The following is a 72089-nucleotide window of genomic DNA, read 5'->3' on the forward strand; positions in this document are numbered from 1 at the left end:
TTTTTTTAAATACCTACTAGCGCCGCCTAGTGGTTGATTAAAATGTCATTTTTTACACTTTCATGTATTGTGCTCAGTCTGTGAGTAAAACAAGTGAAAATTGGTCAGAATATCATTAAGACATGGAATATTAAGATTTTTAAATTTTTTGACTTTTCGATAATGGGCGTGGTCTGCACGCCACTTCAAAGTCAGATGACTCGCCAAAACGAAAAAAGTGTCTGTAATTGGCCCCAAAATGGCCTTATGAGTGGAAAATAGCCTCTCACTCCCGGCCCGTTTGACCTAGAGCTCCAAAAATTTGTAGCCTTATGTAGGACCTCGAGCCCTACAAAAAAGTCAGCGCGAGCCATGTGCTCAGATGTACAGAAAGAGAGTTATGAATTTTTGAATGTGCACTTTTGGCCCGTTTTTGCTCATTTGCAGGTCCCGAACTGCTCCTTTTTTCTCCCAAACGCTTGACCCGATCGACTTCAAATTTGCTGTGATGTTTTATCTGACTGTGAGGCACAATTGTTCAAATTTTTGTGATGATCCGCCATCAAATATGTTGGGGGCGGGGCTTTATATTATGCCTTTGATGATTACTTTGCCACATGTGAAACAAACCTTTATAACTCAGCTTTACAAGCTTAGAAAAATCTGAAACTTCACAGACACATGGAGACTCAAGTCCTTAACACAAGTGTTTAAAAAAATCTTCAATTGCTTATAAGGCCATCTAGTGGCAAACAAAAATGTCAGTCTGATGTCTGGCCAAAACGAACAAAGTTGCTGTATTTGGACCCAGATGGTCTATTCTTTTCTAAACTTCATATATTTGATGGGTTTTCAATGCAGTTTACACCTATCAACGTATTTTTTGTCATAGTACGAGCGCCACCTAGTGGCAGCCAAAAATATAGCATTTTTTAAACTTTTTTATGTGTTTAGCTGAGCCCTTTGAAGTAATATCGCTGAAATTAAGTCTGAAAAGCCTCTAGACAGCCCTGCTGACCTCCACCAAATTTTACGAAGTTTCGATAATGGGCGTGGCCTCTACGACCATTTTCATTCCAAAGCTTTATCTGTCCAGTAAAATTTGCTGTAATTTGACCCAGATGATCTGATCTTCTCACAATTTCACACATTGCATGAAAATATTCTCCTGAACATATCGACAAAAATATATTCCAGTTTAAAGCTAGCGCCACCTAGTGGCTGCAAAAAATGTCATTAGTCGAAAGATTACAAACAATCCTGTTTGGTTTGACCTACAGCTATGAAACTTTGTAGGCAAATGAAGGACTGTAAGACCTACAAAAAAGTCCATAGAAAAAATGTGCTAGGATGTACAGAAAAATTGTTATGAATTTTTTTAATGTGCAGTTTTGTCCCATTCTTAGACGTTAGCTGGTCTCAAACTAGTGTCTTTTTCTCTTAAAGGATTCACCCCATTACCTTCAACTTTGGCATGAATCATTATCCAACTGAGGGGCACACATAGTCCAAATATCGTGAAGATCTCTTGACATAAAAGATGCGGGCGGAGCTTCAAATTATGTTTAATACTTCCTTCGCCAAGAGTGACAAAAATCTTAATAACTCAGCTATGACAGCTTCAAACCATCTGAAACTATTCTGGGCCTTTAAAAGTAATGCAATAATACAGCTATGTGATAAACTTTCAAATCATTTACAGCGCCACCCAGTGGCAGACAAAAATCTCATTTTTTATACTTTAATGTACTGTGAAATGCCTGTTTGACTAAATGAACTAAATAATGGTCAGAAAAGCTATGACACATTGGAACATTAAGGTTCTCAACTTTTATGACTTTTCATTAAAGGGCGTGGCCTCTATGCAAACTCAAAGTCTGATGTCTCCCCAAAACGGTAAAAGTTGCTGTAATTGGACCTAGATGATCTGATGTTTGCAAAACTTCATATATGGGACGGGAGTCCAATGTGAAACACACCTAGGTGCCTATTTTTTATCATAGTACGAGCGCCACCTAATGGCAGCACAAAATATAGCAAATCCTTAACGTTTTTATGTACGCTGCTGAGCCCCTTGAAGTGATATCCCTTAAATGTTTTCTGAAAAGCCAGTGGCCATGCCTTATGCCCTCCACAAATCAGTACGATGTTTCGACAGTGGCTGTGGCGTATATGGCATTGAAAGTCACAAAATTGGAACAATAAAAGCTGCAGTAACTCCACCCACATTGTCCCACCTTGTCTAAATTTTACATATTTGGTAATAGTCCTGCACTGAAGGGATCTACAACTAATTTTTCATCATTCATAGTCCTTGTTCATACCCCGACCTGTTCATACCCCAACGTGCACAGGTCTGCGAGGGCCCTTTATAGCTGCTTGCAGCTCTAGTTAGGGCCCGAGCAGCTACCGCTGCGAGAGCCCTCTTGTTTTTCTCCAGATTATTATTATTATTAGGGCCCGAGCAGCTACCGCTGCGAGAGCCCTCTTGTTTTTCTCCAGATTATTAGGGCCCGAGCAGCTACCGCTGCGAGAGCCCTCTTGTTTTTCTCCGGATTATTATTATTATTATTATTATTATTATTATTATTATTTACTGTGCAGCGCTTTTCCATTTTTGAGGGCCTAAACATGCACGAAAAGTCACCAAAATTTGCACATTTGTCGGGCCCGGTGAAAAATTGGATATTTTTGTGTTTCCCAAAACAATGCAAAAAAAATGGCTCTGCAGCGCCACCTAAGGTTGAAAAAGTGCACCTGGTCCCGGCCCGTTTGACCTAGAGCTACGAAAATTTTTAGGCATATGTAGGACCTAGAGACCTACAAAAAAGTCAGCGTGAGCCATGTGCTCAGATGTACAGAAAAAGAGTTATGAATTTTTGAATGTGCATTTTTGGCCCATTTTTGCACGTTTGCAGGTCCCAAACTGCTCCTTGTTTCTCCTAAACGCTTTACTCAATCGCCTTCAAATTTCCTGTGGTCCATATTCACACATAGGGGCACAAGTGGGCAAAATTTGGTGCAGATCCGCTGAGATATATGATAGGGGCGTGGCTTCAAATTATGTGTTCAAATTTTCCTTCGCCAAGAGGGACAAAAACCTTAATAACTTTGATGTACTAGCTTAAAAAAATCTAAAACTTCATAGACACATGGAAACTTATGTCTTTAACACCTTTAAAAAAAGTTTTTTTAAATACCTACTAGCGCCGCCTAGTGGTTGATTAAAATGTCATTTTTTACAATTTCATGTATTGTGCTCAGTCTGTTTGAGTAAAACAAATGAAAATTGGTCAGAATATCATTAAGACATGGAATATTAAGGTTTTAAAATTTTACGACTTTTCGATAATGGGCGTAGTCTGCACGCCACCTCAAAGTCAGATGACTCGCCAAAACGAAAAAAGTGGCTGTAATTGGCCCCAAAATGGCCTTATGAGTGGAAAATAGCCTCTCACTCCCGGCCCGTTTGACCTAGAGATCCAAAAATTTGTAGCCTTATGTAGGACCTTGAGCCCTACAAAAAAGTCAGCGCGAGCCATGTGCTCAGATGTACAGAAAGAGAGTTATGAATTTTTGAATGTGCACTTTTGGCCCGTTTTTGCTCATTTGCAGGTCCCGAACTGCTCCTTTTTTCTCCCAAACGCTTGACCCGATCGACTTCAAATTTGCTGTGATGTTTTATCTGACTGTGAGGCACAATTGTTCAAATTTTTGTGATGATCCGCCATCAAATATGTTGGGGGCGGGGCTTTATATTATGCCTTTGATGATTACTTTGCCACATGTGAAACAAACCTTTATAACTCAGCTTTACAAGCTTGGAAAAATCTGAAACTTCACAGACACATGGAGACTCAAGCCCTTAACACAAGTGTTTCAAAAACATCTTCAATTGCTTATAAGGCCATCTAGTGGCAAACAAAAATGTCAGTCTGATGTCTCGCCAAAACGAACAAAGTTGCTGTGTTTGGTCCCAGATAGTCTTATCTTTTCTAAACTTCGTATATTTGATGGGTTTCCAATGCGGAATACACCTATCAACGTATTTTTTGTTATAGTGCGAGCGCCACCTAGTGGCAGCCAAAAATATAGCATTTTTTAAACGTTTTTATGTGCTTAGCTGAGCCCTTTGAAGTAATATCGCTGAAATTAAGTCTGAAAAGCCTCTAGACAGCCTTGCTGACCTCCACCAAATTTTACGAAGTTTCGATAATGGGCGTGGCCTCTACGACCATTTTCATTCCGAAACTTTATCTGTCCAGTAAAAGTTGCTGTAATTTGACCCAGATGATCTGATCTGCTCACAATTTCACACATTGGATGAAAATATTCTCCTGAACATATCGACAAAAATATATTCCAGTTTAAAGCTAGCGCCACCTAGTGGCTGCAAAAAATGTCATTAGTCGAAAGATTATAGTCAATCCTGTTTGGTTTGACCTACAGCTATGAAAATTTGTAGGCAAATGAAGGACTGCAAGGCCTACAAAAAAGTCAATAGAAGTGATGTGCTAGGATGTACAGAAAAATTGTTATGATTTTTTTTAATGTGCAGTTTTGTCCCATTCTTAGACATTAGCTGGTCTCAAACTAGTGCCTTTTTCTCTTAAACGATTCACCCCATTACCTTCAACTTTGGCATGAATAATTATCCAACTGAGGGGCACACATAGTCCCAATATCGTGAAGATCTCTTGACATAAAAGATGGGGGCGGAGGTTCAAATTATGTTTAATACTTCCTTTGCCAAGAGTGACAAAAATCTTAATAACTCAGCTATGACAGCTTCAAACCATCTGAAACTTTCCTGGCCCTTTAAAAGTAATGCAATAATTTAGCTATGTGATAAACTTTCAAATCATTTACAGCGCCACGCAGTGGCGGACAAAAATCTCATTTTTTATACTTTTATGTACTGTGAAATGCCTGTTTGACTAAATGAACTAAAAAATGGTCAGAAAAGCTATGACACATTGGAACATTAAGGTTCTCAACTTTTATGACTTTTCAATAAAGGCCGTTGCCTCTATGCCAACTCAAAATCCCATGTCTCGCGAAAACGGTAAAAGTTGCTGTAATTGGACCTAGACGATCTGGTATTTTTTAAACTTCGTATATGGGATGGGAGTCCAATGTGAAACACACCTACAAGTCTGATTTTTATCATAGTACGAGCGCCACCTAGTGGCAGCAAAAAATATAGCAAATCCTTAATGTTTTTATGTACTCTGCTGAGCCCCTTGAAGTGATATCCCTTAAATGTTTTCTGAAAAGCCAGTGGCCATGCCTTATGCCCTCCACAAATCAGTACGATGTTTCGACAGTGGGTGTGGCCTATATGGCATTGAAAGTCACAAAATTGGAACAATAAAAGCTGCAGTTACTCCACCCACATTGTCCCACCTTGTCTAAATTTTACATATTTGGTAAGAGTCCTGCACTGAAGGGATCTACAACTAATTTTTCATCATTCATAGTCCTTGTTCATACCCCGACCTGTTCATACCCCAACGTGCACAGGTCTGCGAGGGCCCTTTATAGCTGCTTGCAGCTCTAGTTATTCTTATTATTATTATTATTTACTGTGCAGCGCTTTTCCATTTTTGAGGGCCTAAACATGCACGAAAAGTCACCAAAATTTGCACATTTGTCGGGCCCGGTGAAAAATTGGATATTTTTCTGTTTCCCAAAACAATGCAAAAAAAATGGCTCTGCAGCGCCACCTAAGGTCGAAAAAGTGCACCTAGTCCCGGCCCGTTTGACCTAGAGCTACAAAAATTTTTAGCCATATGTAGGACCTAGAGACCTACAAAAAAGTCAGCGCGAGCCATGTGCTCAGATGTACAGAAAAAGAGTTATGAATTTTTTAATGTGCATTTTTGGCCCATTTTTGCACGTTTGCAGGTCCCAAACTGCTCCTTGTTTCTCCTAAACGCTTTACTCAATCGCCTTCAAATTTGCTGTGGTCCATATTCACACATAGGGGCACAACTGGGCAAAATTTGGTGCAGATCCGCTGACATATATGATAGGGGCGTGGCTTCAAATTATGTGTTCAATTTTTCCTTCGCCAAGAGGGACAAAAACCTTAATAACTTTGATGTACTAGCTTAAAAAAATCTAAAACTTCATAGACACATGGAAACTTATGTCTTTAACACCTTTAAAAAAAGTTTTTTTAAATACCTACTAGCGCCGCCTAGTGGTTGATTAAAATATCATTTTTTACACTTTCATGTATTGTGCTCAGTCTGTTTGACTAAAACAAATGAAAATTGGTCAGAATATCATTAAGACATGGAATATTAAGGTTTTAAAATTTTACGACATTTCGATAATGGGCGTAGTCTGCACGCCACCTCAAAGTCAGATGACTCGCCAAAACGAAAAAAGTGGCTGTAATTGGCCCCAAAATGGCCTTATGAGTGGAAAATAGCCTCTCACTCCCGGCCCGTTTGACCTAGAGCTCCAAAAATTTGTAGCCTTATGTAGGACTTCGAGCCCTACAAAAAAGTCAGCGCGAGCCATATGCTCAGATGTACAGAAAGAGAGTTATGAATTTTTGAATGTGCACTTTTGGCCCATTTTTGCTCATTTACAGGTCCCGAACTGCTCCTTTTTTCTCCCAAACGCTTGACCCGATCGCCTTCAAATTTGCTGTGATGTTTTATCTGACTCTGAGGCACAATTGTTCAAATTTTTGTGACGATCCGCCAACAAATATGTTGGGGGCGGGGCTTTATATTATGCCTTTGATGATTACTTTGCCACATGTGAAACAAACCTTTATAACTCAGCTTTACAAGCTTGGAAAAATCTGAAACTTCACAGACACATGGACACTTAAGCCCTTAACACAAGTGTTTAAAAAAATTTTCAATTGCTTATAAGGCCATCTAGTGGCAAACAAAAATGTCAGTCTGATGTCTCGCCAAAACGAACAAAGTTGCTGTGTTTGGTCCCAGATAGTCTTATCTTTTCTAAACTTCATATATTTGATGGGTTTCCAATGCGGAATACACCTATTAACATATTTTTTGTTATAGTGCAAGCGCCACCTAGTGGCAGCCAAAAATATAGCATTTTTTAAACGTTTTTATGTGTTTAGCTGAGCCCTTTGAAGTAATATAGCTGAAATTAAGTCTGAAAATTCTCTAGACAGCCCTGCTGATCTCCACCAAATTTTATGAAGTTTCGATAATGGGCGTTGCCTCTACGACCATTTTCATTCCGAAGCTTTATCTGTCCAGTAAAAGTTGCTGTAACTTGACCCAGATGATCTGATCTTCTCACAATTTCACACATTGGATGAAAATATTCTCCTGAACATATCGACAAAAACATATTCCAGTTTAAAGCTAGCGCCACCTAGTGGCTGCAAAAAATGTCATTAGTCGAAAGATTACAGTCAATCCTGTTTGGTTTGACCTACAGCTATGAAACTTTGTAGGCAAATGAAGGACTGCAAGACCTACAAAAAAGTTAATAGAAGTGATGTGCTGGGATGTACAGAAAAATTGTTATGAATTTTTTTAATGTGCAGTTTTGTCCCATTCTTAGACATTAGCTGGTCTCAAACTAGTGCCTTTTTCTCTTAAACGATTCACCCCATTACCTTCAACTTTGGCATGAATCATTATCCAACTGAGGGGCACACATAGGCCAAATATCATGAAGATCTCTTGACATAAAAGATGGGGGCGGAGCTTCAAATTATGCTTACTATTTCCTTCGCCAAGAGTGACAAAAATCTTAACTCAGCTGTGACAGCTTCAAACCATCTGAAACTTTCCTGGGACTTTAAAAGTCATGCAATAATACAGCTATGTGATAAACTTTCAAATCATTTACAGCGCCACCCAGTGGCGGACAAAAATCTCATGTTTTATACTTTTATTTACTGTGAAATGCCTGTTTGACTAAATGAACTCAAAAATTGTCAGAAAAGCTATGACCCATTGGAACATTAAGGTTCTGAACTTTTATGACTTTTCAATAAACGGTGTGGCCTCTATGCCAACTCAAAATCTGATGTCTCGCAAAAACAGTAAAAAGTTACTGTAATTGGATCTAGACGATCTGAAATTTTTAAAACTTCATATATAGGATGGGAGTCCAATGTGAAACACACCTACAAGCCTATTTTTTAATCATAGTACGAGTGCCACCTAGTGGCAGCAAAAAATATAGCAAATCCTTCATGTTTTTATGTACTCTGCTGAGCCCTTTGAAGTGATATCCCTTAAATGTTTTCTGAAAAGCCAGTGGCCATGCCTTATGCCCTCCACAAATCAGTACGATGTTTCCACAGTGGGTGTGGCCTATATGGCATTGAAAGTCACAAAATTGGAACAATAAAAGCTGCAGTAACTCCACCCACATTGTCCCACCTTGTCTAAATTTTACATATTTGGAAAGAGTCCTGCAATGAAGTGATATACAACTACTATTTCATCATTCATAGTCCTTGTTCATACCCCGACCTGTTCATACCTCAACGTGCACAGGTCTGCGAGGGCCCTTTATAGCTGCTTGCAGCTCTAGTTATTATTATTATTTACTGTGCAGCGCTTTTCCATTTTTGAGGGCCTAAACATGCACGAAAAGTCACCAAAATTTGCACATTTGTCGGGCCCGGTGAAAAATTGGATATTTTTGTGTTTCCCAAAACAATGCAAAAAAAATGGCTCTGCAGCGCCACCTAAGGTCGAAAAAGTGCACCTAGTCCCGGCCCGTTTGACCTAGAGCTATGAAAATTTTTAGGCATATGTAGGACCTAGAGACCTACAAAATAGTCAGCGTGAGCCATGTGCTCAGATGTACAGAAAAAGAGTTATGATTTTTTGAAGGTGCATTTTTGGCCCATTTTTGGACGTTTGCAGGTCCCAAACTGCTCCTTGTTTCTCCTAAACGCTTTACTCAATCGCCTTCAAATTTGCTGTGGTCAATATTCACACATAGGGGCACAACTGGGCAAAATTTGGTGCAGATCCGCTGACAATTATGATAGGGGCGTGGCTTCAAAATATGTGTTCAATTTTTCCTTCGCCAAGAGTGACATAAACCTTAATAACTTTGATGTACTAGCTTAAAAAAATCTAAAACTTCATAGACACATGGAAACTTATGACTTTAACACCTTTAAAAAAAGTTTTTTTAAATACCTACAAGCACCGCCTAGTGGTTGATTAAAATGTCATTTTTTACACTTTCATGTATTGTGCTCAGTCTGTTTGAGTAAAACAAGTGAAAACTGGTCAGAATATCATTAAGACATGGAATATTAAGGTTTTAAAATTTTACGACTTTTCGATAATGGGCGTAGTCTGCACGCCACCTCAAAGTCAGATGACTCGCCAAAACGAAAAAAGTGGCTGTAATTGGCCCCAAAATGGCCTTATGAGTGGAAAATGGCCTCTCACTCCCGGCCCGTTTGACCTAAAGCTACAAAAATTTGTAGCCTTATGTAGGACCTCGAGCCCTACAAAAAAGTCAGCGCGAGCCATATGCTCAGATGTACAGAAAGAGAGTTATGAATTTTTGAATGTGCACTTTTGGCCCGTTTTTGCTCATTTGCAAGCCCCGAACTGCTCCTTTTTTCTCCCAAACGCTTGACCCGATCGACTTCAAATTTGCTGTGATGTTTTATCTGACTGTGAGGCACAATTGTTCAAATTTTTGTGACGATCCGCCAACAAATATGTTGGGGGCGGGGCTATATATTATGCCTTTGACGATTACTTTGCCACATGTGAAACAAACCTTTATAACTCAGCTTTACAAGCTTAGAAAAATCTGAAACTTCACTGACACATGGAGACTCAAGCCCTTAACACAAGTGTTTAAACAAATCTTCAATTGCTTATGAGGCCATCTAGTGGCAAACAAAAATGTCAGTCTGATGTCTCGCCAAAACGAACAAAGTTGCTGTGTTTGGTCCCAGATGGTCTTATCTTTTCTAAACTTCATATTTTTGATGGGTTTCCAATGCGGAATACACCATATTTGGTAAGAGTCCTGCACTGAAGTCATCTACAACTACTTTTTCATCGTTCATAGTCCTTGTTCATACTCCGACCTGTTCATACCCCAACGTGCACAGGTCTGCGAGGGCCCTTTATAGCTGCTTGCAGCTCTAGTTATAAATATGTTTCGTTGTTTAATTTTTTTATTTAAGTATTTTGAATGTACTGGTATTGTAACTCATTTATTGTGGACTGTTTTATCATTTATTCACATTTGTTTTCAGTTCTGACATGCAATGGCCGGTAGAGGCCTCTGGCGTTTCCATGAGCTGCTTGCAAAAGCCGGATGAGGCGTCTCCAGAGTTGCTACCAGCTGCACGCAGAGCCGTAAAAGGCGTCTCCAGAGTTGCAATTCCGAATTATTCATGAACAATTAAAGGTGAAAAATATGGAATTATGGGTAAATAATATTTATGAATTATTGGAATGGTGGAAATGATATATGAGGTGAAATGAAATGAGTTAAATATTAGGAATGTGAAATTGGAAAGCTCAACTTGTGAAATGTTGAGTCTCCCGTTGGGAATGAATTGTGAAAATGAAATTGAAAATGAATTGTGAAATATTAAAGGGTGAAAAATATGAAATTATGGGAAAATATTGGAATGTATAAATTACTGGAATGATGGGAACCCTAACCCTAAAACGAGATGAATGAGCTAAATATTGAAAATATGAAATGTGAAAGCTGTTAACAAATGTAAAATCACCCAATGTTAAGTCAATGGGATTTTTGCCGTGGAAAACAGGGAATTGTGGGAAATCTGTAAATATTGGGAATGAGGAAAATGGAAGCAGTCGTCGCACAATTAATTAGGATCATATGAAAATGGAATGGTGTGAATCGGATGAACTGGGAATGAGTGGAAACGCGTCAAAAAACAGGCTGAATAAAACAGGGCTAACATACGTGTAAATGTTTTCGTCTTTACACAATTATGCGTGTTGATAAACGTCTTAGTTTTAATTTAGTTGATGTAGTTGATGTTTTGGTATGTCGGCCATTGCTTGCAGTCATTGGGTAGTTGGTCGACGGGGCGTATGCCGGCTTTGTCCAAAAAAAAAGGGAGAGACACCAAGGTTCTTCGTACTGATGATTACTGAGTGCACTTGTTTGCAACAGTTCACACCGTATAACTGACACATACAAAACAGATGTCAGCTACGGACAACATAATATGCATTTAAACATAAACCAAACTCATACATATCACTTTGGGCCGCTAAAGATAGACAAAGCTGGAAACACTTTACGTCTTCAATGAATATGCGCGTGCCGTCACGTCTGACTTGATGACAGCAGCGTTAATGATTTACCCGGAAGCCCCTTTCGCGACCCTAAATAAACTCTGCTAGTTGACGGATTGAAAACCATCCATAAATTAACACTATTGCTCCCGTGGACTTAGAAATAATATGTAGCCATTTCAACCGAAATACAAAATATAGAAATCGAACAGAACAAAATTAGGTTATGTTTCAATACAACATCGCTCTCTTCCGGCGAATGAACGGTATTTCTTTGCCAACCTTCACAGGGCGTCTCCAAATTACAAGAGGGAGTGCCCGTCGGGCTTTGCTTGCAGCACAATGAACGACAGCTCGTGGCTTCTCATGTGCCATCGCTCGAGGCAACTCTGGAGACGCCTTTTCCAGCTTTGCGTGCAGCTCATGGAAACGCCAGAAGCCTCTACAGTGGCCATTGAATTGATTTTATAATATTATTTGATCTTTAATTTTCTCAAATTACAAAGTTTATTTCGTCCGTTGAGTCAGTTCTAGAGGAACAAAAAAAATGGCACTGATCCTTTGACCCAATAGTCTGTGTCCACATCATCAGAAATTTCAGACTCGGAGTCCAACCCTTTTATTGCCTCTTCATCATCCAGCATCTGTAGGCCCTTTTCAATTGTGTATCTAGCAGCCATGACACCTTGGATGAGTAGTGTTTTCAATAGATCAATATGTAGTTATATAAATGAATACACTCTCCCTTACGCACGCACACACACACATGCACGCACACACAATACATATAGTAATGTTGGCTATCTTAGGGTTAGGGCATGCCTAACCCTCAAGTAGCACTCTACCTGTGTGCAATGATCACAGCCAGAAACAGGTAATTTGTCTGAACAGCATACAGTGATGAGACAAGAAAAAAAAGGGAAAAGAGGAACTGTCAATGACTGGACAGTTACACATATACAAACACACATTCTAACAAACATACACGATGGATCACATTGTTCTATTGCTGGGTAATTTACTTTTAGGGTAAGGGTTAACCCTAACCCTAGCTAGTGTTAGCCTGTTACAACATCGGGTAGTTTTTGATAAACAATAATAACAGTCTTGAAAGACACACATACAATATTATATGAAGATAATACTTACACGTATCTGCTCTTGTTGTGTAAAATACTCTTCCTGAGGGGTGACACTTTTGATATAGTCTGTTTGGTCCACAGTTAATTTATTCCTGACAGCCACAGTTGATAAGAATCAAAGTTTCCCATTGGATTCCATAGAAAATGCATGTCATTTTTGACCCACTTATGGAAACTTGGGGTAGTTATACAAAAACTACAATTTCTTAAAATGTATAAAAGGCATGTCAAAAATGTAAACGGAATTATATCAAAAACATGTATTTTGAGGAATACCGGGAAGATTAAATGATAACGATTTTTCATTACAAAGATATTTCATTAAAACAACCTCACCGGGTCATTTTTGACACTTATGAATCTAAGGGTTAAAACAAGACATAACTGAGAGTGATGCTGGCGTCATCAAAAAGCGACCAATTCTATCGCGCGGGGGATTTGAAAACAAACATGTCGGACAAGACAGCGGAAATGATAGCCATTCGAAAGTAAGTTTAACTATTAATATTAATTTCTCTAGGCAATTCACGTAGCAGTTGTTTTACAAAACATGTAAAACGTAAACATTATTCATTGGTTGTTGGTTTATGATCTTACATAAGTGAACGTAGATGCAACTCTACGAAAAAAAGTAAGCATTATGTAACCGTTGAAATATAACAGTTCATGCAGAAATCTTTTACTCCAAAGTGTATTTCAAGACATCAAGACAATCTTTTCATCCCAACTGTGCAGTGTTTCTCGTCACAGCTACATGAGCGACTTTTGCTCCATCTTCTTACAAACATGAAAATTTTAAATGAGTAGTAAGTGATACAATGAATAACGCCATGCATAACATTGTGGCGTAACATCTGTTTACATGTCTGATGCCCTCTGATCGAATAGTCACCGATACACGTTTCCAGGCAGCCAACATTGTTTATCTAATCCGATCAGCCATCAGTCTTTCCTCCACTCCGCAGTGGACACAATCTCGCACCCAAACCCTCCTTGGAGAGGCTTCCGACCGAATGACAAAACAAACGCTATAGACTACTATCTTGGTAACCAGAATGTTTTGCCCAGCGTGACTTATATCGATCTTCAATCATCCTAAAACATGACATTATTTAAATACATTAGGAAATTACACATGAGTGAAACATTTTTGAGCACGTCTGCTCCACAGCCCCAAGGTTGTGGGGTTGATTCAGACTTTTTCAGTGGTTTGTCCCTTTTTTCCCTAAACTGTGTGTGTGTGTGTGTGTGTGTGTGTGTGTGTGTGTGTGTGTGTATATATATATATATCTATATATATATATATATATATATATATATATATATATATATATATATATATATATATATATATATATATATATATATATATGTGTACAGTATAGCATATATACTATATATATATTTGTAAAAAAAAAATGGGGGGGGGGGGGGTCTCCAGTTACTCGTTCTAGCTAAGTATATTGGGCACTCTAAATTGTCATCAAGTGTGTTTGTTTGTGTGAATGTTTTTCTGTAATTGTCTGGCAACTAGTTCAGTGTGGTTCATACGGTGGCCGACTTGGGCAAATTGCTGCAAATGACAGAATATGAACAAAACATGAATGAAGTAAACAAACGAAAGAAAAAAGGACTGCAAATACAAAAAAATAACAACTGCAAATAAAAATGCAAACCCAATAAAAGAAACACTGCAAGTACTACATGCTGCGTTCACAAAAAAGTGAAAGCAAAACAACAAATGATATCACACTTTTCCCAAAACGGAAACAGACACCGAATGGAAAACAACTTCTGAAGAAAAATGTTGCATGTTGACGTTTTCACAATGGAAGTGAGCCAGGCCACTAGGGCGCGCCACTGGACCAAAAATGTTGTGACACCAGATCCGCTGAGAAAACCTGACTTTAACCCATGTGCCGTATTTTGACCATTTTAAAGTCATTTTTTCATATCATCCTTAAAGTATTTTAGCCAAGGGATGGCATCCTTCTGGTAGTTTGATAACTAAATGGTCGTGCCATGTTGAACGTTAACATGTTTTCACCAGCTAATTGAAATTTCAGCTCTCTAGTTTCTTCTTTACCTTTGATGTGAAATGTCTTTAATCCAAAGATCAAAGGATTGTACAAAATAACGCACAATATAAAATAGAAATATGCTTCAGTGCAGTGAATTAGCTGCACGCGATGTGTCATTAAATAAAAGTGCTAAATCCTGCCAGAGAAAAAAAAAGCAAATACAAAAAAAACAAAACAAGAACATTTCTTTTTACATTAGGCAGTGCATGTTGATGCCTGCTTAATTCATTCAATCCCAAAGGCATTTTCCGTCGGCTGAACCTGAAATAATGTTTTGGAGATGATTTAGTTTAACTGTACGTGCACACCAAACGCGAACGAGGCGAAAAAGTGGAGAGTTTTGTATTGTAGTCAATGGAGTTTGCGTGACTGCGTGAATGCACGTCGGGCGACGCAATGGACGCGAATGGAGCGACGTGAATGGCCACGCACGGTCATGAGAAGCGAAATTTCACGTGAAATTAATTTTTTTTTTTTTACTTTTTCCGCTTTTCGCGTCGCGACAGCCAATTAACTTCGGGGACATTCAACGGTTCACGCAGGGGGCAGGAAAGAATCATGGCGCCAGCTTTGCGGTCACCGGGAGCGATCCAACACGGCCAGCTGAGCTTTCAATACAAAACAGATCAAGCAAGAGCACTCACCTGGCTTGTAGAAAGGCGGAAGCGAGAACTTGGGACAACTGGTATGTGCAGCGTTTGCTTCACTTAACAGCTGTTGAACTGTAGTTACTGTGCTAAGCTAACGATAGCGCAGCATTGTCAGCACAATATTTAGCATGGTCTCGGCCACTTGATTGCAACATTGAAACTTTTATTTTTTGACAGGCGAGTATTGCCAAAAAGAAAATAGGTGCTGTCGGTGAAAATATTGGCTCTGTCACATCCCAGAAAAGTGAAAGCAATGCTCTTCTTTCCGGATCTACCGTAAAGATAAAAAAATGGACAAAAAGTACAACATCAACATAAAGCCCCGCAAATGAGCGCAGCGATTCGGCGAATGATTCGGCGTTTGGTGTGCACGTATCATAACAGTTCATACCCCCCCTCCAATATAAATCTAAGGCGTTGACCGGTCTGCGGTGATCAAAAGGTTGGAGGCCTCTGATTTAATTGATTCCTTTTTAATTAAAATAAATAAATAACGGTCTAAATCTTACACAGTGTCCCTTTAAAGAAAGAATACAAACATTTCCCAGTGTAATGATTGCATGACAATTGACGACAATTGTTCCATGCTGATGTATGCTGTGTGTGTGTTTTTGTTTCATGAAGATAATAACATAAAACAAACTAAGAGCGATTGTAGTTGAACGGGAAACATTTTACTTGGGTCAAGCAGATTCTGTTGATGGCAGCCAGCCAAAATTGTCTTCGTCATTCACTTCAGGAGTCCTAAAGAATAGAAGTCCACTTCTGTTTTGTGCTCTGGAAAGTTTTGGTAATTTTGAGATGTTCAATCTGTTCTCTGGAGTCACATCTATAAATTCGCTCGAGAGCGAGCAAGAGGAATGTGTATTTAGTGTTATGTTTTGCATTATTACATATTTATAGGGCATCACATTGAAATAGTTAGCTCTCGACTCAAATTTAAAGCAACCATTGCCCACAAAATTTAATCCAATCCTCAAGCAACATCTTTATTTGTCTCTTTTATTATTTCAACATTCAGTAGTTTGGCACTTCATCAAAAAGTTTAATTTCTTAAACTTGTCAATAGCAATGATTTGCATTACCTTTGGCATCTACATTGGATTTGAACTTTGAGTAAACTATGCAAACTATTAGGAGATATGATATATAAAAAGTAGAAACAAGAACATAATGCACATGTTATAAACTTCTTTAGCAGCCTCAGTTTTACTCTTTACAGGTGTTAAAATCTATGGTTATGTCATCAACCAAGCTTATATCCTTTTGCCTGGCCACAGCGGATGAACCCTCTAACACGACAAACAACTTCACAGTTATAAGGCACTGGTGCACTTTATTTCAACATCACACATGAACAAACTGCTCTCCATAAGAGTCAAGTGCAGAGAGAAGGGAATACATAAAAGGCGCGGACATCAAGCACACTTCTTCTATTGTCCTTTGTCAGCAACAAACAAACAAGGATATTACAGTAACAAGCAGTCATACAATAACATTCAACAACAGGCTTTCACGGTTGATATAACGTTTTGGTTTGGCATTAAATCATGCATTTACAGATGATTATTACCCATTGAAAACGTGTTTGCTAAATTATTTTAGCAAACAGCAATCAACTCAGTCACTAAATAGTGAATTCAACATAGGTGATGCACAGTGTCTAAGCTGACACAATGCCCGAGCAAGATTGCTGATTTGTAAATAAATTAACTTTCTTCACTTTGCTTATTCATTTTAAGAATTTTGATTTACTGTACTCATCTTTACTTTTGAATTGAATGGGAGTTACTAGTACAGGGTCCCCGCGGGTCCTTAAAAAGTCTGAAATATTTATTTTGACTTTCAAGGTCTTAAAATGTCTTGAATTTTAGCGTTAAGGTCTTAAATTTCATGTCTTTCCGATCCGTCTGGTCTCGTGCTTGATTTTCATTTTAACCACCGCACCATCTGTGGACAGCACCTCAAGCTACGTGCTTGCAACTTGCATCATTTAGTGACTGAAGAGGAATGCAATGCATTACGTTTGGTTAGCCTAGTTTTCAAGCAGCAGAGTGACAGTCAATTTGCGATGGGAAAGTGTGTGTTAAATGACGGTTGGAGGACGAGAGGTATCAGGAATGGCTGATAAAAGTAGAAAACGTTCATGAAGCAAGGTGAATAATAAAAGAATGTCTTTTTAACAACTGTCTTGGTCATAATCCAGTAGGTCTATAGATGGTTTTTACGGTGCGTCATCAGCTATGTCATAAACCTGGAAGAAGCCATCTTGGAGTTACTCGGTACCATAACACTGCATGGGCACTACATATATCTGCAACATCGTTCGGAAAAATGGTCAATAATTGCCCTGTTTCGGGTTGCACAAATTGGGCAGACCGAGAAAAACATTTAGACTATTACAGGCTTCCAAAAGTGATCAAAAATCAGGGAGAGCAATGCCAGAAATTATCGGAGGAAAGGAGACACCTGTGGTTGGCAAAGCTCAACCAGGATCTGAGGGGAGAAAATCCGGACAACATCCGAATTTGTTCCGCTCATTTTTTTTCCAGTTAAGAAAATATTGATTGCAAGCAACTAATAACAAAGTTTGCAATGCAATGATGACATTGTAACAGTAACTTGTAAAAATGTTTATTTATTGTTTGTGGTGTTTTTCTGACTGTTTGCTTATTTTAATGTAAGGGACTTTGGTATGACATAAAGAAACATTGGCATAATTCTTATTATCAAGCTACCACATGTTGCATAAATAAGTTAAATTGTTCTGATTCTTCTGAAAATGTTGCGTCTCCTTCACCCATCCACACACCATCTGGTTGTAAGCCTCCAAACCTTTGTAGGATTTAAGATCTTTAAGAGCTGTGTGTATGGGCTTGGTGAAAAAAAAACAAGTAGTTGACTATATCTGGATATGTAATTGTGGGAAGAATAGCCAGATCGTCGTTTATCCAGAATGAGTCAGCCAACTCATATGGACCGACACCCCCGATAAACTGTAATTTTTCTACATACCGGGCTTTCTCTTGTGTTTTGAGTCAATGTATGCCTTCGCATCAGCGACAGGTTTTGCTAAGGGTTTTTTTTTTTTTTTTCGACTGATAATTTTATTTAATCTGTCCAAGATACACATGATGGCATTGCACTCCATTTGTCGAGTACCTCCATAATGGCGGCGCATCCCGGTTACTCCCCACAATGTGATGTCAGTGAAAACCCTCTATACATAGATTATTGAATATACTTGCATTTATTCATCATTTAGAAAAGGGATGACAGATTAATGTTTTAGGACTGTTCTATGTCTTTTTTTTTGTAATTCCTATGTGGGCCCAAAATTTAGAAATTACCTGAAATACATGTACATATACAGTTTATACATCCACTTAACCACGTCAGGATGGAAAGTCAGCTCCTGATTTGTGTCCATCTGATGAGTCTTAAGCTCCTAAATTTTCCTCTCAGTGGACTTGAAAAGGTCTTAAAAGTCTTTAAATTTGCTGCTAAGATATGTGCAGATACCCTGTAGTAATAATGTGCTTGAATGTATTCATGGTATATTCAAAGCTATATAGTAAATTGGAAAAACAGTTTTGCTCTTCACAAAGAAGTCACCAAGATCCGTTGGAAAACCACCACATTTAGCAAGAAGTTGCGAAGTTGGCATCACTTGTGTGTAGTGTGTTGCAGCACTGTGACACCATTCTTCCAGCAGCTTGTGACAAAGAAGAGGAGATGAACCCTGCAGGAGAAAAACTCCTCTTCTTCCAGGTTTTGATATTTTTCTTCTCACCAATACACACATCCATTTCGTGTATGTGCATGTTTGTGATATGCGTACGTGTATGTGTATGCAGGACAGGCGCCGCGTGCAGAAAGTCGTGTGGCGTCAGCTCTTTGTTCTGGACTCCATGGTCTGTGAACTGGAGGGCCTCCAATCTGCCAAGCAACTACTGACACAACCCTGTCCCTCGCAGTCACAGAGTAAGTAGGAAGTAAGGTGAAACCCTGTTAATCACAAGGGATATGCGTGAAAATTTGTGATGCATAGCGACCATATATAACATTTTTGTATTGTCTCTATATCGCAGATTTTCACGTAATAGTTTGAACCCTCTGAAACACTTCAAATGCATTTTGACCTTGGGCCGATGAATTATCCAATTCATATTGACGGGGAAACTGTCATGGTGGGGCATGGCGAGTGGAATGCGGGTGTGTGGGAAGAGCGTACGTTTTTGTATTGTCAATGGAGTTCGCGCGACGGGCGAGATGACGCGTCTAGCGACGACGCGATGGAGCGACGCGCGGTGCATAATTACGCATGACGTGAGAAGTTAAAAAAATTGACCTTTTGCCGCGTCACGTCAGCCAGTCAGCTGAATGTTCAACGTTTCAAGCAGGGGGCAGGAACGAATCATGGCGGCTGCTTTGTGGTCACCGGGAGTTATCCAGCTGAGCTTTCAATACAAATTGGAGCCAAGCAAGAGCACTCACCTGGCTTGTAGAAAGGCAGAAGGGAGAACTTGGGACAACTGGTTTGTGCAGCGTTTGCTTCCTTTTTTAACAGCTGTTGAACCGTAGTTACTGTGCTGAGCTAACGATAGTACAGCACTGACAGTACAGTATTTAGCACACACACACAATGGATGTTCACATTTTTCTATTGCTATTCTTGGTAATTTTTCAAAAACGTTAAAAAGTTAAAAATAATGATACTTCATGAAAACATGAAATCATTCTTGCATGGTCCTAAATATAATACTAAATATTATACAAGTGATTATTCTTCACCAAAATGACAACAATGGCATAAAAATGTACTGATTCTAATATGGGTCATTTTTGACCCTCTTATGAAAGTGTACGGTTCAGTCACTCGTGCATCTAAGGGTTAAACACAGTTGAAACACGTAGACTTAGTAAAACATGATTTTTATAGTACTTTGTACATTTTTACTAGCTTTTAAGAAGTCACAGACTCTCATACAACAATAGGGGTTGTGATTTCTTTTTCAGTTCTCCAACAGACAGTTTTTACTCAAGAGTTGCATCTTAACTGTAATGCTGCGTGCACACCGAACACGAAAATTCGAGTTGCAAGGCTCATTCGCGGGGCTTTCTGTTGCTGTTGTACTTTTTGTCCACTTTTTTGTCATGCGAAGAGAGGAGAGGGGAGTGGAGCGAACTTGCTGTGCACTTTACGGTAGACCCGGAAAGAAGAGCATTGCTAAGAGCTTTCACTTTTCTGGTATGTGGCAGAGCCATTATTTTCACCGGCAGCACCTTTATTCTTTTTTTTTCACTGCGTGTCCCTCGCTTTACGGCAATACTCGTCTGCCAAAAAAAAAAAAAAAGTTTCAATGTCGCAATCAAGTGGCCAATACCGTGCTAAATACTGAGCTGACAATGCTGCACTATCGTTAGCTTAGCACATTAACTACGGTTCTTCAGCTGTTAAAAAAGGAAGCAAACGCTGCACATACCAGTTGTCCCACGTTCTCGCTTCTGCCTTTATACAAGCCAGGTGATTGCTCTTGCTTGGCTTCGTTTTGTATTGAAAGCTCAGCTGGTCGTGTTGGACAGCTCTCGGTGACCGCAAAGCAGCCGCCATGATTCGTTGCTGCCCCCTGCTTGAGATGTTGAATGTTCCCGAAGTTGATTGGCTGTCGTGACGCAAAACGCGAAAAAAGTTAAAAAATATAAACTTCACGCAAAAGGCGAAATTTCACCTCTCGTGACTGCGCGCGGCCATTCGCGTTGCTCCATTCGAGTCGCCTGACGCGCCATCGCACCCAGTCGCACGAACTCCATTGACTATAATACAAAACTCAACGCTATTTCGCCTCGTTCGTGTTAGGTGTGCACGCAGCATAAAGCAGACACAAAACAAAAGACTAACATTTCATCTGAATAATGTTTATATAAGATGTGATGTGTCATAGTGTACCCAATAAAAATTTGCATTGTTGTTTAAACATTTAAACTATCTACTTTATTGGCCTGCTTCCAAAACAGTCACTATTAGGACTCTCCCAAAAAGTTCTTGATATACGACACTCTTTCCTCTCCCTCCGATCAGGTGGCCTTAAGACTATTTGCTGGACTGGGCTGGCAACTCAAGGGCACTCTTAGATACACACATATTTACAGACTTCAAACATACACGTCGCCACTTTCAACATCATGTGACACGACATTGCTGTGAAAGCGCTGGGACTACTACTTAGCCAGCCAGATCATCAACATGCTCTCCTTTACCCACAGAAACAAGCTCACCAAGGTCACACACAGCATCCAAAATCATTAACCAGCCCATCACGGACCTCTGTCAACCAAACAATAAAGCCATCACTCATTTGGCCCGGACTATCACCAGAGACTCAGATCATCCACTACACATATATTTCTGCACACTAAATAATAATAATAATAATAATAATAATAATAACTAGAGCTGCAAGCAGCTATAAAGGGCCCTCGCAGACCTGTGCACGTTGGGCTATGAACAGGTCAGGGTATGAACAAGGACTATGAATGATGAAAAATTTGTTGTAGATCACTTCAGTGCAGGACTATTACCAAATATCTAAAATTTAGACATGGTGGGACAATGTGTGTGGAGTTACTGCAGCTTTTATTGTTCCAATTTTGTGACTTTCAATGCCATATAGGCCACACCCAGTGTCGAAACATTGTACTGATTTGTGGAGGGCATAAGGCATGGCCACTGGCTTTTCAGAAGGCATTTAAGGGATATCACTTCAAGGGGCTCAGCAGAGTACATAAAAACATTAAGGATTTGCTAAATTTTTTGCTGCCATTAGGTGGCGCTCGTACTATGATAAAAAAAAGGCTTGTAGGTGTGTTTCACATTGGACTCCCATCCCATATATGAAGTTTTGCAAACATCAGATCATCTAAGTCCAATTACAGCAACTTTTACCGTTTTGGCGAGACAACAGACTTTGAGTTGGCATAGAGGCCACGCCCTTTATTGAAAAGTCATAAAAGTTGAGAACCTTAATGTTCCAGTGTGTCATAGCTTTTCTGACCATTTTTGAGTTCATTTAGTCAAACAGGCATTTCACAGTACATAAAAGTATAAAAAATGAGATTTTTGTCCGCCACTGGGTGGCGCTGTAAATCATTTGAAAGTTTATCATATAGCTGTATTATTGCATGACTTTTAAAGTCCCAGGAAAGTTTCAGATGGTTTGAAGCTGTCACAGCTGAGTTAAGATTTTTGTCACTCTTGGCGAAGGAAATATTAAACATAATTTGAAGCTCCGCCCCCATCTTTTATGTCAAGAGATCTTCATGATATTTGGCCTATGTGTGCCCCTCAGTTGGATAATGATTCATGCCAAAGTTGAAGGTAATAGGGTGAATCGTTTAAGAGAAAAAGGCACTAGTTTGAGACCAGCTAATGTCTAAGAATGGGACAAAACTGCACATTAAAATAATTCATAACAATTTTTCTGTACATCCCAGCACATCACTTCTATTAACTTTTTTGTAGATCTTGCAGTCCTTCATTTGCCTACAAAGTTTCATAGCTGTAGGTCAAACCAAACAGGATTGACTGTAATCTTTCGACTAATGACTTTTTTTGCAGCCACTAGGTGGCGCTAGCTTTAAACTGGAATATATTTTTGTCGATATGTTCAGGAGAATATTTTCATCCAATGTGTGAAATTGTGAGAAGATCAGATCATCTGGGTCAAGTTACAGCAACTTTTACTGGACAGATAAAGCTTCGGAATGAAAATGGTCGTAGAGGCCATGCCCATTATCGAAACTTCGTAAAATTTGGTGGAGATTAGCAGGGCTGTCTAGAGAATTTTCAGACTTAATTTCAGCGATATTACTTCAAAGGGCTCAGCTAAACACATAAAAACGTTTAAAAAATGCTATATTTTTGGCTGCCATTAGGTGGCGCTCGCACTATAACAAAAAATATGTTGAAAGGTGTATTCCGCATTGGAAACCCATCAAATATATGAAGTTTAGACAAGATAAGACCATCTGGGACCAAACACAGCAACTTTGTTCGTTTTGGCGAGACATCAGACTGACATTTTTGTTTGCCACTAGATGGCCTCACAAGATATTGAAGTTTTTTTTAAACACTTGTGTTAAGGGCTTGAGTCTCCATGTGTCTGTGAAGTTTCAGATTTTTCTAAGCTTGTAAAGCTGAGTTATAAAGGTTTGTTTCACATGTGGCAAAGTAATCATCAAAGGCATAATATAAAGCCCCGCCCCCAACATATTTGATTGCGGATCGTCACAAAAATTTGAACAATTGTGCCTGACAGTCAGATAAAACATCACAGCAAATTTGAAGTCGATCGGGTCAAGCGTTTGGGAGAAAAAAGGAGCAGTTCGGGACCTGCAAATGAGCAAAAACGGGCCAAAAGTGCACATTCAAAAATTCATAACTCTCTTTCTGTACATCTGAGCATATGGCTCGCGCTGACTTTTTTGTAGTGCTCGAGGTCTTACATAAGGCTACAAATTTTTGTAGCTTTAGGTCAAACGGGCCGGGAGTGAGAGGCTATTTTCCACTCATAAGGCCATTTTGGGGCCAATTACAGCCACTTTTTTCGTTTTGGCGAGTCATCTGACTTTGATGTGGCGTGCAGACTACGCCCATTATCAAAAAGTCGTAAAATTTTAAAACCTTAATATTCCATGTCTTAATGATATTCTGACCAATGTTCATTTGTTTTACTCAAACAGACTGAGCACAATACATGAAAGTGTAAAAAATGACATTTTAATCAACCACTAGGCGGCGCTAGATGGTATTTAAAAAAACTTTTTTCAAAGGTGTTGAAGACATAAGTTTCCATGTGTCTATGAAGTTTTAGTTTTTTTTAAGCTAGTACATCAAAGTTATTAAGGTTTATGTCCCTCTTGGCGAAGGAAAAATTGAACACATAATTTGAAGCCACGCCCCTATCATATATGTCAGCGGATCTGCACCAAATTTTGCCCACTTGTGCCCCTATGTGTGAATATGGACCACAGCAAATTTGAAGGTGATTGAGTAAAGCGTTTAGGAGAAACAAGGAGCAGTTTGGGACCTGCAAACGTGCAAAAATGGGCCAAAAATGCACATTCAAAAATTCATAACTCTTTTTCTGTACATCTGAGCACATGGCTCGCGCTGACTTTTTTGTAGGTCTCTAGGTCCTACATATGCCTAAAAATTTTCGTAGCTCTAGGTCAAACGGGCCGGGACCAGGTGCACTTTTTTAACCTTAGGTGGCGCTGCAGAGCCATTTTTTTTGCATTGTTTTGGGAAACACAAAAATATCCAATTTTTCACCGGGCCCGACAAATGTGCAAATTTTGGTGACTTTTCGTGCATGTTTAGGCCCTCAAAATTGGAAAAGCGCTGCACAGTAAATAATAATAATAACTAGAGCTGCAAGCAGCTATAAAGGGCCCTTGCAGACCTGTGCACGTTGAGGTATGAACAGGTCGGGGTATGAACAAGGACTATGAATGATGAAATAGTAGTTGTATATCACTTCATTGCAGGACTCTTTCCAAATATGTAAAATTTAGACAAGGTGGGACAATGTGGGTGGAGTTACTGCAGCTTTTATTGTTCCAATTTTGTGACTTTCAATGCCATATAGGCCACATTCACTGTCGAAACATCGTACTGATTTGTGGAGGGCATAAGGCATGGCCACTGGCTTTTCAAAAAACATTTAAGGGATGTCACTTCAAGGGGCTCAGCAGAGTACATAAAAACATTAAGGATTTGCTATATTTTTTGCTGCCACTAGGTGGCGCTCGTACTATGATAAAAAATAGGCTTGTAGGTGTGTTTCACATTGGACTCCCATCCCATATATGAAGTTTTGCAAACATCAGATCATCTAGGTCCAATTACAGCAACTTTTACCGGTTTGGCGAGACATCGGATTTTGAGTTGGCATAGAGGCCACGCCCTTTAATGAAAAGTCATAAAAGTTGAGAACCTTAATGTTCCAATGTGTCATAGCTTTTCTGACCATTTTTTAGTTCATTTAGTCAAACAGGCATTTCACAGTACATAAAAGTATAAAAAATAAGATTTTTGTCCGCCACTGGGTGGCGCTGTAAATGATTTGAAAGTTTATCACATAGCTGTATTATTGCATTACTTTTAAAGGCCCAGGAAAGTTTCAGATGGTTTGAAGCTGTCATAGCTGAGTTATTAAGATTTTTGTCACTCTTGGCAAAGGAAGTATTAAACATAATTGGAAGCTCCGCCCCCATCTTTTATGTCAAGAGATCTTCACGATATTTGGACTATGTGTGCCCCTCAGTTGGATAATGATTCATGCCAAAGTTGAAGGTAATGGGGTGAATCATTTAAGAGAAAAAGGCACTAGTTTGAGACCAGCTAATGTCTAAGAATGGGACAAAACTTTAATTAAAAAAATTCATAACAATTTTTCTGTACATCCTAGCACATCACTTCTATTGACTTTTTTGTAGGTCTTACAGCCCTTCATTTGCCTACAAAGTTTCATAGCTGTAGGTCAAACCAAACAGGATTGTTTGTAATCTTTCGAATAATGACATTTTTTGCAGCCACTAGGTGGCGCTAGCTTTAAACTGGAATATATTTTTGTCGATATGTTCAGGAGAATATTTTCATCCAATGTGTGAAATTGTGAGAAGATCAGATCATCTGGGTCAAATTACAGCAACTTTTACTGGACAGATAAAGCTTCGGATTGAAAATGGTCGTAGAGGCCACGCCCATTATCGAAACTTCGTAAAATTTGGTGGAGGTCAGCAAGGCTGTCTAGAGGCTTTGCAGACCTAATTTCAGCGATATTACTTCAAAGGGCTCAGCTAAACACATAAAAACGTTTAAAAAATGCTATATTTTTGGCTGCCACTAGGTGGCGCTCGCACTATAACAAAAAATACGTTGATAGGTGTATTCCGCATTGGAAACCCATCAAATATATGAAGTTTAGAAACGATAAGACCATCTGGGACCAAACACAGCAACTTTGTTCGTTTTGGCGAGACATCAGACTGACATTTTTGTTTGCCACTAGATGGCCTTATAAGCAATTGAAGATTTTTTTTAAACACTTGTGTTAAGGGCTTAAGTCTTCATGTGTATGTGAAGTTTCAGATTTTTCTAAGCTTGTAAAGCTGAGTTATAAAGGTTTGTTTCACATGTGGCAAAATAATCATCAAAGGCATAATATAAAGCCCCGCCCCCAACATATTTGATGGCGGATCATCACAAAAATTTGAACAATTGTGCCTCACAGTCAGATAAAACATCACAGCAAATTTGAAGTTGATCGGGTCAAGCGTTTGGGAGAAAAAAGGAGCAGTTCGGGACCTGCAAATGAGCAAAAACGGGCCAAAAGTGCACATTCAAAAATTCATAACTCTCTTTCTGTACATCTGAGCACATGGCTCGCGCTGACTTTTTTGTAGGGCTCGAGGTCCTACATAAGGCTACAAATTTTTGGAGCTCTAGGTCAAACGGGCCGGGAGTGAGAGGCTATTTTCCACTCATAAGGCCATTTTGGGGCCAATTACAGCCACTTTTTTCGTTTTGGCGAGTCATCTGACTTTGAGGTGGCGTGCAGACCACGCCCATTATCGAAAAGTCATAAAATTTTAAAATCGTAATATTCCATGTCTTAATGATATTCTGACCAATTTTCACTTGTTTTACTGAAACAGACTGAGCACAATACATGAAACTGTAAAAAATGACATTTTAATCAACCACTAGGCGGCGCTAGTAGGTATTGAAAAAAACTTTTTTAAAATGTGTTAAAGACATAAGTTTCCATGTGTCTATGAAGTTTTAGATTTTTTTAAGCTAGTACATCAAAGTTATTAAGGTTTATGTCACTCTTGGCGAAGGAAAAATTGAACACATAATTTGAAGCCACGCCCCTATCATATATGTCAGCGGATCTGCACCAAATTTTGCCCACTTGTGCCTCTATGTGTGAATATGGACCACATCAAATTTGAAGGCGATTGAGTAAAGCGTTTAGGAGAAACAAGGAGCAGTTTGGGACCTGCAAACGTGCAAAAATGGGCCAAAAATGCACATTCAAAAATTCATAACTCTTTTTCTGTACATCTGAGCACATGGCTCGCGCTGACTTTTTTGTAGGTCTCTAGGTCCTATATATGCCTAAAAATTTTCGTAGCTCTAGGTGAAACGGGCCGGGACCAGGTGCACTTTTTCAACCTTAGGTGGCGCTGCAGAGCCATTTTTTTTGCATTGTTTTGGGAAACACAAAAATATCCAATTTTTCACCGGGCCCGACAAATGTGCAAAATTTGGTGACTTTTCGTGCATGTTTAGGCCCTCAAAAATGGAAAAGCGCTGCACAGTAAATAATAATAATAACTAGAGCTGCAAGCAGCTATAAAGGGCCCTCGCAGACCTGTGCACGTTGGGGTATTAACAGGTCGGGGTATGAACAAGGACTATGAACGATGAAAAAGTAGTTGTAGATGACTTCAGTGCAGGACTCTTACCAAATATGTAAAATTTAGACAAGGTGGGACAATGTGGGTGGAGTTACTGCAGCTTTTATTGTTCCAATTTTGTGACTTTCAATGCGATATAGGCCACATTCACTGTCGAAACATCGTACTGATTTGCGGAGGGCATAAGGCATGGCCACTGGCTTTTCAAAAAACATTTAAGGGATGTCACTTCAAGGGGCTCAGCAGAGTACATAAAAACATTAAGGAATTGCTATATTTTTTGCTGCCACTAGGTGGCGCTCGTACTATGATTAAAAAATAGGCCTGTAGGTGTGTTTCACATTGGACTCCCATCCCATATATGAATTTTTAAAAATATATGATCGTCTAGGTCCAATTACAGCAACTTTTACCGTTTTCGCGAGACATCGGATTTTGAGTTGGCATAGAGGCCACGCCCTTTAATGAAAAGTCATAAAAGTTGAGAACCTTAATGTTCCAATGTGTCATAGCTTTTCTGACCATTTTTGAGGTCATTTAGTCAAACAGGCATTTCAGAGTACATAAAAGTATAAAAAATGAGATTTTTGTCCGCCACTGGGTGGCGCTGTAAATGATTTGAAAGTTTATCACATAGCTGTATTATTGTATTACTTTTAAAGGCCCAGGAAAGTTTCAGATGGTTTGAAGCTGTCATAGCTGAGTTAATAATATTTTTGTCACTCTTGGCGAAGGAAATATTAAACATAATTTGAAGCTCCGCCCCCATCTTTTATGTCAAGAGATCTTCACGATATTTGGCCTATGTGTGCCCCTCAGTTGGATAATGATTCATGCCAAAGTTGAAGGTAATGGGGTGAATCGTTTAAGAGAAAAAGGCACTAGTTTGAGACGAGCTAATGTCTAAGAATGGGACAAAACTGCACATTAAAAAAATTCATAACAATTTTTCTGTACATCTTAGCACATCACTTCTATTGACTTTTTTGTAGGTCTTGCAGTCCTTCATTTGCCTACAAAGTTTCATAGCTGTAGGTCAAACCAAACAGGATTGACTGTAATCTTTCGACTAATGACATTTTTTGCAGCCACTAGGTGGCGCTAGCTTTAAACTGGAATATATTTGTGTCGATATGTTCAGAAGAATATTATCATCCAATGTGTGAAATTGTGAGAAGATCAGATCATCTGGGTCAAATTACAGCAACTTTTACTGGACAGATAAAGCTTCGGAATGAAAATGGTCGTAGAGACCACGCCCATTATCGAAACTTCGTAAAATTTGGTGGAGGTCAGCAGAGCTGTCTAGAGGCTTTGCAGACTTAATTTCAGCGATATTACATCAAAGGGCTCAGCTAAACACATAAAAACGTTTAAAAAATGCTATATTTTTGGCTGCCACTAGGTGGCGCTCGCACTATAACAAAAAATACGTTGATAGGTGTATTCCGCATTGGAAACCCATCAAATATATGAAGTTTAGAAAAAATAAGACCATCTGGGACCAAACACAGCAACTTTGTTCGTTTTGGCGAGACATCAGACTGACATTTTTGTTTACCACTAGATGGCCTTATAAGCAATTGAAGATTTTTTTAAACACTTGTGTTAAGGGCTTAAGTCTTCATGTGTATGTGAAGTTTCAGATTTTTCTAAGCTTGTAAAGCTGAGTTATAAAGGTTTGTTTCACATGTGGCAAAGTAATCATCAAAGGCATAATATGAAGCCCCGCCCCCAACATATTTGATGGCGGATCATCCCGAAAATTTGAACAATTGTGCCTGACAGTCAGATAAAACATCACAGCAAATTTGAAGTCGATCGGGTCAAGCGTTTGGGAGAAAAAAGGAGCAGTTCGGGACCTGCAAATGAGCAAAAACGGGCCAAAAGTGCACATTCAAAAATTCATAACTCTCTTTCTGTACATCTGAGCATATGGCCCGCGCTGACTTTTTTGTAGGGCTCGAGGTCCTACATAAGACTACAAATTTTTGGAGCTCTAGGTCAAACGGGCCGGGAGTGAGAGGCTATTTTCCACTCATAAGGCCATTTTGGGGCCAATTACAGCCACTTTTTTCGTTTTGGCGAGTCATCTGACTTTGAGGTGGCGTGCAGACTACGCCCATTATCGAAAAGTCGTAAAATTTTAAAACCTTAATATTCCATGTCTTATTGATATTCTGACCAATTTTCATTTGTTTTACTCAAACAGACTGAGCACAATACATGAAAGTGTAAAAAATGACATTTTAATCAACCACTAGGCGGCGCTAGTAGGTATTTAAAAAAACGTTTTTGAAAGGTGTTAAAGACATAAGTTTCCATGTGTCTATGAAGTTTTAGATTTTTTTAAGCTAGTACATCAAAGTTATTAAGGTTTTTGTCCCTCTTGGCGAAGGAAAAATTGAACACATAATTTGAAGCCACGCCCCTATCATATATGCCAGCAGATCTGCACCAAATTTTGCCCACTTGTGCCCCTACGTGTGAATATGGACCACAGCAAATTTGAAGGTGATTGAGTAAAGCGTTTAGGAGAAACAAGGAGCAGTTTGGGACCTACAAACGTGCAAAAATGGGCCAAAAATGCACATTCAAAAATTCATAACTCTTTTTCTGTACATTTGAGCACATGGCTCGCGCTGACTTTTTTGTAGGTCTCTAGGTCCTACATATGCCTAAAAATTTTCGTAGCTCTAGGTCAAACGGGCCGGGACCAGGTGCACTTTTTCGACCTTAGGTGGCGCTGCAGAGCCATTGTTTTTGCATTGTTTTGGGAAACACAAAAATATCCAATTTTTCACCGGGCCCGACAAATGTGCAAATTTTGGTGACTTTTCGTGCATGTTTAGGCCCTCAAAAATGGAAAAGCGCTGCACAGTAAATAATAATAATAATAATAACTAGAGCTGCAAGCAGCTATAAAGGGCCCTCGCAGACCTGTGCACGTTGGGGTATGAACAGGTCGGGGTATGAACAAGGACTATGAATGATGAAAAATTAGTTGTAGATCCCTTCAGTGCAGGACTCTTACCAAATATGTAAAATTTAGACAAGGTGGGACAATGTGGGTGGAGTTACTGCAGCTTTTATTGTTCCAATTTTGTGACTTTCAATGCCATATAGGCCACACCCACTGTCGAGACATTGTACTCATATGTGGGGGGCATAAGGCATGGCCACTGGCTTTGCAGAAAACATTTTAAGGATATCACTTTAAGGGGCTCAGCAGAGTACATAAAAACATTAAGGATTTGCTATTTTTTTTTGCTGCCACTAGGTGGCGCTCGTACTATGATAAAAAATAGGCTTGTAGGTGTGTTTCACATTGGACTCCCATCCCATATACGAAGTTTTAAAAAATATCAGATCATCTAGTTCCAATTACAGCAACTTTTACCGTTTTGGCGAGACATCGGATTTTGAGTTGGCATAGAGGCCACGCCCTTTATTGAAAAGTCATAAAAGTTGAGAACCTTAATGTTCCAATGTGTCATAGCTTTTCTGACCATTTTTGAGTTCATTTAGTCAAACAGGCATTTCACAGTACATAAAAGTATAAATAATGAGAATTTTGTCAGCCACTGGGTGGCGCTGTAAATGATGTGAAAGTTTATCACATAGCTGTATTGTTGCATGACTTTTAAAGTCCCAGGAAAGTTTCAGATGGTTTGAAGCTGTCATAGCTGAGTTATTAATATTTTTGTCACTCTTGGCGAAGGAAGTATTAAACATAATTTGAAGCTCCGCCCCCATCTTTTCTGTCAAGAGATCTTCACGATATTTGAACTATGTGTGCCCCTCAGTTGGATAATGACTCATGCCAAAGTTGAAGGTAATGGGGTGAATCGTTTAAGAGAAAAAGGCACTAGTTTGAGACCAGCTAATGTCTAAGAATTGGACAAAACTGCACATTAAAAAAATTCATAACAATTTTTCTGTACATCCTAGCACATCACTTCTATTGACTTTTTTGTAGGTCTTACAGTCCTTCATTTGCCTACAAAGTTTTATAGCTGTAGGTCAAACCAAACAGGATTGACTGTAATAATTTGACTAATTACATTTTTTGCAGCCACTAGGTGGCGCTAGCTTTAAACTGGAATATATTTTTGTCGATATGTTCAGGAGAATATTTTCATCCAATATGTGAAATTGTGAGAAGATCAGATCATCTGGGTCAAATTACAGCAACTTTTACTGGACAGATAAAGCTTCGGAATGAAAATGGTCGTAGAGGCCACGCCCATTATTGAAACTTCGTAAAATTTGGTGGAGGTCAGCAAGGCTGTCTAGAGGCTTTGCAGACTTAATTTCAGTGATATTACATCAAAGGGCTCAGCTAAACACATAAAAACGTTTAAAAAATGCTATATTTTTGGCTGCCACTAGGTGGCGCTCGCACTATAACAAAAAATACGTTGATAGGTGTATTCCGCATTGGAAACCCATCAAATATATGAAGTTTAGAAAAGATAAGACCATCTGGGACCAAACACAGCAACTTTGTTCGTTTTGGCGAGACATCACACTGACATTTTTGTTTGCCACTAGATGGCCTTATAAGCAATTGAAGATTTTTTTAAACACTTGTGTTAAGGGCTTAAGTGTTCATGTGTATGTGAAGTTTCAGATTTTTCTAAGCTTGTAAAGCTGAGTTATAAAGGTTTGTTTCACATGTGGCAAAGTAATCATCAAAGGCATAATATGAAGCCCCGCCCCCAACATATTTGATTGCGGATCATCACGAAAATTTGAACAATTGTGCCTCACAGTCAGATCAAACATCACAGCAAATTTGAAGTCGATCGGGTCAAGCGTTTGGGAGAAAAAAGGAGCAGTTCGGGACCTGCAAATGAGCAGAAACGGGCCAAAAGTGCACATTCAAAAATTCATAACTCTCTTTCTGTACATCTGAGCACATGGCTCGCGCTGACTTTTTTGTAGGGCTCGAGGTCCTACATAAGGCTACAAATTTTTGTAGCTCTAGGTCAAATGGGCCGGGAGTAAGAAGGTATTTTCCACTCATAAGGCCATTTTGGGGCCAATTACAGCCACTTTTTTCGTTTTGGCGAGTCATCTGACTTTGAAGTGGCGTGCAGACCACGCCCATTGTCGAAAAGTCATAAAATTTTAAAATCTTAATATTCCATGTCTTAATGATATTCTGACCAAGTTTCACTTGTTTTACTCAAACAGACTGAGCACAATACATGAAACTGTAAAAAATGACATTTTAATCAACCACTAGGCGGCGCTAGTAGGTATTGAAAAAAACTTTTTTCAAAGGTGTTAAAGACATAAGTTTCCATGTGTCTATGAAGTTTTAGATTTTTTTAAGCTAGTACATCAAAGTTATTAAGGTTTTTGTCCCTCTTGGCGAAGGAAAAATTGAACACATAATTTGAAGCCACGCCCCTATCATATATGTCAGCGGATCTGCACCAAATTTTGCCCACTTGTGCCCCTATGTGTGAATATGGACCACAGCAAATTTGAAGGCGATTGAGTAAAGCATTTAGGAGAAACAAGGATCAGTTTGGGACCTGCAAACGTGCAAAAATGGGCCAAAAATGCACATTCAAAAATTCATAACTCTTTTTCTGTACATCTGAGCACATGGCTCACGCTGACTTTTTTGTAGGTCTCTAGGTCCTACATATGCCTAAAAATTTTCGTAGCTCTAGGTCAAACGGGCCGGGACCAGGTGCACTTTTTGGACCTTAGGTGGCGCTGCAGAGCCATTTTTTTTGCATTTTTTTGGGAAACACAAAAATATCCAATTTTTCACCGGGCCCGACAAATGTGCAAATTTTGGTGACTTTTCGTGCATGTTTAGGCCCTCAAAAATGGAAAAGCGCTGCACAGTAAATAATAATAATAATAATAATAATAATAATAATAATAATAATAATAATCTGGAGAAAAACAAGAGGGCTCTCGCAGCGGTAGCTGCTCGGGCCCTAATAAGAACTAGAGCTGCAAGCAGCTATAAAGGGCCCTCGCAGACCTGTGCACGTTGGGGTATGAACAGGTCGGGGTATGAACAAGGACTATGAATGATGAAAAATTTGTTGTAGATCACTTCAGTGCAGGACTATTACCAAATATGTAAAATTTAGACAAGGTGGGACAATGTGGGTGGAGTTACTGCAGCTTTTATTGTTCCAATTTTGTGACTTTCAATGCCATATAGGCCACACCCACTGTCGAAACATTGTACTGATTTGTGGGGGGCATAAGGCATGGCCACTGGCTTTTCAGAAAACATTTAAGGGATATCACTTCAAGGGGCTCAGCAGAGTACATAAAAACATTAAGGATTTGCTATGTTTTTTGCTGCCACTAGGTGGCACTCGTACTATGATAAAAAATAGGCTTGTAGGTGTGTTTCACATTGGACTCCCATCCCATATATGAAGTTTTGCAAACATCAGATCATCTAGGTCCAATTACAGCAACTTTTACCGTTTTGGGGAGACATCAGATTTTGAGTTTGCATAGAGGCCACGCCCTTAAATGAAAAGTCATAAAAGTTGAGAACCTTAATGTTCCAATGTGTCATAGCTTTTCTGACCATTTTTGAGTTCATTTAGTCAAACAGGCATTTCAGAGTACATAAAAGTATAAAAAATGAGATTTTTGTCCGCCACTGGGTGGCGCTGTAAATGATTTGAAAGTTTATCACATAGCTGTATTATTGCATGACTTTTAAAGGCCCAGGAAAGTTTCAGATGGTTTGAAGCTGTCATAGCTGAGTTAATAATATTTTTGTCACTCTTGGCGAAGGAAGTATTAAACATAATTTGAAACTCCGCCCCAATTTTTTATGTCGAGATCTTCACGATATTTGGACTATGTGTGCCCCTCAGTTGGATAATGATTCATGCCAAAGTTGAAGGTAATGGCGTGAATCGTTTAAGAGAAAAAGGCACTAGTTTGAGACCAGCTAATGTCTAAGAATGGGACAAAACTGCACATAATTTTTCTGTACATCCTAGCACATCACTTCTATTGACTTTTTTGTAGGTCTTACAGTCCTTCATTTGCCTACAAAGTTTCATAGCTGTAGGTCAAACCAAACAGGATTGACTGTAATCTTTCGACTAATGACATTTTTTGCAGCCACACAGAAAACATTTAAGGGATATCACTTCAAGGGGCTCAGCACATAAAACGTTAAGGATTTGCTATAGTTTTTGCTGCCACTAGGTGGCGCTCGTACTATGATAAAAAAATAGGCCTGTAGGTGTGTTTCACATTGGACTCCCATACCATATATGAAGTTTTAAAAATATCAGATCGTCTAGGTCCAATTACAGCAACTTTTACCGTTTTCGCGCGAGACATCAGATTTTGAGTTGGCATAGAGGCCACGCCCTTTAATGAAAAGTCATAAAAGTTGAGAACCTTAATGTTCCAATGTGTCATAGCTTTTCTGACCATTTTTGAGTTCATTTAGTCAAACAGGCATTTCACAGTACATAAAAGTAAAAAAAAATTGATTTTTGTCCGCCACTGGGTGGCGCTGTAAATGATTTGAAAGTTTATCACATAGCTGTATTATTGCATGACTTTTAAAGTCCCAGGAAAGTTTCAGGTGGTTTAAAGCTGTCATAGCTGAGTTATTAAGATTTTTGTCACTCTTGGCAAAGGAAGTATTAAACATAATTTGAAGCTCCGCCCCCATCTTTTATGTCAAGAGATCTTCACGATATTTGGAGTATGTGTGCCCCTCAGTTGGATAATGATTCATGCCAAAGTTGAAGGTAATGGGGTGAATCATTTACGAGAAAAAGGCACTAGTTTGAGACCAGCTAATGTCTAAGAATGGGACAAAACTGCACATTAAAAAAATTCATAACAATTTTTCTGTACATCCTAGCACATCACTTTAATTGACTTTTTAATAGGTCTTGCTGTCCTTCATTTGTCTACAAAGTTTCATAGCTGTAGGTCAAACCAAACAGCATTGACTGTAATATTTCGACTACTGACATTTTTTGCAGCCACAAGATGGCGCTAGCTTTAAACTGGAATATATTTTTGTCGATATGTTCAGGAAAATATTTTCATCCAATGTGTGAAATTGTGAGAAGATCAGATCATCTGGGTCAAATTACAGCAACTTTTACTGGACAGATAAAGTTTGGGAATGAAAATGGTCGTAGAGGCCACGCCCATTATCGAAACTTCGTAAAATTTGGTGGAGGTCAGCAAGGCTGTCTAGAGGCTTGTCAGACTTAATTTCAGCGATATTACTTTAAAGGGTTCAGCTAAACACATAAAAACGTTTAAAAAATGCTATATTTTTGGCTGCCACTAGTTGGCGCTCGCACTATAACTAAAAATACGTTGATAGGTGTATTCCGCATTGGAAACCCATCAAATATATGAAGTTTAGAAAAGATAAGACCATCTGGGACCAAACACAGCAACTTTGTTCGTTTTGGCGAGACATCAGACTGACATTTTTGTTTGCCACTAGATGGCCTTATAAGCAATTGAAGATTTTTTTAAACACTTGTGTTAAGGGCTTGAGTCTCCATGTGTCTGTGAAGTTTCAGATTTTTCTAAGCTTGTAAAGCTGAGTTATAAAGATTTGTTTCACATGTGGCAAAGTAATCATCAAAGGCATAATATGAAGCCCCGCCCCCAACATATTTGATGGCGGATCATCACAAAAATTTGAACAATTGTGCCTCACAGTCAGATAAAACTTCACAGCAAATTTGAAGTCGATCGAGTCAAGCGTTTGGGAGAAAAAAGAAGCAGTTCGGGACCTGCAAATGAGCAAAAACGGGCCAAAAGTGCACATTCAAAAATTCATAACTCTCTTTCTGTACATCTGAGCACATGGCTCGCGCTGACTTTTTTGTAGGGCTCGAGGTCCTACATAAGGCTACAAATTTTTGGAGCTCTAGGTCAAACGGGCCGGGAGTGAGAGGCTATTTTCCACTCATAAGGCCATTTTGGGGCCAATTACAGCCACTTTTTTCGTTTTGGCGAGTCATCTGACTTTGAGGTGGCGTGCAGACTACGCCCATTATCGAAAATTCGTAAAATTTTAAAACCTTAATATTCCATGTCTTAATGATATTCTGACCAATTTTCATTTGTTTTACTCAAACAGACTGAGCACAATACATGAAAGTGTAAAAAATGACATTTTAATCAACCACTAGGCGGCGCTAGTAGGTATTTAAAAAAACTTTTTTTTAAGGTTTTAAAGACATAAGTTTCCATGTGTCTATGAAGTTTTAGATTTTTTTAAGCTAGTACATCAAAGTTATTAAGGTTTATGTCTCTCTTGGCGAAGAAAAAATTGAACACATAATTTGAAGCCACGCCCCTATCATATATGTCAGCGGATCTGCACCAAATTTTGCCCAGTTGTGCCCCTATGTCTTATTATATACCACAGCAAATTTGAAGGCGATTGAGTAAAGCGTTTAGGAGAAACAAGGAGCAGTTTGGGACCTGCAAACGTGCAAAAATGGGCCAAAAATGCACATTCAAAAATTCATAACTCTTTTTCTGTACATCTGAGTACATGGTTCGCGCTGACTTTTTTGTAGGTCTCTAGGTCCTACATATGCCTAAAAATTTTCGTAGCTCTAGGTCAAACAGGCCGGGACCAGGTGCACTTTTTCGACCTTAGGTGGCGCTGCATAGCCATTTTTTTTGCATTGTTTTGGGAAACTCAAAAATATCCAATTTTTCACCGGGCCCGACAAACGTGCAAATTTTGGTGACTTTTCGTGCATGTTTAGGCCCTCAAAAATGGAAAAGCGCTGCACAGTAAATAATAATAATAATAATAATAATAACTAGAGCTGCAAGCAGCTATAAAGGGCCCTCGCAGACCTGTGCACGTTGGGGTATGAACAGGTCGGGGTATGAACAAGGACTATGAATGATGAAAAATTAGTTGTAGATCACTTCAGTGCAGGACTATTACCAAATATGTAAAATTTAGACAAGGTGGGACAATGTGGGTGGAGTTACTGCAGCTTTTATTGTTCCAATTTTGTGACTTTCAATGCCATATAGGCCACACCCACTGTCGAAACATTGTACTGATTTGTGGAGGGCATAAGGCATGGCCTCTGGCTTTTCAGAAAACATTTAAGGGATATCACTTCAAGGGGCTCAGCAGAGTACATAAAAACATTAAGGATTTGCTATATTTTTTGCTGCCACTAGGTGGCGCTCGTACTATGATAAAAAATAGGCTTGTAGGTGTGTTTCACATTGGACTCCCATCCCATATATGAAGTTTTGCAAAAATCAGATCATCTAGGTCCAATTACAGCAACTTTTACCGTTTTGGTGAGAAATCGGACTTTGAGCTGGCATACAGGCCACCCCTTTGATTGAAAAATCATAAAAGTTGAGAACCTTCATTCTCCACTGTGTCATAGCTTTTCTGACCATTTTTTAGTACATGTAGTCAAACAGACATTGCACAGTACATGAGAGTGTAAAAAATTAGATTTTTGTCCGCCACTAGGTGACGCTGTAAATGATTTGGATGTTTATCACATAGCTGTATTAGGGCATGACTTTTAAACTCCCTGCAAGTGTTTCACATGATTTGAAGCTGAAACAGCTGAGTTATTAAGGTTTTTGTCACTCTTGGCGAAGAAAATATTCAAAACAATTTGAAGCTCCGCCCACATCTTACAAGTCATGGGATCTTCACAATTTTTGGGAGATTTGTGCCGCTATATCTGCTAATAGTCCATGCCAACGTAGAAGTTAATCGGGTGAACCGTTTAAGAGAAAAAGGCACTAGATTTAGACCGGCTAATGTCTAAGAATGGGGCAAAATTGCACATAAAAAAAAATCATAAAAATTATTCTGTACATCTTAGCACATCACTCCTATTGACTTTTTTGTAGGTCTTACAATCCTACATATGCCTAAAAACTTTTATAGTGTTAGGTCAAACCAAACAGGAATAACTCCAATCTTTCGACTAATGACATTTTTTGCAGCCACTAGGTGGCGCTAGCTTTAAACTGGAATATATGTTTGTCGATGTCTTCAAGAACAGATTTTCATCCAATGTGTGAAATTGTGAGAAGATCAGATCATCTGGGTCAAATTACAGCAGCTTTTACTGGTCCGTTAAATTTTTGGAATGAAAATGGACGTAAAGGCCACGCCCATCATCGAAAATTCGTAAAATTTGGTGGAGGTCAGCAGGGCTGTCTAGAGGCTTGTCACACTTAATTTCAGCGATATTACTTCAAAGGGCTTAGCTAAACACGTAAAAATGTTTCAAAAATGCTATTTTTTTGGCTGCCACTAGGTGGCGCTCGCACTATAGCAAAAAATACGTTGATAGGTGTAATCTGCATTGGAAATCCATCAAATATGTAATGTTTAGAAAAGATAAGACTATCTGGGACCAAACACAGCAACTTTGTTCGTTTTGGCGAGACATCAGACTGACATTTTTGTTTGCCACTAGATGGCCTCACAAGCAATTGAAGATTTGTTTAACCACTTGTGTTAAGGGCTTGAGTCTCCATGTGTCTGTGAAGTTTCAGATTTTTCTAAGCTTGTAAAGCTGAGTTATAAAGGTTTGTTTCACATGTGGCAAAGTAATCATCAAAGGCATAATATAAAGCCCCGCCCCCAACATATTTGTTGGCAGATCGTCACAAAAATTTGAACAATTGTGCCTCACAGTCAGATAAAACATCACAGCAAATTTGAAGTCGATCGGGTCAAGCGTTTGGGAGAAAAAAGGAGCAGTTCGGGACCTGCAAATGAGCAAAAACGGGCCAAAAGTGCACATTCAAAAATTCATAACTCTCTTTCTGTACATCTGAGCATATGGCTCGCGCTGACTTTTTTGTAGGGCTCGAGGTCCTACATAAGGCTACAAATTTTTGTAGCTTTAGGTCAAACGGGCCGGGAGTGAGAGGCTATTTTCCACTCATAAGGCCATTTTGGGGCCAATTTCAGCCACTTTTTTCGTTTTGGCGAGTCATCTGACTTTGAGGTGGCGTGCAGACTATGCCCATTATCGAAAAGTCGTAAAATTTTAAAACCTTAATATTCCATGTCTTAATGATATTCTGACCAATTTTCATTTGTTTTACTCAAACAGACTGAGCACAATACATGAAAGTGTAAAAAATGACATTTTAATCAACCACTAAGTGGCGCTAGTAGGTATTTAAAAAAACTTTTTTCAAAGGTGTTAAAGACATAAGTTTCCATGTGTCTATGAAGTTTTAGATTTTTTTAAGCTAGTACATCAAAGTTATTAAGGTTTATGTCACTCTTGGCGAAGGAAAAATTGAACACATAATTTGAAGCCACGCCCCTATCATATATGTCAGCGGATCTGCACCAAATTTTGCCCACTTGTGCCCCTATGTGTGAATATTGACCACAGCAAATTTGAAGGTGATTGAGTAAAGCGTTTAGGAGAAACAAAGAGCAGTTTGGGACCTGCAAACGTGCAAAAATGGGCCAAAAATGCACATTCAAAAAATCATAACTCTTTTTCTGTACATCTGAGCACATGGCTCGCGCTGACTTTTTTGTAGGTCTCTAGGTCCTACATATGCCTAAAAATTTTCGTAGCTCTAGGTCAAACGGGCCGGGACCAGGTGCACTTTTTCAACCTTAGGTGGCGCTGCAGAGCCATTTTTTTTGCATTGTTTTGGGAAACACAAAATTATCCAATTTTTCACCGGGCCCGACAAATGTGCAAATTTTGGTGACTTTTCGTGCATGTTTAGGCCCTCAAAATTGGAAAAGCGCTGCACAGTAAATAATAATAATAATAATAATAATAATAATAATAATAATAATAATAATAATAATAATAATCTGGAGAAAAACAAGAGGGCTCTCGCAGCGGTAGCTGCTCGGGCCCTAATAATAATAATAATCCGGAGAAAAACAAGAGGGCTCTCGCAGCGGTAGCTGCTCGGGCCCTAATAATAATAATCCGGAGAAAAACAAGAGGGCTCTCGCAGCGGTAGCTGCTCGGGCCCTAATAATAATCTGGAGAAAAACAAGAGGGCTCTCGCAGCGGTAGCTGCTCGGGCCCTAATAATCCGGTGAAAAACAAGAGGGCTCTCGCAGCGGTAGCTGCTCGGGCCCTAATAATCCGGAGAAAAACAAGAGGGCTCTCGCAGCGGTAGCTGCTCGGGCCCTAATAATAATCTGGAGAAAAACAAGAGGGCTCTCGCAGCGGTAGCTGCTCGGGCCCTAATAATAATAATAATAATAATAATCTGGAGAAAAACAAGAGGGCTCTCGCAGCGGTAGCTGCTCGGGCCCTAATAATAATCTGGAGAAAAACAAGAGGGCTCTCGCAGCGGTAGCTGCTCGGGCCCTAATAATAATCTGGAGAAAAACAAGAGGGCTCTCGCAGCGGTAGCTGCTCGGGCCCTAATAATAATCCGGAGAAAAACAAGAGGGCTCTCGCAGCGGTAGCTGCTCGGGCCCTAATAATAATCCGGAGAAAAACAAGAGGGCTCTCGCAGCGGTAGCTGCTCGTGCCCTAATACAGTGGTACCTCGGTACTCGACCATAATCCGTTCTGAGGTGGTGGTCGAGCACCGATTTGTTCGAACACCGAAAGCAATTTTCCCATAAGAAATAATGGAAAGTATGTGTGCACAAGTAAATGTGCACAAGCAGTACATGATAAAGATAAAGATAAATAAAGCATTATAAACCATTTTGTATAATTTACTTACGTTTTGGAGAGTGGTTGATGGCATACAGGAATGGATGTGGTGAGGACGGGAGGGAGTTACTCCTTCCATGATGACGCTAGCTAACTGCGACGCGAGGTACACCGCGTTCATATTTTGCTATAATTTCCTTCTTCGGTTCAATAGTGGTCCTCATTGTTTTCCTCTTTGCCTTCCCCTTATCACTGTCTTTCTTTGGACCCATTATTAAGGGCTAGAGCAACACGAAAAAGTTTAAATCCGGGAAGAAATACTCGAACAAACGTCTTACTCCGCTGGCGGTCTGAGTTGAACTGGCGCTTACCCGCTGGCCGAGAAGGGCCGAGGAGCGCGTTCGGGTCGGCTCGGCTCGGCTCGGCTAGGCTCGGCTAGTCGAGCACCGAAAATCTGTTTGAGGTCCGATGCATTATCTACTTGAATTTTTTGGTCGAGCACCGATTTGGTCGAGTATAGAGGCGGTCGAGTACCGAGGTACCACTGTAATAATAATCCGGAGAAAAACAAGAGGGCTCTTGCAGCGGTAGCTGCTCGGGCCCTAATAATCGAGAGCGGTAGCTGCTCGGGCCCTAATACTACTAATAATAATAATGATAATAATAATAATAATAATCTGGTGAAAAACAAGAGGGCTCTCGCAGCTGTGGCTGCTCGGACCCTAATAATTTAATAATCCAGAGAAAAACAAGAGGGCTCTCGCAGCTGTGGCTGCTCGGACCCTAATAATTTAATAATCCAGAGAAAAACAAGAGGGCTCTCGCAGCGATAGCTGCTCGGGCCCTAATAATAATAACTAGAGCTGCAAGCAGCTATAACAGGCCCTCACAGACTTGAGTACGTTGAAGTATGAACAGTTGGATGTATGAACATTTTGGGTATGAACGTATTTGTGCTTATCCAGGTGAACTGTAGAAGACAATGTTTTAGAAAAGGTCAAATTTTCATTAGCATTTGTTCAACGGATTCAACTAATTGGAATTGCAAAATCGGTAATATATTATTTTCTGCCACAAAGAGATTTGAGCACTACGATGGAATATATGTTTGTTGATGTCTGTAAGTCGTGACAAGATGAGATCACCTGGGTAAAACTGAAGCAGCATTTACTTTTACAATAAATCGTTGTAAAGCGCACTGCTGTAAAGGCCACGACCATTATCAAAACATCGTAATATTTGGTGGAGGAAATTAGGCGTGTATGAAGGCCTGTCTGAAAAAAATTCTGTGATATTACTTTGACAGGCTCAACATGGTACATATACAGTGATCCCCCCTACTTCGCGGTTAATGGGAGGTGTCAACTCCCAGCGAAGTCTGAAACCTGCAAAGTAGGGTATCAGTTCCTAGATTTCTATGTACGCCCCAATATAGCCGCAGTAACAATAAACAATGTTTTTTTTTTTTTGTATTTTTTGCGTATTTTATTTCCTTTCTCCTATTATTTAACATTACATTATCCTTATTAACATTATTAACATTATTGTATATTCATTAAATAACTAATATTACATAGTTTGTTGAGAATTTGTTCTCAGGACTGGTTATCTGCACCAAGACTCTGGGGAAAGAGTACGCAAGTCATCACGTTGAACTTCATTTATTTTGGCTCATGTATGGTGTATCATGTAGTATCTGTTGAATAATAAATCAACAACAATGTTAAAGTCATTCAACTAACATATAAACAATCTATGAATTTGCTGTATTTTTAGCCGACATTAGCGGGTTAGCAACAACTAACGACAACTACTAACTATAAAGTGTAACCTCTACACAAACGAACACATAAATAGAATAAACACTCATTGCTTACTAATCATAGGCAGTAGCGTGCGTTATCAACATAAATGATAATAAACTATAATTATGATCTTACATTGTCATTCACTACGTCACCGTAACAAGCCGAATGACGCGCAGAGAACGTAAAACAGGAAACGGAAATGCAACACGACCCGACAAATTAAAAGCATGCATTTCAAAATAAGATAAAAAAGTCACACATTCTAACGCTTGAAGAATTCTTAACATAGTTATTAACTAATACTGCTTAGTTATTTGATGAATACAGTACTGTCTAATGTACTTTTTTGCTTTTTTCAATTTTTTCGATTTTTGTGCATTTTTTAAATTCTTTTTTGTTTTGAAATATTTTTAATTTTTCCTGGAAAAACCCGCGAAGTACTGAGACCGCGAAGCAGGAGGGATAACTGTATATGAAAATGTAATTATTTGCTGCCACCAGGTGGCGCCCACACTACGAAGAAGAAAAGTGTGTTTAGCATTGTACTCCCATAAAATGAAATTTAAAGAATATCATCTTGGTCCAATTACATTAAGTTTTACCGGACTGGCCAAACATCGGACTTTAAGGCGGTGTAAAGGCCACGCCCAAATTTGAAGTCATAAAATTTGAGATTCTTAATGTTCCCTATATCTCAATATTTTCCTGACTAATTTTCTGTGAATTTAATGAAACCAGAATAGCACAGAACATGAAAGTGTAAAAATTAACTTTTTGTCTGGCACCAGGTGTTGCTATTGGTAATTTGGAAATGTGTCATGTAGAAGATTTAGACCATGAGTCTAAATGATACCGTTAAGTTTCAGATATTTTAAAGCTTGTTCAGCTGAGTTATAAAGGTTTTTGTCACTGTGGGTGAAGGAAACATTGAATTCATGTTTTTAAAGCCCACCTCCATCATATATTTCATGGGATTGTGACTATTTTTGGACCAGTTGTGCCTCTAAGTTTGATAATGGTCTCCAACAAATTGAAAGTTGATGGGGTCAACCGTATAAGAGAAGGCGGCAGCAGTGGAAGACTTACAAATGGCCATGAATGCATCAAAATTGCAAATTAAAAAATCGTAACTCTTTTTCTGTACATCCTAGTGTAAGGCTGTCTTTGATTGTTTTGTAGATCATAGGGTCCTGCATATGCCGACAGTTATTTACCGTCCTCCTGGCCCATACTCTGGATTCTTAGATGAATTCCCTGAACTTATGGCTGACTTAATAACTCACACAGATAATATATTAATTATGGGTGACTTCAATATTCATATGAACTCCCCATTAGAGCCACTTACTGTAGCTTTTCAAGCAATAATCGATGCATTTGGTTTTACACAAATAATAAAAGCAGCAACACACCAGAATGGTAATATCTTAGACTTAGTGCTAACCCATGGCCTAACTGCCTCAAACGTCACAATTCTGCCGCAACAGCTGCCTTTCCGTCTTTCACTGGCTCAGTCGATAAGCTCGCGAATGATTTTAATTCGGTTCTTTTAAATTCCCTAAACTCCATTGCGCCGCTGAAACTTAAAACTCGTCCGAAGCGGCACACTCCGTGGTTTACGGAGGAAACGCGTACGTCTAAATTGTTAAGTAGACAACTTGAGCGTAAATGGCGAACAACTAAACTCGAGGTTTTCCGTCAGGCCTGGTGCGATAGCTTGGTGAAATATAAAGAGGCTCTTAGGTTAGCAAAAACAATGTACTTTTCCAAAATGATTAGTCTTAATAAAAACAACCCAAAATATTTATTTGAGACGGTAGCGCAGCTAACACAGCGGCAGCAGGTTAATCATAATTCCCTCCATTCAGCACACGCTTTCATGCAATTCTTTACTCAGCGGATTCAGCTAATAAGGGAAGAAATAAAAAAGGCAGCACCGCTCACCACCTCGACTGTAATTGTTGATGCTAGTTCGGACAATCAGGTTCATGAAAGTCTGGCTACCCTGTCCCAGTTTGATTTAGTATCCCTGGAGTGTCTTACACAACTGGTTAATGCAGCAAAGCCGACGTCCTGCATGCTCGACCCGCTTCCAGGCAAACTCGTCAAAGATTTATTCCCGGTTTTAGGGTCATCTGTCTTGAATATTATCAACCTGTCACTCTCCTCTGGCATTGTACCTGAGACTTTTAAGACGGCCGTCATTCAACCATTACTTAAGAAACCTCACCTAGATCCTGAAGATCTCTCTAACTATAGGCCAGTGTTACACCTTCCGTTTATCGCCAAAATTCTTGAGAAAGTTGTAACACAACAGCTTAGCGATTTTATGATAGACAACAATAGATTTGAACTCTTTCAGTCAGGTTTTAGGGCCAACCACTCAACTGAGACAGCCCTAGTAAAAGTGACGAATGATCTTCTCTTAGCCTTGGATTCCAACATCTCATCAATATTATTACTGCTTGATCTTAGTGCCGCATTTGACACTATTGATCATCATATTCTTATAGAACGTCTTAGATCATGTGTTGGTATCTCGGGATCAGCACTTTCTTGGTTCAGATCTTACATCCTGGGAAGGACGCATAGTGTCTCTTATGGTGATGCGATCTCTGAGTCTTTCTCCGTCTCATGTGGTGTCCCGCAGGGGTCAGTACTTGGTCCCTTACTGTTCAACATCTACATGATTCCTCTTGGCGATATTATACGCAAACATGCTATTAGTTTTCATTGCTATACTGATGATACCCAACTCTATATGCCCTTAGAAATAACGTATCCGTGCAAGTGCAGTAAACTGGAGGCTTGCCTTGCCGAGATTAAACAATGGATGTCTTCCAATTTTCTGCTTCTCAACCCTAATAAAACTGAGATGTTATTTATTGGCCCTGCTCATCATCAGCACTTGCTTAAGAATACCACGCTGAACCTAGAAAACTGTATTATTTCCCAAAGTAGTTCTGCAAAAAATCTCGGCGTGATATTTGACTCAACTCTCTCCTATCGAACACATATTAATAACATGACAAGAACGGCGTTTTTTCACCTCCGCAATATAGCTAAAATTCGCCCTATTCTTTCTCTTAGCGATGCAGAAACATTATTTCATGCATTTGTTACATCGCGCCTAGACTATTGCAACATTTTGTTTTCTGGACTTCCCATGTCCTACATTAAGAGCCTGCAGTGTGTACAGAATGCAGCAGCGAGACTATTGACAAGGACGAGAAAGTTTGATCATATTACTCCGATTCTAGCTGACCTGCATTGGCTTCCAATACACCTGAGATGTGATTTTAAGGTGCTGTTAATTACTTATAAAATTTTACATGGTTTAGCTCCTTCCTATCTCGTCGACTTAGTATCACCTTATGTTCCGTCCCGACAACTTCGATCGCAAAATGCCGGTTTGCTATCGACCCCACGGGCTAAAAAGAAGTCTGCGGGATCAAGGGCATTTTCCATTCGCGCGCCAGTACTATGGAATGCCCTACCAATGGAAGTTCGCGCAGCCACCTCAGTAGAAATCTTTAAATCCCGACTAAAAACACATTTATACTCAAAAGCATTTAGTTAATTTAGCCTGTCTGTAGCCTTCTTCTTTTTTCTTTTTTCCTGCCCCCCTCTTCCGGCTGGGAGAGGGGGCTAGCTAGATGGTGAGGGTTGACTTGACCGCCTCCATTGGGTCCTGCGCTGGTCGACCATCACGGGTTAGGAGTTTGGCCGTCTGCAGTCCACCTGGCTGGAATGTGGGATGGTTCCTGCCCAATGGCTTTGCCTGCTGTCAAGACATCACTGCACTATATAGCACAATATGTTTTCTGTAATTTATGTTGTTTCTGTGTCTGGTACATGCAGCATCCACTTCAACCTGTGGGCCTGGAAGGGGGCTCCTCCCACCTGTGGTCCCTTCTGGAGGTTTCTGATTTTCCCCAAATTGGGGTTTTTGAGTTTTTCCTTCCCTTTCTGGGAGCTTTGACAGGGGATGCTGTTGTGTACCCTATACTGAAAAGATGTCTCTGTACGACCTCTTTTCATTCTGTGAAGCCCTTTGAGACTTCGGTGATTTAGGGCTATATAAATAAAATTTGATTGATTAATTGATTGATTGATTGACAAATTTTGGAAGGTGAAAGGCGAACCAACTGGGTTTGGCTGCAGTCCTTTGCTTTCCTTTTTTGCTCTAACTAGGTGGCGCTCGCAGAACGACAAAAAACTGGTTAATAGGTGTGTTTTACATTGGACTCCCATTACCTATATGAAATTTAGAAAAGATAAGACCATCTGGGTCCAATTACAGAAACTTTTTCGGATTGGCGAGACATCGGAATTTGAGACGACGTACTGGCTCGCCCATTGTCGAAAAGTTGTAAAATTGGAGAATCTTCATGTTCCATGCCTCAACGCTATTCTGGCCAATTTTCAGTTAAATTGCTCAAACAGGATTAGCACAGTGCAAAAACTTAAATATTAAGGTCACTTGTGGCAAAGGAAATTTGAAACAAGTATTTTGAAGCCCCGCCCCCTTCATATATGTTAGCCGATCTTCACAACATTTTGCCCAGTTGTGCCCCTATGTCAGATAATGGGGCATGCCAAATGTGAAGTTGATCGGGTCAAGGGTTTTGGTACCGAAAAATGTACAAAAACGGACCAAATGGCACATTCAAAAGTTGATAAATCTGGTTCTGTACATTCTTACATATGGTGCTGTGTAATGTTTTTGTAAGTCTTGAGGTCCTACATAAAGCGTAAAAAATTTTGTAGCTCTAGGTCGAACGGGTCGGAACTGGCCTCCGTTTTAAGGATCATCTGGGGTCAATTACACCAAGTTTTGCTGATTTTCAAGGCCCAGTTACAGACTCAATTACTCAATTACAGATCACCCCCTTTATCACAAAGTCATAACATTTTGAAACCCTTATTTTCCAAGTTCGATTCTATTGGGACACATTTTCATTTCGTTTACTGTTACGGACTTTGCAATACATGAAAGTTTAAAAAATGACATTTTTGTCTGTAACAAGGTGGCGTTATAATAAATTTGAAAATTAATTGTAGATATTTTAAGGCCATAACTAGTACATTTTCTGTAAAGTTTCAGATTTTCTGAAGCTGTGAAGAGTGTTTTTGTTGCCAATGGTGAAGGAAATTTGACACATATATTTTAAAGCCCCACCCCTATCATACATGTTGGCCGATCTTTGCGAAATCTTTCCTCAGTTGTGGCCCTATGCCTGATAATGGAGCACGCCAAATTTGAAGTTGATAGGGTCAACCGTTTAGGAGATACAGTGGGCCCCCGTGTTACGAACTTAATCCGTTCAGCGGCTACGCTCGTAACTTGAACTGCTCGTATGACGGGCAATCCAAACCTATGTTAATTAGTGAATGCGTGCAACGCGTGCAAAAACCTTAGGTAAAAACATCACGACTTTATACACATATTAAAAATGAGTAACATAATCTACTGTACAGTTAAATTAAATAACATATACAAAGGAAAAATGGCATTTACCCTTTGGGGCGACGTGACTTGAGCTAGGTGGAGGCGGAGGGAAGCAGAGACCAACCCGCAGAATTTATTTATTTATTTTCTTAAACTGGAACTTTTCTCAAACTAGAACATATCACCGGCAATTTCCTTCTCTTTAATCCATAATAGAAGAAGCCTCTCAATTTTGTTGTCGAGCGAGGTCCGTCCCCTGGGAAGGAAAGTCTTGCCCTTAGAAGATTGCCGAGCGGTTACGGCCATACTCACGAGCAAGGTTAACCATGCGTGCGCCTCCTTCGTATTTTTTTTTTTTTTTATTATCTCCTGCTTGGTTTCTATTGTCATCATCCTCTTACTTCTTCCTTTAGCGCCACTAGCAGTTTTAGAAGCCATGTCTAACAGATAAAGTTTGCAAAGTCTTAACAACATTCCTTCCTTCCGTTTTTGACAGATTTTCTCTCCTTCCTTCCGTCCCGACCAGCTGTGCCATCAAGCTAGATGAAGGCGTTCGACCAATAGCATATCGGCATTTCTGTGACTGACACCGTGACTGAAACAGTGACTGTGACATTGTAAGAGCAATAACATATCAGCATTACCGTGTTGTGCGTGAGCACACGATTTCATAGATGTAGCAAAGCGCGGTCAATTGTACTTACACGATGACTGGCAACGCGTGGTGAAATCATAGTTAAAACCATCACGAATTTACACACATATTTAGAATTAGTACCATAATCCACTGTACAATTAATTTAATTTACATGGATATACAAAGGATAAATGACATTTTCCTCTGGGGCGACGTGACTTGAGCTGAGTGGAGACGGAGGTGAGCAGAGACCAACCCGCAGAATTTATTGATTTATTTTCTTAAACAAGACCTTTTCTCAAACTAAAACATATCACCAGCGATTTCCTTCTCTTTAATCCATAATAGAAGAAGCCTCTCCATTTTGTTGTCAAGCGAGTTCCGTCCCCCGGCAAGGAAAGTCTTGCCCTTAGAAGATTGCCGAGCAGTTACGGCCATACTCACGAGCAAGGTTAACTCGTGGTTAACCTCCTTCGTATTTTTTTATTATCTCCTGCTTGGTTTCTATTGTCATCATCCTCTTACTTCTTCCTTTACCGCCACTTGCAATTTTAGAAGCCATGTCTAACAGATAAAGTTTGCAAAGTCTTCACAACACTCCTTCCTTCCATTTTTCACTCATTTTCTCTCCTTCCTTCCGTCCCGATCAGCTGTGCCATCAAGCTAGATAAAGGCGTTCGGCCAATAGCATATCGACATTTCTGTGATGAGCGTCAACTTCTGAATTAGTTGACGTAGCAAAGCGAAAATAATTGTACAAATACAATAGCCGGCATGTCGTATTGTTCATAAGTCGAAAGGTTTGTGCCTAAGGGGGGGACAAAAAAACTCCGCGTTCCACGCTCGTAATTCGAAATGTTTGTAAAAGAGGGTGTTCGTAAACCGGGGGCCGACTGAGGAATTTTGTACCTGCAAACATCCAAAAGCGGTACAAAAAGGCACATAAAAATTCATAAGTCTGGTTGTTTACATCCTAGCACATGACGTTCTACAACTTTTTTGTAAGTCTTTGGGTCGGTCCTACATATGCTTAAAAATGTTCATAGCACTAGGTGAAACGGGCCACGATCCAGGAGAAGTGTTTGACAATGAGTATGACCTTGAGGAAGACTTATTAATGACAGAAAGGGATGAGTACCAAACAGTATGTCCTGGTTCTCATGTCAGTAACCTTCGAACAAATTTGTGTGCACCCCTGTCTATATGATAATATTCTAAAATAGATATGGCAGACAAAAATTTAACATTTTACTTTTTTATATATTGCACTAAGCTCGCTTAACGAAAATCATTGAAAATTTGTCAGCATAATCTCAAGACATGCAACACAATATTTGCAAAATTTTAATTATGGCCGTGGCCTATACGACGCCATCATAGTAGCAGAAACTGCTGTAAATTCATCCAGATTCTCCTTTTTTTCAATATTTTACACACGTGATGATAGTAGAGTTCTGAAGACATCTATGAGCTTAATTTTCATTGTAGTGGTAGTGCCACTGATTTAAGATTTTTTTTGTATTTCTATGTATTGCGTTGAGGCGGTGTAACAAACATGAAAATCTTTCAGAAAAGCCTTGAGACATGGCTCATGTGTCCTTTCATAGCTTCTTGCAGCTCTACTTATTTTTTATTGACATGTATCAAGTGAGACACTAGTTTGCTTCTTGATTGCGAAAGGCGGTGCTCAAGACCACTGGAAGGCACTGAAGGCGGAAAGCTGGAAGACGAGGGAGCATACTGAGGAGCTGGTCGAAACACTGCAAGAAAATATAATCAACAAACGACACCAAGTCACACAACTACTGCAACAGTTGCAAGCCAAGGTACACAGTGACTACACACATAACAGATACACCAGGGGTGGGCAATTAAGATTTTTTTTTCTAACTACATCTGATTTTGGAAGAGCACGCACGCTGATGTGTACTGCATACATTGTACTGAAAGTATCTTTTTTTTTTCTGTAATGAGACTATAATTTCAGTGACTACCTTGAAATTCATAAACTGTATCAAATACATTAAAGAAAGTTTAAAATTATTCTTGAAAGCCCACAATCATTCCTACTCATAAAGCATCACACATCATAAAGCTGAATTAGAAAATAACAAGATGTGCAAGCCTGTCATCTTGGCAGAAGTGACCTCTGGCTACATTCACACTGCAGCCTGAAGTGACCCAATTCCGATTTTTTTTTGCTGCTATGCGACTTGTATCTGATCTTTTAGCGGCAGTGTGAACGACAAGAATCAGATTTTTTTTTTAATTGACCCAGGATCCAATCTGAACAGCCAGGTCGCAGTCATTTGACTCACACATAAACAAGTGACAGATGTTACAATTCTGCGCTCCTGGGTGGGGGCAGGTTAGAAAATCCAAAACATCAATCTCGCAGGAGGCGGAGAACACTCATTTGAGGGAGAGCAAGGTGTATTTTCCATCGCGTACTCTCTTCAGACACGCATACAGTACATGCACGCACAAAAAAATGCCCTGGCCACCTCAGACTGACCCTCCTCAATTTCCTCCTTACATGTAACAGATTGAAAATATTCTGATTTCTGCACGATATTCAATTTAACATCACCAGGTAAACCTTTTAGCCATCCATTTTGGTATTTGTAATGTCAAGCATGCCTTCTGTGTGTGATGTCATGGCGTCCTCAATGCGCATGCGGGTCAATTTGGGGCCGTTTAGCATTCACACACAGATAGGTCACAGACAAGTGGCATTTATTAGAAAATGTGAACGACCATACAAAGAAATCTGATTTCCCAAAAAAGTCTGAAATTTAAGGAAAAAATGCAAAACAAAAATACACATTTTAAGATGTTTCTAATCATTTGACCGGTATTGTACACAGTTTGTGTTTATATTTCAGAAACTGCAGCGGGAGGACTTGTGGGCGAATGTGAACAAGGGATGCAAAGCGTTTCAGGCACATGATGATCAGCAGACTCTGCTGAATGTGGAGCTTGACATGGAACTTGGGCATGTGGACACCTGGCAGCGTTCCAGAGAGGCGTGAGTGTCATTGAGACACGTGAGGATTCAGGTGACGAGATGCATCAAATGATGCGCTCTGCTCTTGTCAGATTGCAGGCTTACGTGGCGGCTGTCCGAGAGGTCACCCACATCAGCCTGCTGTCCTTTAATCAATCAGAAGTGTCGTTAGAGTTGAGGCCACGCACCTCCATCAACACAAACCTGGCATTCTATAATATGGAGCCACTGAAGTTGTCAATCATTTGGAACAAGGATCACCAGTTCACACTTCAGGTTGATACAGTACAATAAACTCTTGAGTATCATTTCACAGGTTTTTTTTTAATTTATGAGAGGGTCTTGCCACATTTGGAATAGTGGTTAGGGAATGCGTTTGCAACTATTGATCATTCTGTACAACAGAATTTTTTGTGGATTTCTTTCTCAAACTACATAGTAAAATACAGTCTTCAGACCCCAGGGAAAAGGATTTGTTTTTGTCATGTGAAGTGTACTTGTGATAAAATGAAGGCCATCTTTGTTTTTCAGGCACGTCTAACCTGTGTTTGTGTATATATGTGTGTGTGTATATATATATATATATATATATATATATATATACACACACACACACACACCAATAGTTTGTTATTATCAAACAACAGTTTTTAAGTTGGTTTATATTGCTTTTTCCTTTTGTCAATGTTAAAAAGGATGCAGTTTTATGTATGCTTTTACAATTTTTATATATAATGATCTTATTTATGGTTGGCGTGGCTAGTGGGGGAGGACACGTAATGTTTTCTTTTTCCTAGGGGAGGCCAAGCAAAATATAATTTTAGAAGCACTGCTATATAGCAAGAATCAAGTCTGTAGGTAATTAGTGAATGGTTGCTGTGCAACTTACTGTCATGCGATCAGACAAGCCCAGCAAAGCAGCTTCAGGAAGATGTGTCGGGCTGCCCTGCAACGCTCAGTGCTGCCCTGGCGGGCTTGGTCGAGAACCACGCGAGTCAGGCTGACCTGCTGGCCGAGATCCAGAGTTTGAGATCCAGGTAGTCCTCGCAAGCAACCCCTTCCATGCCCTCCTCTTTGACTTGATGCATGTGCTCTGCCATCCTGTTTCAGCTTTGCCATCGACTGGCATCCCGCACAGCGTGTGCTGGTCTATCTCAAATCCGCATCAGTTTTGTGCCGTCTGGAAGTGCCGGAAGAGTACCCCAATGGCGTAGCCGTACGCCTTCAAGGTGTAGAAAGAGATGGACAATCACAGAACACTGCCACGCTGCAGGTGTGACGCTCAGCCATCATTAGCAATAAACATTAATAATTAACACTAATCATTACAATAAAAAAATTCACTCATGACTTACTGATCATTGGAAAGTCATTCATAATAATTGGCTCAAATCATAAACACGCATCATTTGTATGAATGGTCAACTCTTGAGTAGCCACTGACATCAGCACTCTTAAGTTATGTTTGATATTTGAATTTCAATTAAACCAATGAAATATTTTTTAAAAGAAATACCATTTGTTATTTACGACAAAACAGGGCAAAATAGTCACTATACACTTGAGAAGTGATGTCCAAAACAGAAGCAACTCCTCTCACTTTCCTCCCAATCATGCCCCTCCACTGTCATTGCCCACGTGAGCTTTGAAGTCTCCCTGCAGATGAGGGAGTCTCCAAAGCATGCACTCTCAAGCACACGTTCCAAGGACTCAAAAAAAGCATGGCTACTCTGAGCTGTTGTTTGGCACAAACAACATTTGGGACCCGTCCCCCTTCTCGTCCAAAAGGGTGAGCCCCAATGTACCTGTACATGCGCTGAGCGGGGGAGCAATAAGTATGCCCACACCTGCTCTGCACCGCTCACCATGGGCAACTCCAGAGTGGGAGAGAGTCCAACCCCTCTCGAGAGGCTTGATACCAGAGCCCAAGCTGTGTGTGAAGGCAAGTACAACGATATCTAGTCAAAACCTCGCTGCCTCGCACACCAGCTCAGGCTCCTTCCCCACCAGAGAGGTGACATTTCATGTCCCAAGAGTTAGTTTCTGTAGCCGGGTATCCGTGTGCCAAGGTCCCCGACCCTGCTCGTTGCCCAGCTCTCTTCACACTCGACCCCTTTGGCCCCTGCCACAGGTAGCGAGCCCATGGGAGGGAGGGCCCACGTTACGTTTTCGGGCAGTGCCCACCTCAGCCCCATGGGTGAAGGCCTTGCCACCAGGTGCTCACCAACAATCTCCATTTACAAACAAAGCACTGAGAGCACAAAAGATAAAGTGCGAAGTCATCACGGTACACTGTATCGTTATATTGCAATACAAAGTTACTGCAATACTATGTTCAGTTTCCTAAATGTATGTACATTTCTTTTTACATTTAAAATTGTCACAATAACATCGTAAGTTATTGAATGTGTGTATTAATTTTGACAACTTTTTTTGTAGTATTTCATTATAACATAGTATTTGATATGTATAATGACTACTAATTTCTTCGTGGTTTTCGTCATCTTTTTTCACAACAATGCAAGTGACGTCAGATCTGACATGTTCCGAGGACATTTAAATGATCGAGTTGCGTTTTGTCGTAGTCTCGAGGTCCTCCCCACACCTCTCCCTAACTGCATGGCTATGCACCGCTCTTCCTCTTGCTTAGACTGGTCACATATCTCTAGCCAGCAAGGGTCAAATGGTCACAGTTAAACACTATTGTGCTTGAATGGCTTTATATTAAGAGCAGCGCTGGTCATGAGTGAAATCTGTTCATTTACCAAAAAAAAAGAAATTATAAACACGTTAACGAGAATTCTTGTTGCTGAAACATTATGCAAGCATTTTACTTGATGAGAATTCTTTTCAGTGGCACTGAAATAGTTAATCAACAACATCTCTAATGACCCTCCCCCATCCCACCCTACTTTTTTCATTTTAGCCTGGAATTTCTGATGGCAGCCTCACCAGTTGGATCGTTTTTCTCAGCACCAGCTCTCTCGTTTGATTGATTGTTTGATGAACGTGTTCTCATTTGTGATGCTTGAATAAATAGGACAACTGCCAAAACATGTTTGTGGTTTAATTGATGAGTGTATTAATGTACAGTTGCACTAGTTTGTTTTACATACTCTAAGACTGGGGTTTCAAAGTCTGTCTGTCGGAAGGCTGCCAGTGGCTGTGAAGTCAAATAAATTTTAGGTATGATCGTCACACATTTTGAAATCACAGCTGCTAAAAATTTTTCAAAAGGGGTTTATCTTTTTTTTTTCTTACCAAAGTTGAATGCAACTTACAAATTTAGTATTTTAACCAGAAACTTGGAAGTCATAATTAGCATTTGGCAGGCCACATAAAATGATGTGGCAGGCTGGATCTGTTCCCCGGGCCTTGAGTTTGACACATGTCCTCTTGTTTTATGCAAAACTTATGAGCATAATTGTGTCGATAAGGCAGAAAGGAAAAAGTGGGAGCGAACATTCTGGGATACCCAATGCATTCTGACTACAATCTGAATGAAGAATTTTAAGGAAGTTCATTCAAGTGCCAAATATTTTGACTTTTAATTGGATTGTACAATGGCACTCTTTTCGTTAGGATCACAAGTTGAGAATGTTGAAATATTTTTGTAAGTTATTGAATGTTTTATGATGTGTTTGGGCCTGGAAAAGCTAACTTGCGCCTCAAGCTGCAAAATCATCAATGATTTCTAGCGGTAAAGGCCTCCAATGAATTGTGTTCTCATGTTCAACTAAAACTAAGTTTAGTTTTAACATTTGGTGCTGTAAATTCAGATTTTCCCAGTTGTGGGATAAACAGAAGCTCACTTTCTTCTACTGTATTTACAGCCCTCAAAAAGGACTGCTCTTTCATCCTGGTGGGCTCGCACTTGTGCAATTACTAGTCATGAATTCTTGACTGATCTCAAAGATACTTCATGGTCGCCGAGGTTTTTTTGATGTTGCTCAATCCAAAACAGCAAAATTAAAAAAAAAACCTAAAAATAAAAAAAAAAACTAGAACTGCGAGCAGTTATAATGGGCCCTCGCAGGGGTAGGATGTCCGCATGCGTCATGGCATAAGCAGTGAACAGTAGATGGCAATGTTTCAGAAAAGGTCAAAGTGTCAAAAGCATTTGTTTACAATGGGTGCAATAATTTTTAAGAAAAGTAGATGTAAGCATAAGGTGAATGTAAATAAGTAAAAATATAGTATTTATCACAGCAAAGAGAAGTTTATTGGAATGTACATGAAAATAAGATATTGTTTGAGTGTATGTATGTGTAATGTGTGTGTTTGTGTGTATTCTAGTTGCTGTCTGTTGGGGATTGGTTGTTGACGTCATCAAGTTGTATTTTGTGTGCTTGGCCGTCGATGTAATCACGTTGATTTTTGTGTGCTTCTTCCTCTGGGCTGATGCATTTAATAGGAATATAATTTTAAAAAAGTATAATCAGTAGATGTTGATGTGGTTATGAGGAGCTTTTTTTTTAAGATAAGCTATAATAAGATAATCCTTTATTTGTCCCACTGCATTGGCAAGAGCATTGGAGATAAAACAAGTGGCATGCCAGATAAGAAAAAGGAAATTTATACACAGACTATATATATATATACAGTATAAATATTGTGTCAAAAATAAATAATAAACAAATACATATACTGTAATAAAATGATTGCACTATACTGTATATATGGAATAATTACATTGCATTGAGTAAATAGATTATTTAACATGTATTGCTCAGTGAGGTATATTATTGCACTTGATAATAACAAACTATTACAGTATATAACTATAACTAGTACAGCATCAATAAATGTAACTAACGGTGGTTTAGCAGTGCTTGTTATTGAGTCTCACGGCAGAAGGAAGGAAAGACCTGCGGAATTTCTCCTTCACATAGCGAGGGTGGATCAGTCTGCCACTGAAGCTGCTCTCGAGCCCAGATAGTACGTCCTGCAAGGGGTGCGACTTATGGTCCAGCATAGATGTCAGTTTTGCCAGACTGTAAATGTGAATGTAAAACAGTAGTTGAGAAAAAAACATTCGAGTGAGAAGTATTGTGTGTGTGAGTTGTATATGTTGGTTTTTGTGTAATGTCTCACCATCGTAGAAAAATGATTTGCCTATATCTGATATTTCCAGTTTTGCCTGCACTTCTGCTAGCTGCTGTTCTTTGAAGGCTAGTATTTGTTGCACCGTGCGAAGTTGACGTGCCAAGTGGACCAAGTGTTTCATGACACGTGAATTGACACTTATGCCGCATTAGTACAGTCTGCAGCGATCAAATGCAGTAAAGTTGCATGCATACTGTAAAGACAAAGCAAGTTCATATGAACAGCTTAGTGCGGTGGGGAAAAAAATGAGCAAGGAGGAGTTAAGTAGCCATTCAAAGTAGTTTTATAATGTTGTGAGGTAGTGTGTAGTGAGTAATTGGAGCAGCACTAACAAAGATGTATTTAGGGTTTGCTATTGATGTGAGCAGTTTGCATATAGAAAAGACAACAAACATCATGAGCAGAAGTGATGACTTGGTGTTAATTAGATCCCTCAATCAGACACAACTATCAGTTTTATATAAAGGTTGACAATGGTGCTTAGAAAAGGTAGCTGATGCAATACACATATTTATTACAGGTCGTGCCGGTAGCGAGAAAAGGTCACCTAAGGTTGTTGTCAACTATTTTTCACCATCCTGACAGCCTTACCTCTTTTCATCTGTGAAGCCCTTTGAGACTTTGGTGATTTAGGGCTACACAAATAAAATTTGATTGATTGATTGATTGATTGATCACAAAACTGTTACAACACTGTCCTAATCATCAAAGACAAAGCCAACAGGTTCAAAGCATCAAAGGTCATTGCAACATGCCTACTGAGAGAGAGACATGGTCCTAGTGCCTGTCTCACTGTAAGAGACTATGTACTTATTGAAACATTGCTTCGTAATGGAGGGAGGACTATTCTTCACCCTGAAGAATTGACTGAAAAGTCGTAAAGTTTGAGAACAGTCATGTTCCATGTCTCAATGCTATTCTGGCCAAATTTCAGTTAATTAGCTCAAACAGGATTAGCACAGTACAAGAATTTTTGTCACTTGTGGCGAAGGATTTTAGAAACATGTGTTTTGAAGCTTCGCCCCCATAATATATGTTAGCCGATCTTAGCCGATATGTTAGCCGATCTCCTTGCCCACGTGTGCCCCTATGTCAGAAATGGAGCACGCCAAATGTGGAGTTTATTGGGTCAAGGATTTCGGTCCCAAAAAATATACAAAAACGGGCCAAATGGCTTTACCTTTGTGGCGACGTGACATGAGCTGGGTGGAGGCGGAGGGGAGCAGAGACCAACCCGCAGAATTTATTGATTTATTTTCTTAAACGGGAACTTTTCTCAAAACTAGAACATATCACCGGCGATTTTCTTCTCTTTAATCCATAATAGAAGAAGCCTCTCCATTTTGTTGTCGAGCGAGGTCAGTCCCCCGGCAAGGAAAGTCTTGCCCTTAGAAGATTGCCGAGTGGTTCTGTTCATACTCACGAGCAAGGTTAACTATGCACGCGCCTCCTTCGTATTTTTTTATTATCTCCTGCTTGGTTTCTATTGTCATCATCCTCTTACTTCTTCCTTTACCGCCACTTACAATTTTGGAAGCCATGTCTAACAGATAAAGTTTGTAAAGTCTTCACAACATTCCTTCCTTCCGTTTTTGACTCATTTTCTCTCATTCCTTCCGTCCCGACCAGCTGTGCCATCAAGCTAGATAAAGGCGTTCGTCCAATAGCATATCGGCATTTCTGTGATTGACGTGACGCCGGCCAATAGCATCTCCGTGAGTGAGACCGTGACTGACACCGTGACTGAGACAGTGACTGTGACATTGTAAGAGCAATATCGTTCTTTGTTGCCGTGACATGCTTTAACTACTGATTTTGATGACGTGGCAAGGCGAAAATATATGAACAAATACAATTGCCAGCATGTCAGATTGCTCGTAAGGCAAACGGTCTGTGCGTAAGTGGGGGACAAAAACTCCGCAGACCACGCTCGTAAGTCGAAATGTTCGTAAAAGAGGGTGTTCGTAAACCAGGCGCCGACTGTATATTATTCCCTGCCACAAAGTGATTCTCGCACTACGATGGAATGTATGTTTGTTCATGTCTGTATGAATGGACTTTCATTCAACGTGTGAAGTCGTAACAAGATGAGATCATCTGGGTCGAACTACAGCAGCATTTACTATTATGATGAATCGTCATAATGAGCACTGCTGTATTGGCCACGGCCATTATCAAAACATTGTAATATTTAGTGGAGGAAATAAGGCGTGTATGAAGGCCCGTCAGAAAAAAAACCCTCAGTGATATTACTTCGCCAGGCTCGACAAGGGACATAAGAATGGAAATGTTTTTTTTTGTTTGTTTTTTTGCTGCTACCAGGTGGCGGCCGCACAACAAGGGAAAAAAATGTGTTTAGCATTGAACTCCCATGAAATGAAATTTAGAGAAGATCATCTTGGTTCAGTTTCATTCATTGTTACCGTTCTGGCCAGACATCGGATTTTGAGGCGGTGTAATGTCCACGGCCAAATTTGAAAAGTCATAAAACTTGAGATGCTTAATGGTAACTATCTCAATATTCTCCAGACTAAATTTCCGTTAATTTACTGAAACAGACATTGCACAGTACATGAAAGTGTAAAAATAAACGTTTTTGTTTGCCACCAGGTGTCGCTTTTGGTCATTTGGAAATGTGTCATGTAGAAGATTTAGACCATGAGTCTGAATGACACTGTAAAGTTTCAGATTTTTTTAAAGCTTATTTAACTGAGTTATAAAGGTTTTTTGTCACTGTGGCTGATGGAAACATTGACTTCATATTATGAAAGCCAGCCTCCATCATATATTTCATGGGATCGTGACTATTTTTGGACCAGTTGTGCCTCTAAGTCTGATAATGGTCGAGGCCAAATTGAAAGTTGATGTGGTCAACAGTATAAGAGAAGGCGGCAGCAGTGGAAGACTTACAAGTGGCCATAAATGCATCAAAATTGCAAATTAAAAAATCATAACTCTTTTTCTGTACATCCTAGTGTATGGCTATCTGACTGTTTTTTTAGGTCTTAGGGTCCTGCATATGCCTCCAAATTTTGGTAGCTGTAATGCTGCGTTCAGATGGTGCGCGCTGTTTACGCTCTACGCAAGGTGTTTTGTCGCGAGGTCAAAATGAAATTCACTTTTCACGCAACAGTATCACGCGAGGGGAGGGGAGTGAGCTTGCTGTGCACTTTGCAGCAGATCTGGAAAGAAGAGCATTGCTGAGAAAGTTCACTTTTCCGGGATTTGGCAGAGCCAATATTTTCTCCGACAGCAACTTTATTATTCTTTTTTCACACTGTGTGTCCTTTGCTTTCACGGCAATACTCGTCTGCCAAAAAAAAAAAAAAAAACTTTCAATGTTGCAATCAAGTGGCCAATATCGTGCCAAACACTGCACTGTCAGTGCTGCACTATCGTTAGCTTAGCACAGTAACTACGGTTCAACAGTTGTTTAAAAAAGGAAGCAAACGTTGCACATACCGTTACGTTAAAAAAGTTAAAAAAAAATTTAACCTCTCGCGTCACGCGTAATTACGCGCCATGCGTCGCTCCTTCGCGTCCATCGCGTCGCTCGACGCGTCATCGCGCGAACTCCATTGACTACAGTACAAAACCGTACGCTCTACGCGCTCCATCTGAACGCAGCATATGGCGAACCAACTGGGTTTGGCTGCAATCCTTTGACTATAATGACATTTTTTGTTCCCAATAGGTGGCGCTCACAGAACGCAAAAAAAGAAAAAAAAAATAGTTGCTGTGTTTTACATTGGACTCCAATCAACTATGTGAAATTTAGAAACGATAAGACCATCTGGGTCCAATTACAGAAACTTTTTCGGATTGGTGAGACCGTAATTTGAGACGACGCCCATTGGCGAAAAGTTGTAAAATTGGAGAACCTTCATGTTCCATACCTCAACGCCATTCTGGCCGATTTTCAGTTAAATTGCTCAAACGGGATTAGCACAGTGCAAAAATTGAAATATTGAGGTTTTGTCAAATTTGAAACAAGTATTTTGAAGCCCCGCCCCCATCATATATGTTAGCCAATCTTGACACACTTTTGCCCAGTTGTGCCACCAGGTCAGATAATGGAGCACGCTAAATGTGAAGTTGATCGGTTCAAGGGTTTTGGTACCGAAAAATGTACAAAAATGGGCCAAATGGCACAATCAACAATTGATAACTCTGGTTCTGTACATTCTGACATAAGGCGCCCTATAATCTTTTTGTAGGTCTTGAGGTCCTACTATGTGGAAAAGTAGTAAAAAATTCGTAGCTCTAGGTTAAGAGGGTCGGAACTGGCTGCTAGTATTAAGATCATCTGGGTTCATTTACAGCAACTTTTGCTGATTTGGGAAAACTCTGACTTTGAGGTGGTGTAAAGACCACCCTATTTATCACAAACTTGTAAAATTTGGAAACCCTTATCCTCCAAGTCTCGACGCTATTCGGACAAATTTTCAGTTCATTTACTATTACGGGCTTAGCACAATACATGAAAGTTTAAAAAATAAGATTTTTGATTGTCACTAAGTGGCGCTATAATAAATTTGAAAGTTAAATATTTAAAGATATTTTAAGGCCATACCTAGTAAATTTTCTGGAAAGTTTCAGTTTTTTTGAAGCTTGGACATAGTTTTGGTTTTATTTTTTTGCTCATGGCAAAGGAAATTTGACTCACATAATTTAAAGCCCCGCCCCCATCATATATGTTGGCCGATCGTCACGAAATGTTGCCCATGTGTACCCCTATGTCAGATAATGGAAAGTTGTAACGCTATGCCTGATAATGGAGCACGCCAAATTTGAAATCGATTGGGTCAATTGTTTAGGAGCCATTAAGAAAAATTTGGTAGCTTCCAACATCAAAAATTGGTCCAAAAAGGCATATAAAAAAAATCATATGTCTGGTTGAGTACATCCTAACACATGAAGTTCTTAAATTATTTTGTAGGTCTTGAGGTCCTATATTTGCCTAAAAAAATTCATAGCTCTCGGACCTAGAGTTAGGTGAAACGGGCTGTGACCCAAGAAAGGTGTTTGTCTCTAGGTGTCGCTGAAAATCAATTTTCTAGATTTTATGTATGAAAACACCAAAATACACCAAACACTAAAAAATGTTGGTGACTTTTCGTGCATGTTTAGGCCCTCAAAAATGTGATTAATTTCGTAGAATAATAATGATAACTGGACCTGCAAGCAGCTATAAAGGGCCCTCGCAGACCTGTGCACGTTGGGGTATGAACAGGGATTTCACTTAAGGGATTTCACTTCAAGGGGCTGTATCTACTTATAGTCCATGTCGACGTAGAAGTTAATAGGGTGAACCGTTTAAGAGAAAAAGGCACTAGTCCTAGACAAGCTAATGTCTAAGAAAGGGGCAAAATTGCACATTAAAAAAAAATCAGAACTATTTTTCTGTACATTTTAGCTGTATAAGGGCATGACTTTTAAAGTCCCTGCAGAGTTTCACATGGTTTGAAGCTGAAACAGCTGAGTTATTAAGGTTTTTGTCACACTTGGCGAAGGAAATATCAAACATAATTTGAAGCTCCGCCCCCATCTTATATGTCATGAGATATTCATGATATTTGGACTGTGTGTGCCCGTTAGTCGGATAATGATCCATGCCGAAGTTGAAGGTCATGGGAAAAACCGTTTGAGAGAAAAAGGCACTAGTTTAAGACCAGCAAATGTCTAAGTAAAAATTAAATTAAATTAAATTAAATTAAATTATATGTGTTAAGGACTTAAGACCTCACATGTCTATGAAGTTTCAGATTTTTTGAAGCTTGTACAGCTGTGTTATAAAGGTTTGTGTCACATGTGGCGAATTAAACATCAAAGGCAAAATATGAAGCCCCGCCCCCAACATATTTGATGGCGGATCTTCACAGAAATTTGATCAATTTTGCCTCTTGGTCAGATAAAACACCAAAGCAAATTTGAAGTTGATTAAGTAAAGCGTTTAGGAGAAAAAAGGAGCAGTTCGGGACCTGCAAATGAGCAAAAACAGGCCAAAGGTGCACATTCAAAAATTCATAACTCTCTTTCTGTACATCTTGAGCACATGGCTCGCGCTGACTTTTTTGTAGGGCTCCAGTTCCTACATAAGGCTACACATTTTTGTAGCTCTAGGTCAAACAGGCCGGGAGTGAGAGGCGATTTTCCACTTATAAGGCCATTTTGGGGCCAATTACAGCTAGTTTTTTCGTTTTGGTGAGTCATCTGACTTTGAGGTGGCGTGCAAACCACGCCCATTATCGAAAAGTCGTAAAATTTCAAACCCGTAATATTCCATGTCTTAATGATGTTCTGACAAATTTTCAGTTGTTTTACTCAAACAGACTGAGCAGCATACATGAAAGTTTAAAAAAAGTAAAAAAAAAAGTAAAAAAAAAAAGTTAAAAAAAAGACATTTTTATCAACCACTAGGCGGCGCTAATAGCTATTTCAATCATTTTTTTCAAAGGTGTTAAAGGCATATTTTTCCATGTGTCTATGAAGTTTGAGATTTTTTTAAGCTAGTACATCAGAGTTATTAAGGTTTTTTTCCCTCTTGGCGAAGGAAAAATTGAACACATAATTTGAAGCCACGCCCCTATCTGTTGGCGGATCTGCACCAAATTTCACTAAATTTTGTCCAATGTGCCCCTATGTCTGATAATGCACCACAGGAAATTTGAAAGCGATTGAGTAAAGCGTTTAGGAGAAACAAGGAGCAGTTTGGGACCTTCAAACGTGCAAAAATGCACATTCAAAAATTCATAACTCTTTTTCTGTACATCTGAGCACATGGCTCTTACTGACTTTTTTGTAGGTTTCTAGGTCCTACACATGCCTAAAAATTTTCGTAGCTCTAGGTCAAACGGGCCGGGACCAGGTGCACTTTTTCGACCTTAGGTGGTGCTGCAGAGCCATTTTTTTTGCATTTTTTTGGGAAACACTAAAATATCAAAAGTTCAGATCATCTGGGTCAAATTACAGCAACTTTTACTGGACAGATAAAGCTTCTGAATGAAAATGGTCATAGAGGCCACGCCCGTTATCGAAACTTCGTAAAATTTGGTGGAGGTCAGCAGGGCTATCTAGAGGCTTTTCAGACTTATTTTCAGCGATATTACTTCAAAGGGCTCAGCTAAACACATAAAAACGTTTAAAAAATGCTATATTTTTGGCTGCCACTAGGTGGCGCTCGCACTATAACAAAAAATACGTTGATAGGTGTATTCCGCATTGGAAACCCTTCAAATATATGAAGTTTAGAAAAGATAAGACCATCTGGGACCAAACACAGCAACTTTGTTTGTTTTGGCCAGACATCAGACTGACATTTTTGTTTGCCACTAGATGGCCTTATAAGCAATTGAAGAATTTTTTAAACACTTGTGTTAAGGGCTTAAGTCTTCATGTGTATGTGAAGTTTCAGATTTTTCTAAGCTTGTAAAGCTGAGTTATAAAGGTTTGTTTCACATGTGGCAAAGTAATCATCAAAGGCATAATATGAAGCCATGCCCCCAACATATTTGATGGCGGATCATCACAAAAATTTGAACAATTGTGCCTCACAGTCAGATAAAACATCACAGCAAATTTGAAGTCGATCGGGTCAAGCGTTTGGGAGAAAAAAGGAGCAGTTCGGGACCTGCAAATGAGCAAAAACGGGCCAAAAGTGCACATTCAAAAATTCATAACTCTCTTTCTGTACATCTGAGCATATGGCTCGCGCTGACTTTTTTGTAGGGCTCGAGGTCCTACATAAGGCTACAAATTTTTGTAGGTCTAGGTCAAACGGGCCGGGAGTGAGAGGCTATTTTCCACTCATAAGGCCATTTTGGGGCCAATTACAGCCACTTTTTTCGTTTTGGCGAGTCATCTGACTTTGAGGTGGCGTGCAGACTCTGCCCATTATCGAAAAGTCGTAAAATTTTAAAACCTTAATATTCCATGTCTTATTGATATTCTGACCAATTTTCATTTGTTTTACTCAAACAGACTGAGCACAATACATGAAAGTGTAAAAAATGACATTTTAATTAACCACTAGGCGGCGCTAGTAGGTATTTAAAAAAACTTTTTTTAAAGGTGTTTAAGACATAAGTTTCCATGTGTCTATGAAGTTTTAGATTTTTTTAAGCTAGTACATCAAAGTTATTAAGGTTTTTGTCCCTCTTGGCGAAGGAAAAATTGAACACATAATTTGAAGCCACGCCCCTATCATATATGTCAGCGGATCTGCACCAAATTTTGCCCACTTGTGCCCCTATGTGTGAATATGGACCACAGCAAATTTGAAGGCGATTGAGTAAAGCGTTTAGGAGAAACAAGGAGCAGTTTGGGACCTGCAAACGTGCAAAAATGGGCCGAAAATGCACATTCAAAAATTCATAACTCTTTTTCTGTACATCTGAGCACATGGCTCACGCTGACTTTTTTGTAGGTCTCTAGGTCCTACATATGCCAAAAAATTTTCGTAGCTCTAGGTCAAACGGGCCGGGACCAGGTGCACTTTTTCAACCTTAGGTGGCGCTGCAGAGCCATTTTTTTTGCATTGTTTTGGGAAACACAAAAATATCCAATTTTTCACCGGGCCCGACAAATGTGCAAATTTTGGTGACTTTTCGTGCATGTTTAGGCCCTCAAAAATGGAAAAGCGCTGCACAGTAAATAATAATAATAATAACTAGAGCTGCAAGCAGCTATAAAGGGCCCTCGCAGACCTGTGCACGTTGGGGTATGAACAGGTCGGGGTATGAACAAGGACTATGAACGATCAAAAAGTAGTTGTAGATGACTTCAGTGCAGGACTCTTACCAAATATGTAAAATTTAGACAAGGTGGGACAATGTGGGTGGAGTTACTGCAGCTTTTATTGTTCCAATTTTGTGACTTTCAATGCCATATAGGCCACACCCACTGTCGAAACATCGTACTGATTTGTGGAGGGCATAAGGCATGGCCACTGGCTTTTCAGAAAACATTTAAGGGATATCACTTCAAGGGGCTCAGCAGAGTACATAAAAACATTAAGGATTTGCTATATTTTTTGCTGCCACTAGGTGGCGCTCGTACTATGATAAAAATAGGCTTGTAGGTGTGTTTCACATTGGACTCCCATCCCATATATGAAGTTTTAAAAATATAAGATCGTCTAGGTCCAATTACAGCAACTTTTACCGTTTTCGCGAGACATCGGATTTTGAGTTGGCATAGAGGCCACGCCCTTTAATGAAAAGTCATAAAAGTTGAGAACCTTAATGTTCCAATATGTCATAGCTTTTCTGACCATTTTTGAGTTCATTTAGTCAAACAGGCATTTCACAGTACATAAAAGTATAAAAAATGAGATTTTTGTCCGCCACTGGGTGGCGCTGTATATGATTTGAAAGTTTATCACATAGCTGCATTATTCCATGACTTTTAAAGTCCCAGGAAAGTTTCAGATGGTTTGAAGGTGGCATAGCTGAGTTATTAAGATTTTTGTCACTCTTGGCGAAGGAAGTATTAAACATAATTTGAAGCTCCGCCTCCATCTTTTATGTCAAGAGATCTTCACGATATTTGGCCTATGTGTGCCCCTCAGTTGGATAATGATTCATGCCAAATTTGAAGGTAATGGGATGAATCATTTAAGAGAAAAAGACACTAGTTTGAGACCAGCTAACGTCTAAGAATGGGACAAAACTGCATTATGAAAAAATTCATAACAATTTTTCTGTACATCCTAGCACATCACTTCTATTGACTTTTTTGTAGGTCTTGCAGTCCTTCATTTGCCTACAAAGTTTCATAGCTGTAGGTCAAACCAAACAGGATTGACTGTAATCTTTCGACTAATGACATTTTTTGCAGCCACTAGGTGGTGCTAGCTTTAAACTGGAATATATTTTTGTCGATATGTTCAGGAGAATATTTTCATCCAATGTGTGAAATTGTGAGAAGATCAGATCATCTGGGTCAAATTACAGCAACTTTTACTGGACAGATAAAGCTTCGGAATGAAAATGGTCGTAGAGGCCACGTCCATTATCGAAACTTCGTAAAATTTTGTGGAGGTAAGCAAGGCTGTCTAGAGGCTTTTCAGACTTAATTTCAGCAATATTACATGAAAGGGCTCAGCTAAACACTTAAAAACGTTTAAAAAATGCTATATTTTTGGCTGCCACTAGGTGGCGCTCGCACTATAACAAAAAATACGTTGATAGGTGTATACTGCATTGGAAACCCATCAAATATATGAAGTTTAGAAAAGATAAGACCATCTGGGACCAAACACAGCAACTTTGTTCATTTTGGCGAGACTTCAGACTGAGATTTTTGTTTGCCACTAAATGGCCTTATAAGCAGTTGAAGATTTTTTTAAAGACTTGTGTTAAGGGCTCGAGTCTCCATGTGTCTGTGAATTTTCAGATTTTTCTAAGCTGGTAAAGCTGAGTTATAAAGATTTGTTTCACATGTGGCAAAGTAATCATCAAAGGCATAATATGAAGCCCCGCCCCCAACATATTTGATGGCGGATCATCACAAAAATTTGAACATTTGTGCCTCACACTCAGATAAAACATCACAGCAAATTTGAAGTCGATCGGGTCAAGCGTTTGGGAGAAAAAAGGAGCAGTTTGGGACCTGCAAATGAGCAAAAACGGGCCAAAGGTGCACATTCAAAAATTCATAACTCTCTTTCTGTACATCTGAGCATATGGCTCGCGCTGACTTTTTTGTAGGGCTCGAGGTCCTACATAAGGCTACAAATTTTTGTAGCTCTAGGTCAAATGGGCCGGGAGTAAGAGGCTATTTTCCACTCATAAGGCCATTTTGGGGCCAATTACAGCCACTTTTTTCGTTTTGGCGAGTCATCTGACTTTGAAGTGGCGTGCAGACCACGCCCATTATCGAAAAGTCATAAAATTTTAAAATCTTAATATTCCATGTCTTAATGATATTCTGACCAATTTTCACTAGTTTTACTCAAACAGACTGAGCACAATACATGAAACTGTAAAAAATGACATTTTAATCAACCACTAGGCGGCGCTAGTAGGTATTGAAAAAAACTTTTTTCAAAGGTGTTAAAGACATAAGTTTCCATGTGTCTATGAAGTTTTTGATTTTTTTAAGCTAGTACATCAAAGTTATTAAGGTTTTTGTCCCTCTTGGCGAAGGAAAAATTGAACACATAATTTGAAGCCACGCCCCTATCATATATGTCAGCGGATCTGCACCAAATTTTGCCCACTTGTGCCCCTATGTCTAATTATAGACCACAGCAAATTTAAAGGCGATTGAGTAAAGCGTTTAGGAGAAACAAGGAGCAGTTTGGGACCTGCAAACGTGCAAAAATGGGCCAAAAATGCACATTCAAAAATTCATAACTCTTTTTCTGTACATCTGAGCACATGGCTCGCGCTGACTTTTTTGTAGGTCTCTAGGTCCTACATATGCCTAAAAATTTTCGTAGCTCTAGGTCAAACGGGCCGGGACCAGGTGCACTTTTTCGACCTTAGGTGGCGCTGCAGAGCCATTTTTTTTGCATTTTTTTAGGAAACACAAAAATATCCAATTTTTCACCGGGCCCGACAAATGTGCAAATTTTGGTGACTTTTCGTGCATGTTTAGGCCCTCAAAAATGGAAAAGCGCTGCACAGTAAATAATAATAATAATAATAATAATAATAACTAGAGCTGCAAGCAGCTATAAAGGGCCCTCGCAGACCTGTGCACGTTGGGGTATGAACAGGTCGGGGTATGAACAAGGACTATGAACAATGAAATAGTAGTTGTAGATGACTTCAGTGCAGGACTCTTACCAAATATGTAAAATTTAGACAAGGTGGGACAATGTGGGTGGAGTTACTGCAGCTTTTATTGTTCCAATTTTGTGACTTTCAATGCCATATAGGCCACACCCACTGTCGAAACATCGTACTGATTTGTGGAGGGCATAAGGCATGGCCACTGGCTTTTCAGAAAACATTTAAGGGATATCACTTCAAGGGGCTCAGCAGAGTACATAAAAACATTAAGGATTTGCTATATTTTTTGCTGCCACTAGGTGGCGCTCGTACTATGATAAAAAAATAGGCTTGTAGGTGTGTTTCACATTGGACTCCCATCCCATATATGAAGTTTTGCAAACATCAGATCATCTAGGTCCAATTACAGCAACTTTTACCGTTTTGGGGAGACATCAGACTTTGAGTTTGCATAGAGGCCACGCCCTTTAATGAAAAGTCATAAAAGTTGAGACCCTTAATCTTCCAATGTGTCATAGCTTTTCTGACCATTTTTTAGTTCATTTAGTCAAACAGGCATTTCACAGTACATAAAAGTATAAAAAATGAGATTTTTGTCCGCCACTGGGTGGCGCTGTAAATGATTAGAAAGTTTATCACATAGCTGTATTATTCCATGACTTTTAAAGTCCCAGGAAAGTTTCAGATGGTTTGAAGCTGTCATAGCTGAGTTATTAACATTTTTGTCACTCTTGGCGAAGGAATTATTAAACATAATTTGAAGCTCCGCCCCCATCTTTTCTGTCAAGAGATCTTCACGATATTTGGACTATGTGTGCCCCTCAGTTGGATAATGATTCATGCCAAAGTTGAAGGTAATGGGGTGAATCATTTAAGAGAAAAAGGCACTAGTTTGAGACCAGCTAATGTCTAAGAATGGGACAAAACTGCACATTAAAAAAATTCATAACAATTTTTCTGTACATCCTAGCACATCACTTGTATTGACTTTTTTGTAGGACATGCAGTCCTTCATTTGCCTACAAAGTTTCATAGCTGTAGGTCAAACCAAACAGGATTGACTGTAAGCGTTCGACTAATGACATTTTTTGCAGCCACTAGGTGGCGCTAGCTTTAAACTGGAATATATTTTTGTCGATATGTTCAGGAGAATATTTTCATCCAATGTGTGAAATTGTGAGAAGATCAGATCATCTGGGTCAAATTACAACAACTTTTACTGGACAGATAAAGCTTCGGAATGAAAATGGCCGTAGAGGCCACACCCATTATCGAAACTTCGTAAAATTTGGTGGAGGTCAGCAGGGCTGTCTAGAGGCTTTTCAGACTTAATTTCAGCGATATTACTTCAAAGGGCTCAAATAAACACATAAAAATGTTTAAAAAATGCTATATTTTTGGCTGCCACTAGGTGGCGCTCGCACTATAACAAAAAATACGTTAATAGGTGTATTCCGCATTGGAAACCCATCAAATATATGAAGTTTAGAAAAGATAAGCCCATCTGGGACCAAACACAGCAACTTTGTTCGTTTTGGCGAGACATCAGACAGACATTTTTGTTTGCCACTAGATGGCTTTATAAGCAATTGAAGATTTTTTTAAACACTTGTGTTAAGGGCTTGAGTCTTCATGTGTCTGTGAATTTTCAGATTTTTCCAAGCTTGTAAAGCTGAGTTATAAAGGTTTGTTTCACATGTGGCAAAGTAATCATCAAAGGCATAATATAAAGCCCCGCCCCCAACATATTTGATGGCGGATCATCACAAAAATTTGAACAATTGTGCCTCACAGTCAGATAAAACATCACAGCAAATTTGAAGTCGATCAGGTCAAGGGTTTGGGAGAAAAAAGGAGCAGTTCGGGACCTGCAAATGAGCAAAAACGGGCCAAAAGTGCACATTCAAAAATTCATAACTCTCTTTCTGTACATCTGAGCACATGGCACGCGCTGACTTTTTTGTAGGGCTCGAGGTCCTACATAAGGCTACAAATTTTTGGAGCTCTAGGTCAAACGGGCCGGGAGTGAGAGGCTATTTTCCACTCATAAGGCCATTTTGGGGCCAATTACAGACACTTTTTTCGTTTTGGCGAGTCATCTGACTTTGAGGTGGCGTGCAGACTACGCCCATTATCGAAAAGTCGTAAAATTTTAAAACCTTAATATTCCATGTGTTAATGATATTCTGACCGATTTTCATTTGTTTTACTCAAACAGACTGAGCACAATACATGAAAGTGTAAAAAATGACATTTTAATCAACCACTAGGCGGCGCTAGTAGGTATTAAAAAAAAATTTTTTCAAAGGTGTTAAAGACATAAGTTTCCATGTGTCTATGAAGTTTTAGATTTTTTTAAGCTAATACATCAAAGTTATTAAGGTTTATGTCCCTCTTGGCGAAGGAAAAATTGAACACATAATTTGAAGCCACGCCCCTATCATATATGCCAGCGGATCTGCACCAAATTTTGCCCACTTGTGCCCCTATGTGTGAATATGCACCACAGCAAATTTGAAGGTGATTGAGTAAAGCGTTTAGGAGAAACAAGGAGCAGTTTGGGACCTACAAACGTGCAAAAATGGGCCAAAAATGCACATTCAAAAATTCATAACTCTTTTTCTGTACATCTGAGCACATGGCTCGCGCTGACTTTTTTGTAGGTCTCTAGGTCCTACATATGCCTAAAAATTTTTGTAGCTCTAGGTCAAACGGGCCGGGACCAGGTGCACTTTTTCGACCTTAGGTGGCGCTGCAGAGCCATTTTTTTTGCATTGTTTTGGGAAACACAAAAATATCCAATTTTTCACCGGGCCCGACAAATGTGCAAATTTTGGTGACTTTTCGTGCATGTTTAGGCCCTCAAAAATGGAAAAGCGCTGCACAGTAAATAATAATAATAATAATAATAATAATAATAATAATCTGGAGAAAAACAAGAGGGCTCTCGCAGCGGTAGCTGCTCGGGCCCTAATAATAATCTGGAGAAAAACAAGAGGGCTCTCGCAGCGGTAGCTGCTCGGGCCCTAACTAGAGCTGCAAGCAGCTATAAAGGGCCCT

At 39.5% G+C, this 72089-nt stretch overlaps 1 protein-coding gene across 4 annotated transcripts; it reads left to right on the forward strand.

Moving 5' to 3' along the window:
- Positions 1–12815: 12815 nt before the first annotated feature.
- LOC148416369 (uncharacterized) lies at positions 12816–55239 on the forward strand. 4 transcript variants are annotated; one of them, XM_088428447.1, is made up of 9 exons: positions 12816–12885; positions 18809–18899; positions 18986–19112; positions 50859–51004; positions 52064–52206; positions 52278–52461; positions 53089–53222; positions 53296–53458; positions 55112–55239. In XM_088428447.1, the coding sequence occupies exons 1-9, from the start codon at positions 12848–12850 to the stop codon at positions 55175–55177; spliced, it is 1092 nt and encodes a 363-aa protein (XP_088284573.1). In that variant the 5' UTR covers positions 12816–12847; the 3' UTR covers positions 55178–55239. The 4 variants fall into 4 exon arrangements, with proteins under 4 accessions (XP_088284573.1, XP_088284571.1, XP_088284570.1 ...); XM_088428445.1 differs by having other exon boundaries at positions 12839–12885; positions 18841–18899; XM_088428444.1 differs by having other exon boundaries at positions 12839–12885; positions 18844–18899.
- Positions 55240–72089: the final 16850 nt, after the last annotated feature.

This window comes from Hippichthys cyanospilos, chromosome 11, assembly GCF_059441005.1.
Source record: "Hippichthys cyanospilos isolate Australia breed blue-spotted pipefish chromosome 11, RoL_Hcya_1.0, whole genome shotgun sequence".
NCBI lineage: Eukaryota > Metazoa > Chordata > Actinopteri > Syngnathiformes > Syngnathidae > Hippichthys > Hippichthys cyanospilos.

Coding starts and splice junctions, on each gene's coding strand:
- LOC148416369 (XM_088428447.1), top strand. CDS start 12,848: ATGTCGGACAAGACAGCGGAAATGATAGCCATTCGAAA. Junction 18,900..18,985: donor AAAAACTCCTCTTCTTCCAG/GTTTTGATATTT, acceptor ATGTGTATGCAG/GACAGGCGCCGCGTGCAGAA. Junction 53,223..53,295: donor ATCCAGAGTTTGAGATCCAG/GTAGTCCTCGCA, acceptor ATCCTGTTTCAG/CTTTGCCATCGACTGGCATC.